Here is a 72,089-nt window from a genome sequence, read left to right on the forward strand (position 1 = left end):
ATATAGATATAACCCATACGCAAGTGGTTAGTCTAGACCCGTCAGGTCCCTAGTGATAATAATCTGTGCTGATATGTCCCCGAAATGAATCTACCAGGAACGTTATGGTCGACAGGACTTAGTAAAATGTCGACATCGATGAATAGTAAGTGGGTAAAAATTAATCCGGAACACCGAGTGGTCTGAGGGAAGCCTACAATTCCAAATTTGAGGACACTCCCCCCTCATATACATATACGTATATATAGACCTACTTATATACCGGTACGAGGCCAGAACTGACAATTTTCTTTACTCAGGAGATACCATTGATGCCGACTGGGCATCCATACTCAAATGCATCTCCCCTATCGTGTTTATACACAAACACCCGCTTGCTAATACTTAATTTCCATTTATTTATTTATTTTTGAATCAAGTACCGCCATTTTTCCCTACAGCAGCCTATGAGAAAGGCCTCACACCTGCCGACGTATGTCGACTAATCGATAGTGGGTTACAAACGGGAACAGGGAATTTATGTAATATAAAATTTTGACTACGCGTCCATTATAAAACCTAATGCTATATGAGAATCACATAGCATTAAAAACCCAGTTCCCCCCCTCCTCCCGCCTGGCGGGATCTCGGGGAAATGGCGCTGATTTTATGAGGGCTAAGCTCCGCCCCTTCCCGGCATGTTTAGCCTCCGAACAATATATATATATATATATACATATAAGGCTTTAAACTGAGCAGGGGGCTATATACTGGGATAAACCCCCTGTATGTACCCTTTTATGCACCACAATACAGCTCCCCCCGTGCCCCGAACCTCGGAAAGCGTTGGTGCGTGGGAGCGACAGAGCGCAGCGTCCCACTGTGTTATGGTGCCCTGGCGGAGTGAAAACACCCGGTGACCGGGTATGTTCCCCCGCCCGGGATTTTTAACAAACGCTGCCCAGGGCACTCCCCCCCAGCGCCCTGCACCCATGGAGCCGGCGGCGGGGAGAAAATGGCGCGCAGTGCGCTATTAAACACTGGCGGGGGTCCGGGGACACGGAGCCTCGGCCCTGCCAGCATAAATAATCATGCTGCACAGTGCTCTCTGTTGGCGGGCGTCCGGGACACGGAGCCCCGGCACCGCCAGAGAGCCGCTCTGTTTGTCCCTCTCGGCGCTCTGCCCTACTGGTGTGCAGAGCGCAGTTACACGCTGGCGGGGTCCTTGGGCACCGGGCCCCGGCCCTGCTGGACTTTATGTAAAATAAGATGTCCGAGGGCGCTCCCCTCCCCAGCGCCCTGCATCAGTAAGAATCAGCGGCGGTAGAAAAAGGCGCGTAAAGCGCTACAGTACGTTGCCGGGGCACGGGGATCCGGAGCCCCGGCCGTACCTGGTATAAAGCACAAAAATTAAAAATATATATAAATAAATAAATATAAACAAATATGTATAATTATACACTGGCCCCCTGGGGGGGGGCTGACCACTGAGGGAGGGGGGAGGGGGGTGCTTTATGCTGACGGGGGTTAGGAACTACAATGCCCAGGCACTGATCCACTTTCAATGTCAGACCCCAGAAAACCCCAGTAACTGCTGCCCAGGGCGCTCCCCCCCCAGCGCCCTGCACCCTGAGAGTGCGTTGGTGTGTGGGAGCATGGAGTGTAGCACGACGTGTTACCTCAGTTACTGAAGTCTTCTGCCGTCTGAAGTCTTCTTTTCTTCTAATACTCACCCGACTTCTTTCTTATGGCTTCTGTGAGGGGAATGACGGCGTGGCTCCGGGAACAAGCAGCTAGGCGCACCAAGTGATCGAACCCTCTGCAGCTAATGGTGTGCAGTAGCCGAGAAGCAGAGCCTTGAAACTCACAGAAGTAGGTCCTGCTTCTCCCCCCTCACTCCCACGATGCAGGGAGCCTGTAGCCAGCAGGTCTCCCTGAAAATAAAAAACCTAACATAAAGTCTTTCAGAGAAACTCAGTAGAGCTCCCCTAGTGTGTGACCCATCACTCCTGGGCACAAAGGCTAACTGAGGTCTGGAGGAGGGGCATAGAGGGAGGAGCCAGTTCACACCCAGTTTTAAGTCTTTATAGTGTGCCCAAGCTCCTGCGGATCCGTCTATACCCCATGGTCCTTTTGGAGTCCCCAGCATCCTCTAGGACGTAGGAGAAATAATAATAATAATAATAATGCTTCCCCTGTATAATAATAATAGGACACCACTAGCTGCTTTCCCTGTATAATAAAAACAGGGCACCACAGGCTGATCCTCCTGTATACTATGACAGCACAGGATGCTACCCCTGTATATTATGACAACACAGGCCACCCCCCGTATACTATGACAACACAGGATGCTACCCCTGTATATTATGACAACACAGGCCACCCCCCGTATACTATGACAACACAGGCCACTCCCCCTGTATACTATGACAACACAGGATGCTACCCCTGTATATTATGACAACACAGGCCACCCCCCGTATACTATGACAACACAGGCCACTCCCCCTGTATACTATGACAACACAGGCCGCTCCCCTTGTACAGCACAATGCCACAGGACACAACACCTGTAATGTCCCGTGTATAGAATTACGGTAACGGTGGGGTCTGTGCCACTGTATTACAGTAACGGCGGGGTCTACGCCACCTGTATTACGGTAACACCGAGGTCTGTGCCACCTGTATTACGGTAACGCCGGGGTCTGCGCCACCTGTATTACGGTAACTGTGAGGTCTGCGCCACCTGTATTACGGTAACGGCGGGGTCTGCGCCACCTGTATTACGGTAACGGCGGGGTATGTGCCACCTGTATTACGGTAACGCCGGGGTCTGCGCCACCTGTATTACGGTAACTGTGGGGTCTGCGCCACCTGTATTACGGTAACGGCGGGGTCTGCGCCACCTGTATTACGGTAACGGCGGAGTCTGCGCCACCTGTATTACGATAACGGCGGGGTCTGCGCTACCTGTATTAAGGTAAAGGCGGGGTCTGCGCCACCTGTATTACGGTAACTGTGGGGTCTGCGCCACCTGTATTACGGTAACGGCGGGGTCTGCGCTACCTGTATTACGGTAACGGCGGGGTCTACGCCACCTGTATTACGGTAACGGCTGGGTCTGCGCTACCTGTATTAAGGTAAAGGCGGGGTCTGCGCCACCTGTATTACGGTAACTGTGGGGTCTGCGCCACCTGTATTACGGTAACGGCGGGGTCTGCGCCACCTGTATTACGGTAACGGCGGGGTATGTGCCACCTGTATTACGGTAACGCCGGGGTCTGCGCCACCTGTATTACGGTAACTGTGGGGTCTGCGCCACCTGTATTACGGTAACGGCGGGGTCTGCGCCACCTGTATTACGGTAACTGTGAGGTCTGCGCCACCTGTATTACGGTAACGGCGGGGTCTGCGCCACCTGTATTACGGTAACGGCGGGGTATGTGCCACCTGTATTACGGTAACGCCGGGGTCTGCGCCACCTGTATTACGGCAACTGTGGGGTCTGCGCCACCTGTATTACGGTAACGGCGGGGTCTGCGCCACCTGTATTATGGTAACGGCGGAGTCTGCGCCACCTGTATTACGATAACGGCGGGGTCTGCGCTACCTGTATTAAGGTAACTGTGGGGTCTGCGCCACCTGTATTACGGTAACTGTGGGGTCTGCGCCACCTGTATTACAGTAATAGGACACTAGAGTGTCAGCCACCTGTACAGGGATAATGCAGCACCAGAGGCTGCTCCAGCTGCACTATAACAAGGCACCAGAGGCTGCTCCCCCTGTAGTACAGAACCTGACACCAGAGCTGCTCAGCCTATAGAATAATAATAATAATAATATCATTACCTGCTGCCAGACACAGCAATGGCTGCTCTCTGCTCCTGCTGCCTTGTGGGAATGATAGAAGGAAGGCGGAGCTCAGACCAGGGGAAAATGGCCGCCGCTCCTGATGTCACTACACGGCCAGGGAACCTATCGCTGCTGCCGGACTGGTCTACAAGAAAATGGCCGCCGGCCTCCTGCACTGAGGACATGTGTGTTAACATAGATTACATAGGCCGGGGCTGTGGGCGGGGTGTAGTAGGGGAGGACCCAGTAAGCAGCCTTTGCCAATCATGCCCTACTTCCTGCTTGTGCGTTCCACCTTACTTCCGGACTGTGCGGTCCACATGCAGGAAGTGAGTTTTCATCGACTTTTGCAGCCTCCCAGTGTCCGTGGAAATCAGGTAATAATGTATTACTATACAGGGGGAGCAGCCTGTGGTGTCCTGATATTATTATTATACAGGGGGAGCGGCCTGTGGTGTCCTGTTATTATTATTACACAGGAGGAGCAGCCTGTGGTGTCCTGTTATTATTTTTATTATACAGGGGGAGCAGCCTGTGGTGTCCTTTTATTACGCAGGAGGAGCAGCCTGTGGTGTCCTGTTATTATTATTATACAGGGGGAGCAGCCTGTGGTATCCTGTTATTATTATTATACAGGGGGAGCAGCCTGTGGTATCCTGTTATTATTATTATACAGGGGGAGCAGCTAATGGTGTCCTGATATTATTATTATTATACAGGGGGAGCGGCCTGTGGTGTCCTGTTGTTATTATTATTACACAGGAGGAGCAGCCTGTAGTGTCCTGTTATTATTATTATACAGGGGGAGCAACCTGTGGTGTCTTGTTGTTGTTGTTGTTGTTATTATTTATTATTATTATTAATATTATAATAATACAGGTTGAGCAGCCTGTGGTGTCCTGTTGTTGTTATTATTATTAGTATTATTATTATACAGGGGGAGCAGCCTGTGGTGTCCTGTAATTATTATTATTATACAGGGGGAGCAGCCTGTAGTTTCCTGTTGTTATTATTATTATTATACAGGAGGAGCCGCCAGTGGTGTCCTGTTATTATTATTATTATTATACAGGGGGAGCAACCTGTGGTGTCCTGTTATTATTATTCAGGGGGTAGCCAGTGGTGTTCTTTTATTATTATTATTATTATTATTATTATTATTATTATTATACAGGGGAAGCAGCCTGTGGTGTCCTGTTATTATTATACTGGGGGAGTAGCCTGTGGTGTAATTTTATTATAATTATTATTATTATTATTATTATTATAATACAGGGGTGCAGCCTGTGGTGTCTTGTTGTTATTTTTATACAGGGAAGCAGCCTGTGGTGTCCTTTTATTATTATTATTTTCTCATATGTCCTAGAGGATGCTGGAGACTCCGTAAGGACCATGGGGTATAGACGGGATCCGCAGGAGACATGGGTACACTATTAAGACTTTGAATGAGTGTGAACTGGCTCCTCCCTCTATGCCCCTCCTCCAGACCTCAGTTAGATTCTGTGCCCAGGAGAGACTGGACACACACTAGGGGAGCTCTACTGAGTTTCTCTGGAAAAATCTTTATGTTAGGCTTTTTTATTTTCAGGGAGACCTGCTGGCTACAGGCTCCCTGCATCGTGGGAGTGAGGGGAGAGAAGTCAGACCTACTTCTTCTTAGTTCAAGGGCTCTGCTTCTTAGGCTACTGGACACCATTAGCTCCAGAGGGTTCGATCACTTGGTGCGTCTAGCTTAGGGGTGGGCAACATACGCCCCGCGGGCCGGATGCGGCCCGCAAACCGAACCTGCCTGGCCCGCTACCTCCCACCAGCGCGCAATCACAAGTGGCCCGACAGGCTGAGCTGTTTATGATTGCGCTGCATCACCTCCAAAGCTGCTGCCGGCGCCGCTGAGGAAATCCTGGTCGCGGGTCTCGCGGTCGTGTCACGTGATGCCTCACGTCAGCCGGTCTGCTGACCGATTTATTTAATTTTTTTACAGAGGACGGGAGCTCAGCCAGGTTGTGTTTGCCACGGTTGAGGCTGCTGCGTAGTCCTAACGTGAGAGTGGGAGACTGGCTGCTGGGCTGGCTGCCTGTAGCTCCTGCAGCTCCTCAGGTAGTTCTCGCATGGGGTTTTAATGGAGCCGGACGAGGTGCAAGGGTAGCGCCAAAGGAGAACAGGCTGAACCAGTGACTGTCTGTCTCCGGTGCTCTCACTGACTGCAGTATTAGTCAGTTCTGTGCCTCACAAAACGGGGAGACTCGGTCGACGGGTAGGGGAGAGGGGAGGTAATTTATAATAAATTAAGATGGCTGGGTGTGGCACATACTGCCCCTATCATGCTGCTAATATTATCAATAACAGCATAATTGTTTTCTTTTGGGATTTTTTTTAATACTGGCTTATAGTGGTGTTTATACATTGTATGTTTCTTTGAGCCTGCGGGGAAAGGGGGGGGAGCGGCCCTCCGATATTCATTAGAAACTGTTCGGTGGCCCCCCAGCTTAAATAATTGCCCACCCCTGGCCTAGCTACTTGTCCCCGAGCCGCACCGTCACCCCCCTCACAGAAGACAGAAGCCGGGTGAGTATGAGAAGAACAGAAGACATCAGACGGCAGAAGACTTCAGTAACGGAAGTAAGTACAGCGGTAGCGCTGCGCTCCATGCACCCACACACCAACGGCACTCACAGGGAGCAGGGCGCTGGGGGGGAGCGCCCTGGGCAGCAGTTACTGAGGGTCTTTTCACTGGCAAGAGTCGGGGCCCGGGCACCGTGTACGATACCCCCGCCAGTATAAAACAGCGCGCCATTGCTCCCACACACCAACGGCTTTACAAGGGTGCAGGGCGCAGGGGGGGGAGCCCTGGGCAGCAATATCCTCTCCATTAAGCCTGGTTAAACACGTATAGAGTGCATAGGCACTGTATACGGACCCCTGCCAGCATAAAAAGCTAAAATATTAGCGGGGCTGAAGCGCGCCAAGAAGGGGCGGGGCTTAGCCCTCACAACATGATTCAGCGCCATTTTCTACATGTCCCCGCCAAAACAGTGTACAGTGTAAACGAAGGGGGGGGGGGGGGGGGCACAGTGTTTTAGTGCAATATAGAGGGAAATATAGCACTATCTTATATAATGGGCATGTAATCATTGTGTTGTGCATATATGTCTGTGTGTTCCCTGTCAGAGATACCCACTATAGCTTTTTAGTACACGTGTCGACATGTGTGAGTGCTAGGTCGCAAACAGCTATGGGATTCTCTCTGTCGGCATCGCCGACTCCTGCTGATACTTAATTCAGTAGATGGTGTCAACAGGTTAGTAATTGTATACTTTTCAAAGTAAACACTGTAGTGGAGACACAGTAGTATGTGGGTGTAGGGGAGACACAGTAGTATGTGGGTGTAGTGGAGACACAGTAGTATGTGGGTGTAGGGGAGACACAGTAGTATGTGGGTGTAGTGGAGACACAGTAGTATGTGGGTGTAGGGGAGACACAGTAGTATGTGGGTGTAGGGGAGACACAGTAGTATGTGGGTGTAGGGGAGACACAGTAGTATGTGGGTGTAGGGGAGACACAGTAGTATGTGGGTGTAGGGGAGACACAGTAGTATGTGGGTGTAGTGGAGACACAGTAGTATGTGGGTGTAGGGGAGACACAGTAGTATGTGGGTGTAGGGGAGACACAGTAGTATGTGGGTGAAGGGGAGACACAGTAGTATGTGGGTGTAGGGGAGACACAGTAGTATGTGGGTGACCCTGTCGGCGCCAACTGATATTACCGGGTGAAAATGAACATGCTGTAACTAACCTGTGTATATATATATATATATATATATATATATATATATATATGTATGGTACTGTTCCATGGGCCTGTACCTCGAGCACAGACATGGTAGTATTTGTGGGGAATTGTTATTAAAATTATTTATGTATACTTTCCTCGGACCCTCGGGGTCGCAAGAATGTTATTTTGCCTGGTTACTACTCCCTGCTGTCGATGAATACTAGGTTTTCTGTCGACTATAAGGTTTCCTGTTAGATCCACAACTGGGGCATTCAGTACATGGTCATACACATTCAGAACACATTGATGTCACTAGGGACCCGACGGTTCTGGACAATCCGCTTATATGTATGGTGTGTGTGTGTGTGTGTGTGTGTGTGTGTGTGTGTATGTATATATATATATATATATATATATATATATATGATATGTGTGTATTACATTATGTATATTCATATTATGATTTCTAATGAATGCTGAAGTAAAAGTATTACATAGTAACATAGTATCTGAGGTTGAAAAAAGACAATTGTCCATCGAGTTCAACCTATTTGTGGTCTCCTATGCATGATGATTTGACTAAAGTTTCTGACTGATGCTACTGTCAGCCATTGCATTTTATCCCTATTTATAGTAACTATAATGCATGACTATGCACCATACCCCTGGATATCCTTATCCAGTAGGAATTTATCTAACCCATTCTTAAAGGTGTTGACAGATTCCGCCATTACAACTCCCTCGGGCAGGGAATTCCAAACACGTATTGTCCTTACCGTGAAAAAGCCTTTACGCCGTATTGTGCGGAATCTCCTCTCCTCTAACCTGAGCGAGTGTCCACGAGTCCTCTGTGTTGATCTAACCAAAAACAGGTCCCGCGCAAGCTCTGTGTATTGTCCCCTTATATATTTGTAGATGTTGATCATATCCCCTCTTAGTCTCCGCTTTTCCAATGTAAACATGCCTAGTCTTTCAAGCCTTTCCTTGTATTCCATCGTCTCTGTGTCCTTAATTAGTTTGGTCGCCGTCCTCTGTACCTTTTCAAGCTCCAGGATATCCTTTTTGTAGTATGGTGCCCAGAACTGTACACAGTATTCAAGATGTAGTGCCAAAGTGGGGTGGTATTTATCAATGTACAGGGCGCATATATTAAATTTGAAACATTAAATACATCCCTTAGGTTACTGGAGAGATGGTGATTCCTTAGTGTGATAGCTTGATGGATTATTCTGGAGTTTTCTTCCTCCTCTCATAAAATCATGTAAGGATCCAAATGTTCATAAAAGACAGAAAGTAGAAAAGAAAATGTGTAGAACAGTTTTTCCACCAGTCAAATATTTCCACAACATTAGGAACAGGAAGGCGTACCCCACTCACACAAAGACAAGTGAGTGGAAACCCATAAAGGTATCTTTATATCAGTAGAAGTGTTGGAGATTTAAATTGCAGGGGCGTACCCAGAACTCACACAGATGAAGTAATGGAAATTCTCATAAAGGTATCTTTAGTAGACCTTCAAATATTCATCAGATGCGTACCCCAACTTACACAGACAACAGTTGGAACATATACATAAAGGTATCTTTCAAATATTCAACCAGCAGGCAAGATGCGTACCACAACTCACTAGATATGGAGATGTTCAACTCCTATAATGGTATCTTTATCCACGGGTTTTAAGCAGTTTTTCCACACAGGATACACGGAAAAAACCAGGAAAAGGTTCCACTTTCTCAATTTAAAAAGAGGGTTTATTTCCCAAAAAATAGTAAAATATGATAATACAATTATCACAAAAAGTAAACAAAAATTCAAACACTAAAAAGACAAGTCCGGTTTTTAAAAAACGTCCCAGGTTACTCACAGTACAGTTTGTTCAACGCGTTTCGGTCTCTCATGAGGACCTTGCCTCACTGACCGATCATTGTCTCTGACACTCTCCGGACGGCTCTGCTACCTTTCCTACGGGATTAATCAGCACGGTAGCCAGGACAGGACACAGCCGAATTTCCTCTCCGCACAGTGCCAGTGGTCACCAGCAGTCTCTCTCCCCCACATATCCTACGGACGGTGCCAGTCCAGGGAGATCGAGGCGTTCCACCAAGGTACTCTCTCTGCAGCGGGTTCCCTCCAACAGCAGTCACACACCTGTCCTTCCCCACAGACTGCAACGGGCGGTGCACGCCCAGGGACAGCAGGTTTAACAGTGGGACCCCGGCTAGCACGGCCAGTGCTTCAAAATTCTGCAGCTTCATTTGAGTTTTCTGGCTTCACCCGAGGACGCTCGGGACCAGCCAGCCTACCGGAGAGGTAATCAATTAATTCACTAACACCTGTCATCGGCTCTTGGAACTTTGAGACGTTACATAACATAGCTCTTGAATACAGAGCGAGTGAGTGCATTCTACATCCATTAATTCTTTTCTTTACATCGTAACAATTGTGTCTGAATATACATTCAACATTGTTGAATAGATAGCTTGAAGATCTGATTGCAACAATTGTTACCACTATATTGCTGCTAGTTATCTAGCTGACACCTGCAATTTGATGTGAATGTAGAATAGCTCTTGGCAATAGAATTGCAGTGAGGATAAAGGGTTTTATGATAGGATATAGATCTGGTTTATTGTACAATTTTTACTGTATTATAATAAATATACTTTTACATTTAAAAAATCCCCAAAGACACCTTGGTTGTTATTTAATTTTAGATCACAGGGTCAGTGAGTGTTGAGCGCTTCTATTCTATATCCACTTTTCCTTAGCTTGTTAATCTAGGAGTAACACACTACTCCTTATAGAAGCGCACACACCTCTGACACTTCGGATCTTATTTTCAAGTTATAAGCTATTTCGCTTAATTTATTAGAGGAATAGAGACACATCGGCGCAGCAAAATTATTTCTCTTCTTCTTTCTAAGTCTGGAGTTACTCTAAAACTGCTAACTCGTTTTTGATCGCAAAATTGCGCATACATCGGTCGCACATTTAAGAAGTTTAGATTCACTCCCAGTAGGCGGCGGCTTAGCGTGTGTAACTCTGCTGAAATCGCCTTGCGAGCGAACAACTCGGAATGAGGGCCTGTATCTGCAGTTATTGGGTATGGTTACACTCTTGTGGTGTTTCTTTTCTGTCAGGCTGTTGCTGACGTTGTTCATGCCATGGCATGCGGTGTCTTATTATTGGTTGTGTTGACACACTGGTTGTGTTACATATTCTCTCAGCATGTGGCTGTGTATTTTTCATGCCGTTGGCTGGTATTCTATTGAATGCCACGTTCTGCGGTATGTTCATGGTGTGAGCTGGTATGACACCGTGTTTAGTCAATAAATTCTTTCCTCGAAATGTCCGTCTCCCTGGGCATAGTTTCTAACTGAGGTCTGGAGGAGGGGCATAGAGGGAGGAGCCAGTTCACACCCATTCAAAGTCTTATAGTGTACCCATGTCTCCTGCGGATCCCGTCTATACCCCATGGTCCTTACGGAGTCCCCAGCATCCTCTACGGACTAAGAGAAAAGGATTTACCGGTAGGTATTAAAATCCTATTATTATTATTATTATTATTATTATTATACAGGGGGAGCGGACTGTGGTGTCCTGTTATTAATATTATACAGAGGGAGCAGCCTGTGGTGTCCTGTTAATAATAATAATAACAGGACTGCTCCCTCTGTATAGTAATAACAACAACAGGACACTACAGACTGCTCCCCTTGTATAATAATAATAATAATAATAATAATAATAATAATAATAGTTTTATACAAGGCGAGCAGCCTGTGGTGTCCTGTTGTTGTTATTACTATACAGAGGGAGCAGCCTGTGGTGTCCTGTTATTATTATTATTATTACAAGGGGAGCAGCCTGTAGTGTCCTGTTGTTGTTATTACTATACAGGAGTAGCAGCCTGTGGTGTCCTGTAATTATTATTATTATTATTATACAGGGTGAGCAGCCTGTGGTGTCCTGTTATTATTATTATTATTATTATTATTATTATTATTATAATACAGGAGTAGCAGCCTGTGGTGTCCTGTAATTATTATTATACAGGGTGAACAGCCTGTGGTGTCCTGTTATTATTATTATTATTATTATTATTATACAGGAGTAGCAGCCTGTGGTGTCCTGTAATTATTATTATTTTTATTATTATTATTATACAGGGTGAACAGCCTGTGGTGTCCTGTTATTATTATTATTATTATTATTATTATTATTATACAGGGTGAGCAGCCTGTGGTGTCCTGTTATTATTATACAGGGTGAGCAGCCTGTGGTGTCCTGTTATTATTATACAGGGTGAGCAGCCTGTGGTGTCCTGTTATTATTATACAGGAGTAGCAGCCTGTGGTGTCCTGTTATTATTATAATACAGGGTGAGCAGCCTGTGGTGTCCTGTTGTAATTATTATTATTATTATTATTATTATTATTATACAGGGTGAGCAGCCTGTGGTGTCCTGTTATTATTATACAGGGTGAGCAGCCTGTGGTGTCCTGTTATTATTATTATTATTATTATTATTATTATTATACAGGGTGAGCAGCCTGTGGTGTCCTGTTATTATTATTATTATTATTATTATTATTATTATACAGGGTGAGCAGCCTGTGGTGTCCTGTTATTATTATACAGGGTGAGCAGCCTGTGGTGTCCTGTTATTATTATACAGGGTGAGCAGCCTGTGGTGTCCTGTTATTATTATACAGGAGGAGCAGCCTGTGGTATCCTGTTATTATAATACAGGGTGAGCAGCCTGTGGTGTCCTGTTATTATTATACAGGGTGAGCAGCCTGTGGTGTCCTGTTATTATTATACAGGAGTAGCAGCCTGTGGTGTCCTGTTATTATAATACAGGGTGAGCAGCCTGTGGTGTCCTGTTGTAATTATTATTATTATTATTATTATACAGGGTGAGCAGCCTGTGGTGTCCTGTTGTTGTTATTACTATACAGAGGGAGCAGCCTGTGGTGTCCTGTTATTATTATTATTATTATTATTACAAGGGGAGCAGCCTGTAGTGTCCTGTTGTTGTTATTACTATACAGGAGTAGCAGCCTGTGGTGTCCTGTAATTATTATTATTATTATTATACAGGGTGAGCAGCCTGTGGTGTCCTGTTATTATTATTATTATTATTATTATTATTATTATTATACAGGGTGAGCAGCCTGTGGTGTCCTGTTATTATTATACAGGGTGAGCAGCCTGTGGTGTCCTGTTGTTATTATACAGGGTGAGCAGCCTGTGGTGTCCTGTTATTATTATACAGGGTGAGCAGCCTGTGGTGTCCTGTTATTATTATACAGGGTGAGCAGCCTGTGGTGTCCTGTTATTATTATACAGGGTGAGCAGCCTGTGGTGTCCTGTTATTATTATACAGGAGTAGCAGCCTGTGGTGTCCTGTTATTATTATAATACAGGGTGAGCAGCCTGTGGTGTCCTGTTGTAATTATTATTATTATTATTATTATTATTATTATACAGGGTGAGCAGCCTGTGGTGTCCTGTTATTATTATACAGGGTGAGCAGCCTGTGGTGTCCTGTTATTATTATTATTATTATTATTATTATTATACAGGGTGAGCAGCCTGTGGTGTCCTGTTATTATTATTATTATTATTATTATTATTATTATTATTATTATACAGGGTGAGCAGCCTGTGGTGTCCTGTTATTATTATACAGGGTGAGCAGCCTGTGGTGTCCTGTTATTATTATACAGGGTGAGCAGCCTGTGGTGTCCTGTTATTATTATACAGGAGGAGCAGCCTGTGGTATCCTGTTATTATAATACAGGGTGAGCAGCCTGTGGTGTCCTGTTATTATTATACAGGGTGAGCAGCCTGTGGTGTCCTGTTATTATAGTGTTCCTTCTAGGCTGTCTCAGCAGGGTGCTGCACTCTGCCCTGTCTCAGTGCACCCTGCAGGACCATAAATCGCCCCCTTGTATACAGAATGCAGCAGTCAGAGTGCAGGTTACAATGTTGTCGTCTACTCCCTGACCACCTCTGATATTGGAACACAATTTCTATCCTTAGTGAACTGGATGGCAGAGGAGGCACTGTAATAACACAGCACTCTGATAAAGAGGGAAAGAACAGGGTAAGCAGTGAGCATGTACTGCTTACAGTATTTCCCCAGTAGAACAGACTTATTTTTTTCCTATATATTTTAACCCATTGTTTAACTTTTCTGTTTTATAACACATAGAAGACTAGACATATACAGTACGTTTCTCAGTATAGATGTTAGGGGTCTTATATGTATGTATGGGTATATGATTTACTAAATGCAAAATGTATGTACAAAAACTATAAACATATGCGCTATGCTTTGTGTGCAAAGCGTCACATCAAAAATGTGCCCTTCAAAACAAAAATGTGCCCTTCAAAATAAAAATGTGCCCCCTCAATGCTCAGCACCCTGCCCTAAAAATATCCTAGAGTGAACACTATATTATAATACAGGGGGAGTAGCCTGTGGTGTCCTTTTTATTATTATTATTATTATTATCATTATACAGGAGGAGCAACCTTTGTTGTCCTATTATTAATATTATAAAGAACGAGTAGCTAGTGTTATTTTTATACTGGGGTGCAGCCTTTAGTGTCGTTGTCATTATTATTATTATTATTATTGTTGTTATTAATTTTATTATATGTAATTGTGGGGATTGAAAATATTGCTCAAATTCTAGGATATATTAAAGCAAGGACCATAATATCCCTGGCATGTGTAACAGGTGATAATTGGAGCAGTATGAAGCAAATGTATATCACACTCCTCGTAGTGTCACTGTGACATCACTTATACCTATAGTAATAATACAGTGACATGACTGGAGAGGTGAGAAGGTCTGGGATAGTCACTCTGACGTCACTTTTTATATATATATATATATATATATATAAATAATATAAGGACATGACTGGGGAGGTTAGGGGGTCCGGGATAGTCACTCTGATGTCACTTATATATATAGAAATAATACAAGGACATGACTGGGGAGGTGAGGGGGTCTGGGAGTGTCACTTTGACATCACATATCTATAGTAATAATACAGGGACTTGACTGGGAAGGTGAGGGAATCTGGGAGCATCAGTGTGGCATCACTTATATCTATAGCAATACAGGGACATGACTGGGAAAGTAAGGGGATATGGGAATGTCACAGTGACATCACTAATATCTATAGTTATAATACAGGGACATGACTGGGGAGGTGAGGGGGACCTGGGACTGCCACAGTGACAAGAGAAAGAAAGTAGACTTCTTTGTGAGCGCACTCTTGTGAAGAAATAATGAGATATTCTCAAAGAATAAAACTTAACTTTTATTACAAATGATTAATAAATTATTTAATCTCCTGAGAACAAATAATGTCTCCTGACGCCTTTCCATTGCCTATCTCCTGCCACCCGCACCCTGCTGCCCACCTGCCTGTCACCTGCCACCTTTCACCTGCCTGTCACCTGCCACCTTTCCCCTGCCTGTCTCCGGCCAACTTTTCCCTTGCGTGTCTCCAGCAACCTTTCCCTTGCCTGTCTCCTGCAGCATTTCCCCTGCCCAACCTTTCCCCTGCCTGTCCCCTGCCCAACCTTTCCCCTGCCTGTCACCTGCCACCTTTCCCCTGCCTGTCTCCGGCCAACTTTTCCCTTGCGTGTCTCCAGCAACCTTTCCCTTGCCTGTCTCCTGCAGCATTTCCCCTGCCCAACCTTTCCCCTGCCTGTCCCCTGCCCAACCTTTCCCCTGCCTGTCACCTGCAACCTTTCCCCTGCCTGTCTCCTGCAGCCTTTCCCCTGCCTGTTTCCTGCAGCCTTTCCCCTGCCTGTCTCTTGCAGCCTTTTCCCTGCCTGTCTCCTGCCACCTTTCCACTGCCTGTCTCCTGCCACCCCCTTGCCTGTCTCCTGCCACCTTTCCACTGCCTGTCTCCTGTCACCCCCTTGCCTGTCTCCTGCCAGCTTTGCTACACCATCGGCTGGATATGTGAAACCTGAGGTCACGGAGACTGTACGCCGCAGCTCCATGAATGAGGCCATGAAATTTCCATCAGGAGACCCTGTCCCTTCACAACCAATTCTCACCCTTACACCACTTCATGGCTGCAGCCATACTCGTCTGACAACTCAGGACACATAGAGCACATGCTCCATACGGGTCGTGCACATGAGCGTTGTACCGAACATCAGTTCATTGTGACTCCACCCACAATAGCGCTACACTCTATATCAGGCCCACTATGCAGTACAGCCTTATGGGGCTGGGTCACAGGAACCTCGGAGACACTGACCAGGATTCTATGGCTGTGGGGAAATAGGAGACTTAATGACCACTCTGTTCCATATTTACTATGTTACATGTGCAATATGTTTTATGTGTTATATTTATTTCAGGAACTCCAGCTGTGAGGAACGGAGTCTTAATTACACATCACATGTTCTGTATTCTCTCTGATTCACCGAGGATGGACAAGGACAGGAGTCACAGGACTGAGAGTATAATAAAAATCACCCTGGAGATCATCTATCTACTGACTGGGCAGGTGAGTGGATTTGGGAGCATCACTGTGACCTTATATCTATAGTAATAATACAGGGACATGACTGGGGTGGTGAGTGGATCTGGGAGCATCACTGTGACCTTTTATCTATAGTAATGATACAGGGACGTGACTGGGGAGGTGAGGGGATCTGGGTGCGTCACTGTGACATCACTAATATCTATAGTCATAATACAGGGGTATGACTAGGGAGGTGAGGGAATCAGAGCGTCACCGTGAGGTCACATATCTATAGTAATAATACAGGGATGTCACTGGGGAGGTGAGAGGTCTTAAAGCATCACAGTGACATCACTTATATCTATAGTAATAATACAAGGACATGACTGGGGAGTTGAGAGGATTTTGAAGCGTTACTGATAAGTAACTTATATCTATAGTTATAATACAGGGACTTGACTGTGGAAGTGGGGGGATCTGGGAGCGTCACAGTGACATCACTTATATCAATAGTAATAATACAGGGACATGACTGGGAAGGTGAGGGGATCTGGGAGCGTCAGAGTGATGTCACTTATATCTATAGTAATAATACAGGGACATGACTGGGAAGGTGAGGGGATCTGGGAGCGTCAGAGTGATGTCACTTATATCTATAGTAATAATACAGGGAAATGACTGGAAAGGTAAGGGGATCTGGGAGCGGCGCAGTGATGTCACATATCTATAGTAATAACACAGGGACATGACTGGAGAGGTGAGGAGGTCTGGGAGCGTCACAGTGAGATCACTTATTTCTATAGTAATAATATAGGGACGTGACTAGGGAGGTATGGGGATCTGGGAGCGGAACAGTGATGTCACTTATATCTGTAGTAATAATACAGGGACATAACTGGGGAGGTGAAGGGATCTGGAAGTGTCACAGTGGCATTGCTTATATCTATAGAAACAATACAAGGTTATGACTGGGGAGGTGAAGGGATCTGGGAGCATCACTTTGACGTCACATATATCTATAGCAATAATACAGGGACATGACTGGGGAGGTGAGGGGATTTGGGAGCGTCACAGTGATGTCACTTTTGTCTATAGTAATAATACAGGGACATGACTGGGGATGTGAGGGAATCTGGGAGTGTCACAGTGACATCACATATATCTATAGTAATAATTCAGGGACATGACTAGGGAGGTGAGGCGATCTGGGTGCGTCACAGTGACATCACTTATATCTATAGTAATAATTCCGGGACATGACTGGGGAGGTGAGGGGATCTGGGAGTGTCACAGTGACATCACTTAAATCTATAGTAATAATACAGGGATATGATTGGGGAGGTGAGGTGATCTGTGAGTGTCACTATATCATCACATATCTATAGTAATAATACAGGGACATGACTGGGGAGGTGAGGGGGTCTGGGAGTGTCACAGTGACGTCACTTTTATCTATAGTAATAACACAGGGACATGACTGGGGAGATGAGGCAGTCGGAGCGTCATAGTGAGGTCACATATATATATAGTAATAATATAGGGACATGACTGAGGAGGTAAGGGGATCTGGGAGTGTCACAGTGACATCACATATCTATAGTAATAATACAGGGACATAACTGTGGAGGTGAGGGAATCTGGGAGTGTCACAGTGACGTCACTTATTTCTATAGTAATAATACAGGGACATGACTGGGCAGGTGAGGGGATCTGGGAGCATCACAGTGACATCACATATCTATAGTAATAATACAGGGACATGCCTGGGGAGGTGAGGGGATCTGGGAGTGTATATATTGATATATTCTGTCTCCACCATTACACAGGATTACACAATAGTGAAGAAGACATCCAATGAGTATGAGACACCCAGCAGCCATCCCCGTGTATCAGGAGGACTGAGTAGAACCCACAGTCCAATCACGGTGCCTCCACCTCACTCACTGACACATGAGAGACACCATGACAAGAAGATCCTGGAACTCGCCAACAAGATCATTCAGTTGCTGACTGGAGAGGTGACTACTGGGAATGGGGCATTATACAGTAGCAACAGGGGATGTGTCTGGACGATGACTGGATAGGTGACTGCTGGGAATGGAGCATTATACAGTAACACCAGGGAAATTGTCTGGGTGATGACTGGAGAGGTGACTGCTGGGAATAGGACATTATACAGTAACACCGGGGGACGTGTCTTGGTGATGACTGGAGAGGTGACTGCTGGGAATGGGGCATTATACAGTAACACCAGGGGACGTGTCTGGGTGATGACTGGAGAGGTGACTGCTGGGAATGGGACATTATACAGTAACACCAGGGGATGTGTCTGGGTGATGACTGGAGAGGTGACTGCTGGGAATGGGACATTATACAGTAACACCGGGGGATGTGTCTGGGTGATGACTGGAGAGGTGACTGCTAGGAATGGGACATTATTCAGTAACACCAGGGGATGTGTCTGGGTGATGACTGGAGAGGTGACTGCTGGGAATGGGACATTATACAGTAACACCAGGGGATGTGTCTGGGTGATGACTGGAGAGGTGACTGCTGGGAATGGCACATTATACAGTAACACCAGGGGATGTGTCTGGGTGTTGACTGGAGAGGTGACTGCTGGGAATGGAGCATTATACAGTAACACCAGGGGGACGTGTCTGGGTGATGACTGGAGAGGTGACTGCTGGGAAAGGGGCATTATACAGTAACACCAGGGGATGTGTCTGGGTGATGACTGGAGAGGTGACTGCTGGGAATGGGGCATTATACAGTAACACCGGGGGATGTGTCTGGGTGATGACTGGAGAGGTGACTGCTGGGAATGGGACATTATACAGTAACACCAGGGGATGTGTCTGGGTGATGACTGGAGAGGTGACTGCTGGGAATGGGACATTATACAGTAACACCAGGGGATGTGTCTGGGTGATGACTGGAGAGGTGACAGCTTGGAATGGGACATTATACAGTAACACAGGGGGATGTGTCTGTGTGATGACTGGAGAGGTGATTGCTGGGAATGGAACATTATACAGTAACACCAGGGGATGTGTCTGGGTGATGACTGGAGAGGTGACTACTGGGAATGGGACATTATACAGTAACACCGGGGGACGTGTCTGGGTGATGACGGAGAGGTGACTGCTGGGAATGGGGCATTATACAGTAACACCGGGGGACGTGTTTTGGTTATGACTGGAGAGGTGACTGCTGGGAATGGGACATTATACAGTAACACCAGGGGATCTGTCTGGGTGATGACTGGAGAGGTGACTGCTGGGAATGGGACATTATACAGTAACACCAGGGGATGTGTCTGGGTGATGACTGGAGAGGTGACTGCTGGGAATGGGACATTATACAGTAACACCAGTGGACGTGTCTGGGTGACGACTGGAGAGATTACTTCCGGGAATAGAGCATTACACAGTAACACCGGGGATGTGTCTGGGTGATGACTGGAGAGGTGACTGCTGGGAATGGGACATTATACAGTAACACCAGGGAAAGTGTCTGGGTGATGACTGGAGAGGTGACTGCTGGGAATGGGACATTATACAGTAACACCAGGGGACGTGTCTGGGTGATGACTGGAGAGGTGACTGCTGGGAATGGGACATTATACAGTAACACCAGGGGAAGTGTCCGGGTGATGACTGGAGAGGTGACTGCTGGGAACTGGCTATATACAGAAAAACCGGAGGCTGTGTCTGGGTGATGACTGGAGAGGTGACTGCCGGGAATGGGGCATTGTACAGTTACACCAGGGGACGTGTCTGGGTGAAGACTGGATAAGTGAATGCTGGGAATGGGGCATTATAAAGTAACACCAGGGGATGTGTCTGGGTGATGACTGGAGAGGTGACTGCTGGGAATGGGACATTATACAGTAACACTGGGGGATGTGTCTGGGTGGTGACTGGAGAGGTGACTGCTGGGAATGGGACATTATACAGTATCATCGGGGGGCGTGTCTGGGTGATGACTGGAGAGGTGACTGCTGGGAATGGGACATTATACAGTAACATCAGGGGGTGTGTCTGGGTGATGACTGGAGAGGTGACTGCTGGGAATGGGGCATTATACAGTAACACCAGGGGACGTGTCTGGGTGAAGACTGGAGAGGTGACTGCTGGGAATGGGACATTATACAGTAACACTGGGGGATGTGTCTGGGTGATGACTGGAGAGGTGACTGCTTGGAATGAGACATTATACAGTAACACCGGGGGACGTGTCTGGGTAAGGACTGGAGAGGTGACTGCTGGGAATGGGACATTATACAGTAACACTAGGGGATGTGTCTGGGTGAAGACTGGAGAGGTGACTGCTGGGAATGGGACATTATACAGTATCACCGGGGGAAGTGTCTGGGTGATGACTGGAGAAGTGACTACTGAGAATGGGACATTATATTTGTATTGTTTAATCTATTACTGAAATCAACAATTTTACAATATTTTATTAATGGTTTACATAGGGTGAAGCACAATTAAATAATATTAAAGTCAAAGATACAGAGGGAGAAGAAGAGACGTATGTGACTGATATAAAGGCAGAAGATATAGAGGGAGAAGAAGAGACGTATGTGACTGATATAAAGGCAGAAGATATAGAGGGAGAAGAAGAGACGTATGTGTGGAGTGATCAGCAGTGTAAGGACGAGGAGATCCCTACAGTTATCAGCACAGGCGAGTAGTAAACAATTATTACAGAAAAGAGTCACATATTCTCCTTTCTCAGTCACTACAGCAATCTCTTATCCTACACCCTCCTCTGTCAGTAGAAACTAGGGAACTGTATTTGCATAGTAGGGGAGTCAGGAGCCATCAGCCCCTATTATACTCCTGCTCTCCCCCTCACATCATGTCACTGTGTGTTACCAGCCCAGAGATCTGACCAGTCTCCTCCCCACACTCTCTGGTGTATCTCATACATCAGGAACCATCAGCCCCTATTATACTCCTGCTCTCCTCCTCACATCATGTCACTGTGTGTTACCAGCCCAGAGATCTGACCAGTCTCCTCCCCACACTGTCTGGTGTATCTCATACAATCAGGAGACATCAGCCCCTATTATACGCCTGCTCTCCCCCTCACATCATGTCACTGTGTGTTACCAGCCCAGAGATCTGACCAGTCTCCTCCCCACACTCTCTGGTGTATCTCATACATCAGGAGCCATCAGCCCCTATTATACTCCTGCTCTCCCCCTCACATCATGTCACTGTGTGTTACCAGCCCAGAGATCTGACCAGTCTCCTCCCCACACTGTCTGGTGTATCTCATACAATCAGGAGACATCAGCCCCTATTATACGCCTGCTCTCCCCCTCACATCATGTCACTGTGTGTTACGAGCCCAGAGATCTGACCAGTCTCCTCCCCACACTGTCTGGTGTATCTCATACATCAGGAGCCATCAGCCCCTATTATACTCCTGATCTCCTCCTCACATCATGTCACTGTGTGTTACCAGCCCAGAGATCTGACCAGTCTCCTCTCCACACTCTCTGGTGTATCTCATACAATCAGGAGACATCAGCCCCTATTATACTCCTGCTCTCCCCCTCACATCATGTCACTGTGTGTTACCAGCCCAGAGATCTGACCAGTCTCCTCCCCACACTCTCTGGTGTATCTTATACATCAGGAGACATCAGCCCCTATTATACTCCTGCTCTCCCCCTCACATCATGTCACTGTGTGTTACCAGCCCAGAGATCTGACCAGTCTCCTCTCCACACTCTCTGGTGTATCTCATACAATCAGGAGACATCAGCCCCTATTATACGCCTGCTCTCCTCCTCATATCTTGTTACTGTGTGTCACCAGAAGCCATACTGTGTGCTAGCAGTACCTCCACCTATGGTATTACATGCTCTGAGAGTGTCCCTGTTAGCACACACCAGTCTATATATAAACCACTTATTTCTGGCATGGTGCGGCTGCTTGTTAGGGCACACACAGGCTCGGGGTTCCTCATGCCACGTGATACAAAGCTTAGGAAATATATGGCTCAGGCCCTGTCATGTATCCACATGCTCCTGTAACAGCCGGCCTCGGGGAATTGGCTAATGAGCGGCTCCTGTTACTGAGTTGGCAGCATCTGAGTCTTGCTTCCGTCGCCTTAGGTATATAATACATTTATTGAGCTTGTGTATGGGAACCAGCATTGAGGATCCTGCACCTTCCCTGCTGATTACCTGTCCCCTGGCACTTGGATGACAGCCTTCTCTGGCTTCTGATCCATGGCCTTAAGGGCACACCAATGATTCGTAATGGAAGTATCTTCAGGAGCGTTCACGTCTAAGGAGGAGGACAGGGCCTCTTGCAAAATTCTGGTGCCTTCAGCATCCATTAATATATAATCCTGCAATTTCCACGGTGGTAAAGGAGGAGTAGTGGGAAAAGGCGACCAGGACCCTATCAGAGGGGTGTGATCAGACCATGAAATTACTGTCGGTAGAATAATTCAAGCGACCAGGTTCTGGGACACAATGTGATAAATATGGAGACTGACACAGGACATTTCATAAAGGATAAGCATTTATTTCTCTAAGTTACAACAATGAGAACCTGCAAATAACAAGTTATACTCGGTTACAGTAATAGCAAGAACAAATTATCACACACACCTGGATGTCTAATTCTCCAAGACTTCATCATAGAGGTCATATTCAGCTAATAAAGGGAGCATGAGGAAGCTGAGGAACGTGCGGCATTAATGGTCTGTTCATCAGTAGTGGAGGATCTATCAAGATGAGGACAGGAGCAAGAGTAACATCTCCCATAAGGAGAAGTGCAATTTCTTGTAGCTTCTGAAAAAAAAATATTTAAGAAATCGGGGCTGTCTGGCATGAGGGGCATAGAGAGAAGTGAGGGTGACATATTTATAATGGATTTTCCCAACTAGAATCCAATATCTACCATTGCAATCCACCCACTTGCTGTCCAGGTGAAAGGGGCAGGATCTATTAGAAAGGATGGCTACACCACAGGAGATAGAGCATGCTGGGTAGTTATTGGTAAACTGAGGTGGAGAGTGCAATGGAACATGTGATTCCTGAATGGCTACCACCGCGGCCTTCTGGTCAGCGAAATATTTTATTGCAAGACGTCTCTTACGGGGAGAATTGAGACCTTTTATATTAAGACTTAAAAATGTCCCCGTGATAGAGAGAGATCAGATCATGGTATGAAACATCTAGGATCAGCTGTGCAAAGTCCAGTAGAGTCTGTAGGGCGTGTGCATACTTCAAACTATCAAATAACATAAGAAATAAAATAGGGAACAAATATGGGAGACAAACAGAAATAGTGTCCATAAAGAAGCTAGAGGTTCCGTCACTAGGGTTCCGTGACAGAAAGGTAGAAAAAGGTGGCGGTCGGACCTAAAAGGGAAACCCACTGACTACCCCAAGTAGCCATACGAGAGTGCAAAATCCAGTCATCATAGTAACAATTGTACAATGAAATATCAAATCTCAATGTAACAAATGTATCCAAAGGAGGTAAAGGCTAAGAACATGGCCTGATATCCAATGTAGGTCCTACCAACACAGTTATAAGGGCAACAGGATGTTACATGAATCAGTCATGCTTTACCTGAACACCCAAACATTCTAGAAAGGTATTATGAAATGTAACAGTGGAAAGAATGTCAGACCATATAGCAATTTAATAGCACAGAAATAAAGAGTAAAAAAATATATGTTTTAAACTAATAACAGGAGCAAATAAATTTGGCCCAAACATAGATCCATGCCCAGTAACTTAGTCCCAGTTGGTACATGTTACAGTAGGAAACAAACTCTGAGTGTCTGCAAAAGTCTTACTATTTTAGCATATTACTTCGAGACGGAAGACAACTCCTCCGGGATTGGTTTAGGTTAAGTGTCATGAAGGACTGTCAACAGTAGTGTCCCACTTTTTCAGAATAGCAGGAGAAATATCCGGAAATATCTGCAGATTATCCAGGAACTCAGCTGTGCCTGAGGAAGACAAAGCAGTCCGTAAAATGCGTTCTTTATATGAAATAAGTGGACCCTAAGCAGAGTGTCCCTCGGTGCTTGGTTAGGGGCCTGTTTGGACTTTGGGAGTCTATGGATCCTATCAATAAGAAGGTCCGCGGCAGAAGCCTGTGGAGGAAGTTTCTGAAAAGAAGACCGTGGCATTATCATAAAACTCAGCATTTGTAACAGAATCCGGAACGCCCATTATTCTGATATTATTTCTCCGAGACCTGTCTTCTAAATCAATTACTTTATCACAAATAGAGCCCATGTCTTCCTGAAGGGTGTCATGTGCTGAAATCAGATCTTTGTGAGACACAACAATCTCTTTCATCTTAGTCTGTACAGGTGCCAATTTCATTGATATCAGACCTCAAAGCTTGAATATTAGAGTTAGGTTCTGAGGTTAGTTCAGTCCTTAAACGTGGATAACATAGAATGTATAGAGCGTAAAGTAACAGAACCATCTAGAGTATCTTAAGACGTCTTCAGCCATTACAGCTGTGCTGTGCATCTGACAAGAAGAAGCAGATGATGTTGTAGTGGTCTCAGAAGGATCACTTGAATTCGAGGTACCAAATAGATGGACAAGCGGGGCCAATTTGGTACCTTTTAACCTTTTTTGGAGGCATGGTAAGCTGACTACAAAGAGACTGACCTCTCAGAGATAGGAAAATACAAACGATCTATAAATAAAAGGAGCAGTAGTACGCTGTCAGGAGGTTACATCAAGATGACTCAGTTCAAAATGCCATTCTTAGTCAGGATGACGGGGGTATCCGAGCCAAAGTTTCACGTAAACATGATGTAATGCAACTGAAATAACACAGTAATGAGCGAGAAATTCCACTAGAGGTCAGCGTGATCACAGACGTGAAGTACTCAGCACAGAGAGACACAAATGGCAAAATATATTCAGTGGATAAATCCACAAAGTAATATACTGTGAGGTTGTAATCAGAGTGTAATGAGCTGTACTCAGACGATACTTGATACTGGGCTCTGCATGTAGACTGAGAGGAAGTAGATGATAGTGGTACCATATAAATAGAAGGTAGTTTCACCTCCAGGCAAATGCTTCAATTTAGTGTAATGACCCGGTCCAGCCGCCAGGACACTTATTTAGCAGCTTATATCAATTTTACACCTTATTGAAGGCAGAAGGCAAAGCATGCGATGGCCGGGCACCAGGATCCAAAATGGCAGTCATCTCACTTCCCAATATCACCGCCGGGCTCCGGTGACTGTGGGCAGCCCGTTCTGTTCCCATCAGTAGCGGGAGGTGCGCACTCGTGTGATCGGGAGAGCAAGTGCTCCCGCCTGAGCCAAAAGTGTCTGCAAGTCAGGTGGCCGGAGCGTGCAGGAAAGACTGGGCGCACTTGGTCCCAGAATACAGCCGTGGCTTCAGCAGCGTCAGTAGGCTGCGGCAGTGAACGGTGAGCGGAGCGAGCAGCTTTAGGGCAGTAGGAGTGGGGGACTTAATAGATTGGGGTTTTTTATTCATTCAAAAGTTTTTATTGAGAATTTTTCATATACAGTACAGAAAAGGGAAACAAACTACAAACCCTCCCCAGCAACTGAGATACAATACAATAGTAACACTGCATTTGGTAGTCTCAAGAAAATCATACAGATGAATAAGATACACAAATAAATAACTGTGTGAAATATCCTTGTATCACGTGTGGTCCTTGTGTTCAGACACATACTGAAGTGCATGAGTAAAGTCAACGAATCATAATCATACCAACTGACATTTTAGTTAAGCAACACCATGCGACCAACAGCATTTTAGTCAGAGACACATCTACCGGTGCTTATACGGTGAGTTCAATCACCTCTCCCAGATGCAATAGTATTTTGTTTCAGCATGTCTACTCATATATACATACTTTTCGTGTTTGACAACCTCGTTAGTAAGAGAGATCCAGGCCGCGGTACAAGGGCCGCTAGTGGACATCCACAGTCTGGCTACACAGACCTTGGCCAGCATACAGGGTTGGCAATATACCGTTGAATGTTTTTATCAAGAGCATCGTCATCGAAAGCCGCTAGCAAACCTATAGCAGGTGTGCAAGCGTCTGAGGGTATCACGGTGGAAATCAGAACGCAAATAATCTCAACCCAAAATAAATGAACCACAGGGCAGGACCATAAAAGGTGCCAGAACGTGCCCTCCAACAAGTTCCATTTAGGGCACCTAGAATCCCCCCTACCCCCCAGCCGAAGCAGACGTATAGGTGTAATGTATACTCTGTGCAGTATGAATCATTGAATCTGCTGAAATCTCGCTGAAGTGGATGAGGTGCGAGGGCCAGTCAGGGCAGCGTCCCATGCATCCTGAGAATGGGGCCCCAGGTCCGCCTCCCATTGTGAACGAAGGCGTGGCATGTCAGTCACATGGTGTGAAGCGAGCAGGCTAGAGTATATCTGGGACGTAAGGTGGGAACCATCCAGGGATAGTAGCATTAGCCTAACAGGGGACTGTTGTAGCTGGATCGAGTTGTCAGGGAATTGGGCGGAGCAGGCATGCCGCAACTGTAGATAGCGATAAAAATAAGTATAGGGAATCGGATAATCCGATTGTAGTTGTGAGAATGATTTAAACACATTCCCAGAGTATAACTGCCCAATAGCATTAGTGATGAGCAGGTTCGGTTTCTCGGAAACCGGAGCCCCACGAACTTCACCTTTTTTACACGGGTCCGAGGCAGGTTCGAACCTTCCCGCCTTGCTCGGCTAACCCGAGCGCGCCCGAACGTCATCATCCCGCTGTCAGACTCTCGCGAGATTCGGGATCTATATAAGCAGCCGCGCGTCGCCGCCATTTTCACTCGTGCATTGGAGATGATAGGGAGAGGACGTGGCTGGTGTCCTCTCCGTTTATTGTAGAAGACAGTTGATTGGTTGTTTATTGCTTAATTGTGGGGAGGATTGGGGAGCAGCTGTTAGGAGTACAGTGCAGAGTTTTGCTGATAAGTGACCACCAGTTTTTATCCGTTCTCTGCCTGAAAAAAACGCTCCATACCATATCTGTGCTCAGTGTGCTGCATGATATATCTGTGCTGAGTGCTCACACTGCTTAATTGTGGGGACTGGGGAGCAGCTATAGCAGGAGTATAGTGCAGAGTTTTGCTGACAGTGACCACCAGTATACGTTGTCTGCCTGAAAAACACTCCATATCTGTGCTCACAGTGTGCTGCTTTATTGTGGGGACTGGGGACCACCAGTATAATTAATATTATATAGTAGGAGTACAGTGCAGAGTGCACTGCTGTACCTACCTCTGTGTCGTCACTTGTCATCGATTAAGTATACTATCCATCTACATTATATACCTGTGGTGCATTTTAGTTGTGCGCAGTATATATAGTAGTAGGCCATTGCTATATATACTGGCATATAATTCCACACATTAAAATATGGAGAACAAAAATGTGGATGTTAAAATAGGGAAAGATCAAGATCCACTTCCACCTCGTGCTGAAGCTGCTGCCACTAGTCATGGCCGAGACGATGAAATGCCATCAACGTCGTCTGCCAAGGCCGATTCCCAATGTCATAGTAGAGAGCATGTAAAATCAAAAAAACAAAAGTTCAGTAAAATGACCCAAAAATCAAAATTGAAAGCGTCTGAGGAGAAGCGTAAACTTGCCAATATGCCATTTACGACACGGAGTGGCAAGGAACGGCTGAGGCCCTGGCTTATGTTCATGGCTAGTGGTTCAGCTTCACATGAGGATGGAAGCACTCATCCTCTCACTAGAAAACTGCAATGCCACTCCTAGATGGGCCAGGTGTTTGTGTCGGCCACTTGTCGCTTAGCTTAGTCACACAGCGACCTTGGTGCGCCTCTTTTTTTCTTTGCTTATGTTAGTCACACAGCGACCTTGGTGCGCCTCTTTTTTTCTTTGCTTATGTTCATGGCTAGTGGTTCAGCTTCACATGAGGATGGAAGCACTCATTCTCTCATTAGAAAACTGCAATGCCACTCCTAGATGGGCCAGGTGTTTGTGTCGGCCACTTGTCGCTTAGCTTAGTCACACAGCGACCTTGGTGCGCCTCTTTTTTTCTTTGCATCATGTGCTGTTTGGGGACAATTTTTTTGAAGGGCCATCCTGCCTGACACTGCAGTGCCACTCCTAGATGGGCCAGATATTTGTGTCGGCCACTTGGGTCGCTTAGCTTAGTCACACAGCTACCTCATTGCGCCTCTTTATTTCTTTGCATCATGTGCTGTTTGGGGACTATTTTTTTGAAGGGCCATCCTGCCTGACACTGCAGTGCCACTCCTAGATGGGCCAGGTTGTTTGTGTCGGCCACTTGTGTCGCTTAGCTTAGCCATCCAGCGACCTCGGTGCAAATTTTAGGATTAAAAATAATATTGTGAGGTGTTCAGAATAGACTGGAAATGAGTGGAAATTATGGTTATTGAGGTTAATAATACTACGGGATCAAAATTACCCCCAAATTCTATGATTTAAGCCGTTTTTTAGGGTTTTTTGAAAAAAACACCCGAATCCAAAACACACCCGAATCCGACAAAAAAATTTCGGTGAGGTTTTGCCAAAACGCGTCCGAATCCAAAACACGGCCGCGAAACCGAACCCAAAACCAAAACCCGAAAAATTTCCGGTGCACATCACTAAATAGCATAGATACCCCATCTGCCCCTAAGACCCCTCAGTTCCTTAAACCCAATGGTACCATCTAATGGGGCATCTGGGTCCCAGCCCTCACTCAAAAGCAGAATCCCAGCTTGCTTCCAAATCATCACAGCCTGCTTAAATATATCGGTAAGCCAATTAACTTGTTCTTACCAGACAGCAAGCAGTGCAGTGGAGTGAGTCCAGGAACCAAAGCAGATACCACCAGAGAGGGAAGATCCAACCCGGCCTCGTCCCTAAGCCAGTCATAAATATGTGTCAGTTGTGTGGCCCAATAATAAAATCTAAAACATGGCACTGCCATACCCCCAGAGTCTCTGTCCCGAGTTAGGGTGTCTAGTTTGATTCGCACTCTCTTGTTAGACCATATTTATGAAGGAGAGGAAACTGTCCATGCGCTTAAATACCGCTTGAGGGATATAAATCGGGGAATGCTGTAATATATATAACAACTTAGGTTGTGCCGTCATTTTAATTAGATTAATTCTCCCGGTGACAGTCAGCGGGAGCCTGCCCCATACCGCTATCCGAGACTTCAAGTAATCCAATTGGGGTTGTACGTTAAGAGTTACATACCGAGATGGGTCGTTAGATATCCATATTCCCAAGTAGTTAAAGACTTCCACCCAATGGAGTGGGAGGGAACTGGAGTCTCCGGACACTGACCCCTGAGCGGCCCCAGTTTATCAGAAGACCTGAATACATACCAAAGTCATTAATTATAGTAAGGATTATAGGCATGGTGATGGGATAGTTGGAAACAAAGAGCAATATGTCATCTGCATACAAAGCTATCTTGTCCTCTCTTGGACCAATTTTAAAACCGGATATGGTCGCAGCGTCTAATGAGACACGCCAACGGCTCCACCACCAGTGCGAATAGAATAGGGGAAAGGGGGGGGATAGGGGGCAGCCCTGCCTAGTCCCCATCTGCAACGGGAACGAGGAGGAGATAAAGCCGTTAACCGATACCCTAGCTTTAGGGTTTGAGTACATCAATTTACCCATTTAATAAAACCAGGACCTATCCCAAATTTCTCCATGGTCCCCCAAAGGAACTTCCACTCCACCGAGTCAAACGCTTTAACAGCATCCAATGAAACTATAATCGAGGAGTGGTCGTCCCCACGGGCGACCTGCAGATGAGTAAACAATCTCCTGAGATTAATCAGAGTAGATTTCCCAGGCATGAACCCAGTCTGATCACCATGAATCAGCTGAGCAATAACTGAGTTAAGTCTAATCGCTAGTATTTTAGCTAGGATTTTGACATCGGTAGGCAGCAGGGATATGGGCCTATACGACTCCATTCTAGTGGGGTCCTTATCAGGCTTCAACAGAACAATAATCAGTGCCTCAGATATAGACTCTCCCTGAACATCCCTTCATAGAGAGCCAGCAATCTAGGCGCGCAAAATTCCCCGTGCTTCTTATAGAATTCTACAGGTATGCCGTCCAGCCCCGGCGCTTTACCGCCAGGGAAGAACTTTATGGCCCTCTCCAGCTCAGCCAGAGAAATCGGGGAATCAAGAAAATCGCGTGCATCAGGGGTCAGTGTCAGCAGAGATGGTCCTCATCCGTGCATGTCAACCTAGTGCTATATAAATGATTATAGTAGTCAAGAAATTGATTGGCTATGTCACGGGTTTGGTCATACACAGTGCCGTCACGGCCTACTAGACGAACCACAGTATTAGACGGTTGCTCAGTACGCGCCAATCTGGCCAGAAAAGCGCCGTAAGTTTTTCCAGGGACGGATCTATGGTGTTTTTATAGTCCCCCAGGCTAATGACTGGAGCATCAGGGAATATAGCAAGAAATTCTGCCGTTTTTTTAAGGACTTCCGGGGAATACGGGGGTGGTATATAAAGTGCTATCAGCACAAGAGATACGGAGTGAATCTGGCACTTCATAAAAACTGATCTACCCCAGGGGTCAATTTGCACCTGCTCTATCGTGAACGGAATATGTTTCCTGACCAAGATGGAGACCCCTCGAGAAGAGGAGGTATTGGTTGAGTGGTAAGTCCAACCCACCCACGGTTTTTTTAAAGACAGAACTCTAGCCCCAACTAGGTGGGTCTCCATCAGACAAATGATGTCCGCCCCAAATTGCTTGAGCTGTCTAAGGACCAGCATCCTTTTAACCTTGTCATTGAGGCCTTGTACATTCCAGGAGAGAAATTTAATTAAATTAGTTGTCATAGTACCATAGTGTGTCGTAGAACCGAGACTCCGCCAGCCCACACATCATCCAGCATGTAACACATTGCACTCCCAATATCACAGAAATACACATTTCCCACATACCACAATGCAGTTGAAGAAGAAAAAAAAACACATCTCAACAGTTGTAAAAACAGTCCTGGTACCTACTCCCCCAGTTACCACCCCAAACCTTTACTCCTAAATCCCACACCCTCCTCCCTGTATACCACCCCAAACATTGGCATACTTGGATCCCTACAACAAAAACTAGCCCCTCTCCCCCCTTCTACCGAAAAAAAAACGTATCAAAATTCTAAATACCCAATGGCAAACTGGCGGGCAAAAAATACAGTGGCGACTAGACATGTCTCAGCGCCCTCCATACATTTAAGGCATCCCCCCACAGGGAAAACTGCAAGAACATTCTATATAACATAACATTGTGGCATGAAGCATAAACTCTAAAAGGCCCCAAACCCCGAGATTCCCCTAAGTGGAACCTATTCAATGCCTAACTGACTAAGTCAGACCCCCCGACTACCCCTACCCAGCTACCAGCCAGCAAGGGAACACACTGTAGAGCCCACCCAGAGCCCATGAACTTAGTAGTTACACAAAGTGGAAACAGGTGGCCGACTTTCGATATATTCCCCCTAGCACCTCTACAAATAGCAAAAAATTAGGTCTAAATGTAAAAGAGAGCGTCCACAGCAGAAGGTTAGCCGCGCGTCCTTAATCCTCAGCCATAGCCCGTCTCGCTGGCCTGGCAGTGTCCAGCCACACAGAGGCCTCCCGAGGAGTGGAAAAGAATTTCGCCTCCATCCACCACAATTCTCAACTTAGAAGGGAATAGCATGGCATAAGATATGTTCAGCTCACGAAGACGTCTCTTAACGGGTAAATTGGGCCCTACTCTTTTGGACTTCCACCGCAAAATCAGGCAATACGGATACGCGGGAGCCATTCCACAACAGCGGGCTCTTAGTACAATTCAGTCGCAAAACATCTCTGTCGCAGTAATTAAGGAGCTTAGCTATCAAGGTACGAGGAGGCGCCCCAGGTGGAGGAGGATGGAAGGGGACTCTATGAGCTCTTTCCACTGTGAAAAAGGGCGAGAAGGATTCCATTCCGTAACTGTCAGTGAGCCATTTTTCCACAAATTTCTCAGGAGACTGTCCCTCCTCACGTTCCGGGAGACCTACGAATCGCACATTACATCTCCTCAAACGCCCCTCCATATCCAGCAGTTTGTGTTGTACACCCGTTAATTGGGCAATAATGGTAGTGACCTTGGCCCCCAGCGGCTTCACTGAGTCCTCAAGGGTGGACGTACGGGCCTCCACCTCACCCACACGTTCCCGGACCCTCTGAAGGTCATGATGTATAATAGACAGGTCAGATTGAACCTGACCAATTTTATACGCCAGCCTAGCCTCGCTAGCTGCCACAGCCTCCAGGACCTTCTGTAGAGCAGCATCAGGAGAAGCATCCAAGGCGGCCGAGCCACGCAGAGATTTAGGCGGAGGAGAGGAGTCACGGTCAGGGGTCACCTCTTTACAGGTAGGATTAGACGACCGGGAGTATTTCTTCAGCTTAGCAGCAGCTGATTGCTGCGGTTTCACCATTTTGCTGTAGTACAAGGAGAGGTGCTCAGGCAGAGGACAATAGTATAGAATAAAATAGCAGAGATACTGTGCAGGGTATAAATCAGACCAAGCATCGGTCATAGAAAAGCAAATGCCCACACTTCCAAGACACACAGACACTGTAGAGGTAAAATGGCGGCATTTCCCACCTCTGTATGTCTCACATTGCAATCACTGTAGAGCATGGGGATCACAAGCATCCAGGGGTCCCAGCAGATATAAACAGTAGAGCAGTTCACATATCAGCAGGGAGTTACTGGGGCTAGAGCAGGCAGTAATAGGGCTCAGGCAGATGTATTCTTCCCTCTCTCAGCAGGCGCTCATCTCCCCCCGCAGGGTGGGTGTATGTGTGGCAATGGCGTCAGGGCTGGGGCTCAGGAGAACAGGAACAGCAGGGCACAAGCGTATAGCAGACCTTACCCCGCTGATCCGCTGTCTCCACCGTCTTCTGCACCCGGCGCTGTCCTGTGCATGAGCCACAGCTTCAGCTCCAGCCTCTCCCATCTTTGATGGCGCGGCGTCTTCCCGCGCGCCAATCCCCGCAGTACTCTCTGGGTCCTCACTAGCATGGCAGCCGCAGTATACAGTCCGGAGCAGGATCAGCGGGGTCAGCGCAAGTTCCCCCACACCACAGATGCCGCACAGGGCACAGCAGGGACACCAGGATATGGAATCAGGATAGTTGGTATGGAGAGCGCTGATCAAAGGCTGCTTACTCCATGTCTGTAAAGCCACGCCCCCCTAATAGATTGGGTCTTAGTCCCAGCGGCGGCTGAGAGCTATCAGGTAGGGTAGATAAGAGGCCACTTAGTGAGGAGAGCTCCAGAAAACACATCTGGATGGACCTCTCCCCTCTTATTATTTTATATACTCACAGGGGTGACAGGTGTGGTACATCCCTGCAAAGGCAGATCCAATCTCTTTCTCATCAGACTCTGCTGTCTTCCCTGCACTCTCACTCAGATGTTCACTGCTGCCAGTAGCACACGTATGAGAAGCAGAAGTATGGCGGCAGCTGTATAGATCCTGATATATAATTCTCTGTATCATACTTACCATACACACATCATCCTTATTACTATTAAGACAATAGAGGTAAGACACTGATGATGGGGTGTAAGAGTGTATTATAACCTAGCAGATGATGATGATTGCCAGGTATTATATGGTGTATTGCATGTAAAGTACCTTGTTCCACACCTACTCTGCTGTAGCAATATACCTTATATAAGGACGAGTAACAAATGTACAGGCTTACCAGCATATTGGCACACACATAAAGGAATGGTACCTTACCAATGCTTCCAGGAGTAACGTTAGGAGACATTTCTCTGATCCATTAGCTCATATGACTGATGTTATTGTTCATCTAGAATCTCCAATTCATACGATATGTTTCCCATCCATTGTTTTACATTGGTGCTGACATAGGACTTGGCGAGTGACTACATCTCCATTTATACTTCATGGTTAGTTACCAGTACAAGAGAGAGATATATCTATGTTAAAAATGATGTTTTATGATACACACACATTTACATTAAGTGTCCCAGAGAGTCATCTTCTCCTATTGTTTACAAGATTAATATTGTTACAGAAAATGTCACATTTCCATAATGTATTTTATTTCCAGCAGATGGACACACAAGCAGGAATATCTCAGAAGGACATCTAATGTTATCCCCGGATTGTGACATAAAAGATAATGACAGTAGACAGGATTCTCCAGGAGATAACCCCATTACCCCAATTATACATCCAGCTCTATCAGCTGATCCCCCTGATCCTGGGAAATGTTCTCCTGATCACTCTGATATTGGTGCATCTGTTACAGCTCTGACAGTAGATACAGTGTTTCCCTGTTCTATAGATGCCAAATGTTTTACACAGAACACAAAGCCTATTAACCCACACACAGGTAAGGCAGGTGAAATACCACTGATATGTTCTGAGTGTGGGAAATGTTTTACACTGAAATCACATCTTGTTGTACATCAGCGAAGTCACACAGGTGAGAAACCATTTCCATGTTCTGAGTGTGGGAAATGTTTTACACTGAAATCACAACTTGTTGCACATCAGCGTAGTCACACAGGCGAGAAGTCATTTCCGTGTTCTGAGTGTGGGAAATGTTTTGCACACAACTCATATCTTGTTACACATCAAAGAAGTCACACAGGTGAAAGGCCATTTTCTTGCTCTGAGTGTGGGAAATGTTGTTTATTTGAATCACGTCTTGTTATACATCAGCGAAGTCACACAGGTGAGAAGCCATTTTCTTGCTCTGAGTGTGGGAAATGTTTTGCACACAAATCAGCTCTAGTTAGACACAACAGAAGTCACACAGGTGAGAAGCCATTTTCTTGTTCTGAGTGTGGGAAATGTTTTACACAAAAATCACATTTTGTTACACATCAGCATCGTCACACAGGTGAGAAGCCATTTTCTTGCTCTGAGTGTGGGAAATGTTTTACATCTAAATCACAACTTGTTACACATCAGCTATGTCACACAGATGAGAAGCCGTTTTCTTGCTCTGATTGTGGGAAATATTTTACACGGAAATCACAACTTATTACACATCAGAGAAGTCACACAGGTGAGAATCCATTTCCATGTTCTGAGTGTGGGAAATGTTTTACCCAGAAATCAAGTCTTGTTACACATCAGAGAAGTCACACAGGTGAGAAGCCATTTTCCTGTTCTGAGTGTGGGAAATGTTTTGCACGGAAATCAGTTCTTATTAAACATCAGCGAAGTCACACAGGTGAGAAGCCATTTCCATGTTCTGAGAAATCAGCTCTTATTGCACACAATAGACATCACTCAGGTGAGGAACCATTTTAATCTTCTGCAGTATACTCATCACAGCCATGCGTTCTTCAAGGTTTTTATCCTATCTTCTATGCTTTTTGCAATATACATGTTACCGCAGTGTGAAATAATCAGATGTCATGCCCTCATCTACTGCTATGCAGATGACCTGTCTTTTGCTCCGGGTACTGAGAACCCAGTACCATTCCTAAATGGTTGTCTAGCTGAGCTCCAGGTGTGGGTGATGCCAGTTGGCTGTGACTCAGTCCTGGTGAAACAGGTTCTTATGATAGATGCTCACCAACAAAGGGCAGGGCTACAACTCAGCTTTGCAAACCAACCAGACTTACGCTTGGGGGTTCAGAGTTACAAAATGCTGATCCTGTGCGGAATCTTGGTGTACTGGATGGTGGAGTGACACTTAGACATCAGGTATCTGCCACAATCAGATCCTTATGTGAGGAACATAGCCAGACTCCAGCACTTATTTCCCTCAGAAGATCTACCTACAGTAATACATGCACTTGTATCATCACGCATAGAGTACTGCAATGTCCTCTACCTGGGTCTCCCAGCAAAATAATTGCACCGTTTGTAGCTTGTACAGAATGCAGCAGCCAGGCTGTTACCTAACCAGCTCGTTCCTGCCACATAACACCCATTCTCTGCTCCCTTCACCGGCTGCCTGTAAGATGGGGACTCTATTACATAATCTTACTGACTCTCCCAGCCCTACATGACCAGGGACCATGGTACCAGAAGCAGCTTCTGCCTCCTTACTGCCCTGCTTGCTTCCATCTGCAGATGGACTATTACCAGCAGTGCCAAAAATCCCCAAGAAGTTCTGAGATGCCAGGGATGAGACAGGGTTGTGGTACTAGTGCTGTAGCGGGGGCTGCTGGAGGCACTGTCTTTGGGTAATATTGTCCCCAAGCAGTGCTAAGGTGTCAGAGGGGGAGACAGGGCAGTGACAGTATTGGGGGAGACAGGGAGGTGGCAGTAGTGGGAGAGGACAGGGCGGGTGGCAGTAGTAGGGGGAGACAGGGTGGGTGGCGGTAGTGAAGGAGACAGGGTGGGTGGCAGTATTGAGGGGAGAAAGGGCGGATGGCCGCAGTGCAGTACCAGGGGATGCTGGAGGCAGTAAAGAGGTGAATGGGTCCCGCACAGAGTCAGTTAATAATTAGACCTAATTATGATTATGTTTCCTTATTTCTAATGAATCCCTTGTGTGTGTTACTGTTATTTGCTGTGTCAGCCTTTATGTGTGTTCTGTATAATAATCCTAAAAGTAGTGCTGCTACCGATCTCATCATTTGTAGTAACTTGGAAAAGATGAGATATGAGGTGCACTCTGGAAGCTTATAGGGGTTAATCAGAAATGATCGCAGATGTGACATCACGCAGCCTCCCGGAAAATGGTCCCGGCCCGTCCGCGTTCACCCCTCAGGGATGCGGCCACAATGAGTGTCTGCGCGGCCGCTGCACATGTGCATTTTGTCACCACCAGTAAACTGCTCCGGGCCGCTATTGTGGCTGGGTCTGAATGACCCCCATAGGGTTTTGGCTCTCCTGATATGAATCTGTTTTACTTACCTGCAATACTATAATGTAACTTGAATTGTTTTTGTGCTTTAAAGGATATTTTATCCATGTTGTGCAGAGCAAAGTATTTTTTAAGTTTAAAATATAGAGAAAAATCTGTGTATTAAAGATATGAAATAAAGTTGTTTAAAAACAAAAGATTTCCGTTGAGTCTTTTTATGTGTCTGTGTATTATCTTATTTCCAGATAATTGTCGCTATGGTGACAGAAACAATTTCCTGTTAATGTGTCACTTGTATTGTTACTTTTGTGTCCAGCGGGCGGGCTCGGAAATGTTATCCTTTTCCTCGCAGCCCCAGTTGCTGGAGAAAATGAAGGAGGAGCTGTTGACAGGTCACGTTCCGCTTGAGTTGACCATTTTCTCACCAGCAGGTCTTTCCACCTCTACAGACTTGTGTCCGGAAAGAGAGATACAACGTAGGCTTTAAACCTAGGATCGAGCACAGTGGCCAAAATGTAGTGCTCTGATTTCAACAGATTGACCACCCTTGAATCCTGGCAAAGCGAATGAAGGGCTCCATCCACAAGTATTTCCAGGTAAGACGTTAAGTCTGAGGGACTATGCACAGGCCCAAATGATAATTGTTTTATGATCCTTCTATGTATGAACCAACCGATAGAGGGAATAATCCAAAAGTGTTAATACCAAAGATTAGCTAATCTGGTTGGAGGTGCACCATTAAGCAAAATGTAATGACTGGTTAGGGGGTGTAATACCAATCAATCGAGGAGATACGCCAGGATCAGATGAAAAAGCATATATGGTTTATTTTGCATCTAGGCCCAGATGGGTGTCAGCAGAGCACGCAGGCTCAGTGAGACAATTTGCGTTACAGTTTTTACAGCTTATATAGTATACAATACACATAACATCAGAAATGGCTTACGTGACCGGGAACACAGTTCGTCTTTATTACAGTCATCCAAATACAATACTTATTCATAATTATGGGCCAGGAATGACCCCGGGCAGTCACTTAGGGGCCACGAGTTAGTAATAAAGCACTATACACCACTCTCAGCCCCCTAATGACGCAAAGTGGCCCTTATCAGTAGATACATACACATAAAGCACAATTAACAAAAAGCAGGTGCAGAGAAAAACAACACTTATACATGGTTCAGAATATATGTTTTCTGCACCTAGGAATATATTGATACATCAAGCTTTTAACCCTATACGCATTCAGTCCCAGTATAAGGGGTCTAAATTTCTCTGACAATTCCTCCCTCTGACAAATTCCTGTCACACACAACTATCCACTTTTTCATAAATGGCCCTTTGGTCACCTATGTCACTTGCTCGCAGGATCTGAAATGTACTAACAGAAGGTATTTCAGGCTTCAACGGCAGAAAATTTTGACCAGGGGGCATCACCCCTTTGGACATTGGAACATACAAAGAGGGCTGAAAAGTAGAGGGAAGTGGACCCATTGCAGAGCTTGAAATACTCTGACACCCTTTACTAACGATCATTGGCACACCCTTCAGACACAGGTAAAAAGTAATAATACCAATCCTCCAATTACTACATACTGCAACAATCCGGCTATCAGAGCTGAGACGCCTCTACCTAAGAATCCAAACAGATCCCATCTTTCTCCTCCTATCTTCCTTATTCCTTCCTGCATCTTTTCCACTTCTCTGTGTCCTTCCACTATATCTGAATTGTCTGCAATGTAAGTGCAACACTCCTGTCCTATGAAGGCACATGTTTCTCCCTCTGAAGCCAGCACTTGGTCTAAAGCAAACCTATTTTGCAGCGCCACTTTACACACTTGAGCCAACTCTTCATTAATTTCTCGTATGGCATGACTAGTTTCATTTATTATTCTATCCATATAGTGAGTGTACGCTTCTAGTCTTTCTGACAGAATTCCTACCCCTACCTGAGGAAAAAGTGAGTAAAAGAATTGCTCCCATCTATTCTTGTACACTATGCCTCTCCTCGCCCTGTAAAATACTTCTCTATCATCAATATTACGTGGAGCCCCATGTCATTTTCTTGTGATCCTTAACATAGGGGCTATTTAAGAAAGGACACATTTATATGAACATTTACTGCCAACCCTGAGTAAGCATTTTTTTTACATAACCAGTAAAAACCTCTAGGGAGTACAACACCTCCTACCTTTTACATTTGTAAGTAAGGCTGAAAGAAATGAGTGAGTGATGTTACCTGATGTACTATAGGGGTTCTGGCCATGAATGTCTACTCTTTCTTCTCAAGTTCTAAACATGGAGTTATTGACATTGCCATAAATATCCCTAAATGTATGTCTTCCCCCATCCTTCCCATTCAGTACCAGGACTCCTTTGGGACATTCAGTGTCCCCCATCTTCTGTCTGTTAACTATACGTATGGCCCTTGTCCCACCATCATCTAGTGTTCCTTGAGCTAAATCATTATGAACCACACAAATGGCAGGCTGCCCCACTCTGGCTACTCTTGCTAAAGGGGGGAGTTTATTCTCCTCAGAGGACTAATTCTGGTACTATAAGTGGTTCCGGAAAAATTATCTTCCCAGTATCCCCAATCAAATCTCATGGCTTCTTCCCAAGTTACCGGAATGGCTATTAAGGGTATCCCTGATTCAGCAGTCATTGGCAAATGTGTACACACCCCACAGTCAGTCTCATTGTTAACTCTTGCAATGGCCTTATGAATGGCAGGTATAGCATTCTTTCCTTTTTATCTCATGTCCATAGTCAGTGATGTGAGTCTCCAGCATGACAGGAGTTAAGACAGAGATCAGGATCCAAAGTATCTTCATTTTCTTCATGGGTAGAGAAGCTCTGCTTCTTTCCGGCTTAGGTGGCAACTCACCATGGGGCTTTATTGTATCCTTTCTGGCAGTCACGGTCCTGTGAGCAACACAGGTAAGGTGGTCTGCAGGATGTCCTCGGGTTCACTCTGGGGCGGGTCTGATCGGACCTCTTTTGCAGTGTGATGCTTGTACTCAGGTGGATCTTTTGCCGACTCTTGCCGCTGTCGGAGTCGTTAACAGCACCTGGAATGGTCCCTCCCACCGCTCGGACAAGGAACTGCAACGTAAAAAGTTTCATCACAAAGTCACCAGGCATTAGGTCATGGCAGGCCGCAGGACTGCTTGGTTGTTGAGAAATGACAGCATTGTGAGTTTTCTTGCTCTATCTACTCATATTAATCAAATATTTAACAGTCACATCTTGGGCGGTAGAGAGGTCTGGCGCTGGGACCATCATAAGATTAGGCAACTTTCCAAATAGAATTTCATACGGGGAAATACGTAATGGCCCCGTGGGCGTGGTTCGGATAGAATGCAAAACAAGAGGCAAAGCCTCAGGCCACAAGAGTCCAGTTTGTTTGGTACATTTTTGCAATTAATTTTTCACAGTTTGATTTAATCGTTCAATTTTTTGCACTTGACTGGGGGTGGTAGGGCACATGTAATTGCTGCTTTATGCCCATCATTTCACACATTTCTCTGCATACCCTTCTGGTAAAATGCGTACCTTGGTCAGAAGAGATAACCTGGGGAAGTCCATACCTGCAGACTAAGTCCTGTACTATCTTCTTGGCTGTTATACTAGCTGTTGCTATGGCTACAAGCAATGCTCCACCCACCTGCTAAACAGTTAAAGTCACAACATACTGCAATTGTCTTACCTTTGGGAACTGAATGTAATCAATTTGTACCCAATGAAATGGTCCCTCTGTGGCGGGAAGGTGTGATGGTATTGTAGGCACTTTTCTACCTGGATTGTTTTGGAGACAAATTAGACAGCCTTGACAAAATTTAGAAGCCAATGCAGAGAATCCAGGGGCGTACCAGTAGGTCCTGACTAAATTAGTCATTGCAGTTTTAGATGCATGGGTCAGGCCATGCGTGACCTGAGCTAATGCAGGTAAAAGTGATCTGGGGGCCACTGGCTTGCCTTCTCTATTGCGCCACAAACCATCAGCATCTGGCTGGCATCCTTCCCGCTCTCAGGTGGACTGGAGGTTAATTGCATAGAAATCAATGCTTGTGTATCAGGTATACATATTTCAGACATTACATACACTTGTTCTTTTAACATAGCCGTGGACTTTACTATTCGATCAACTCTGGCATTTCCTTTTGACACCTCATCTCTGCCAGAAGTGTGGGCCTGGCACTTTATGACAGCAATTTGTTCAGGTTCCATTACTGCTTCTAAAAGCTCTCGCACCTTGTCCGCATGCGCTATAGGTACCCCATTAGATGTTAGGAAGTTTCTCATTTTCTACAGACAAAGCTTGCAGCACACCAAACGCATAGTGCGAGTCAGTGTAAAGTTTACAACAGTGTCAGTTTACAATATTTCCCTTTGCTAATTTGCAAGCTCTGGTCAATGCTACAAGCTCGGCACTTTGAGTTGAGTTAGGGGCTGGCAGGGGTCTGGCTTCCAGCGTTTCAGTCTGTGTACACACAGCATATGCAGACCCCAGGCTGACATCTTCTCGTCGTAATCAGCTTTCATCTACGAACAGTGTTAAATCTGCATGCAGGATGGATTCATCAGTGAGGCCAGGGCTGTGTGTCTTGTGTGTCCCCACCTTCCCCTCCTCCCTCTGAGTCTGGAAAGACTCATCCCTTACAAGCAGAAGGGTGGCGAGATTCAATGTATTGCAGCGCTGGATAATGAGATTACTGGGTGCTAGCAAAGTCAGTTCCCCCTTAGTGAGCCGTGAAGTGGTTAAATGTTGTGTCTGCTTGCAAGTAAGTAAAGTAGCTACCGCATGAGGCACATACAGATACAATGGTTGATTCAGGACAATATCTGCAGATTTGTGAACTAAGATTGCGGCAGCAGCCACTGCTCGCAAACACACCGGCAAGGCTCTGCCAACTGGGTCCAAAACGCCACTGTAGTATGCCACAGGGCGTTGTTTATCGCCATGCCGTGGAGTTAACACACCTGCAGAATGTCTCATCGCTTTATGACCAAACAAGGACAAAGCTTGTTCTAATGTGGAATGCCTAGCGCTGATGATGGTGTCAATGCCTCTTTTGTCCACAATTGCTCAGGGATTTCTGAAAGCCAGCCTGGCAGCGCCTGTGAGACAGGCATAAGCCTGTAGTCATCATACTGCCACAGGGCATCTCGTACAGCATCAGTGTGTTGCTCTGGAACATGCAGAGAGAATCCAGCAGGCGAGCAGCTGATATAACATCGAAGTTTTGAGAGGAGATCGCGACTAAGCAAACTGACAGGGGCACTGGTGGACAACAACAAAAAGCGTGTTTGTAAGAGGACATAGGAGTCAATTTACTAAGGTGGGAGATTTTTAGAACTGGTGATGTTGCCCATGGCAACCAATCAGATTATATCTATTACCTGCTAGAAGCAGCTAGATAAATGGTAAGTAGATTCTGATTGGTTGCCATGGGCAACATCACCAGTTCTAAAAATCTCCCACCTTAGTAAATTTACCCCATAGCGTGACAGTCAAGGGCTCTGAAAGCGTCATTTCAACGGGACTGTTTGAGATTCCTACTGCAGTAACAGTTTTGTCAGAGGTAGGAAAATCCTGATTACCTGCCATTAAAAAAACAGAGGCTCCGGTGTCTATTAAACAAGAAATTGGCTTATTATTTATTATTACATTTACCATGGGATGATTATCTGTAGCCAATACAGGATACACCGGAGCCTTGACTTTCTGTCAATCTCTATTCCCGGGACGGTGTCTAAAGTCCCTATGATTGTAGTTGTCAGATGATTTAAGTCTCCCCTGCACGGAGGGATTTTTACAATCATATGACAAGTGTCCCTTTTCCCGACAGTTGTAACACAATATATCTCTCCGGGGAGCGGGCCCCCTCCCACTGGACAGTGCATTGTGTACTGGCTGAGCACTTTGCTCAGCTGCTTTAATCTGCATATTCATTAATTGCTGTTGTCTGTTTATCCTTTTTCACTAAACTATTTTCGAAATCAATTATGGCAGGGAATGTTTTGTTAAATGCTGTTTCTAGTTCTAACCATTTGGCAACTAGCTGATCACTATTAAGCTTATCAGCAGTAGAATCCTATTTTAAATTGCTGCATCAGGGACGTATAATCATTGGGTTTAAATACAGCAAGTAGTAATTGTAAAACATCTCTATGTGTGGGCTGGTGAATATTTTTAGTTAGAAATAAATGATCCCACCCTGTCCTGGGATCTTTCCTAGGGTCGGGCATCTTTTCTGCTAGGGATCTAAGGTCTGCTACCGCCCAGGGAACATGCTTGGAGTATGTAACAGCCGGCCCCACACCCCCAGCTGGAGGGGCTGTGATAAGCCTGACCGGGTATAAGGTCGGATGCAACACACCAGGATCTGCAGGGGTTAAGGTCTGCGGTATCATGCGTTGACCTCTACCTCTGCCTAAAAGTATTACAACGTAGTCCAGTGTCCCTGAACATGAACTGAAGTTTCCTGTAGTGTAGTGTTATCAGGGGTGGTCTTCTGTATGCCGGCGGCCAGGCTCCTGACGTCCAGCATCCTGGCGCCGGAATCCCGACCGCCGGCATACCGACATTTATTCTCCCTTGTGGGGGTCCACGACCCTCCTGGAGGGAGAATAAATAGCATGGCGCAGCGTGGTGAGCGCAGCGCGCCTGCAAGGGGCTCATTTGCGCTCGCCCAGCTGTCGGTATGCCAGCGGTCGGTATTCCGGTGCCGCTATGCTGGTCGCCGGGAGCCCGGACGCCGGCATACACTACTACACCCGTTATCATAGAGGGAAGAAATGGCAGCAGCAACTTAAGGGGTTTCTATGGACCGTTCACCCTCTACTCTTCTTATAGAGGAAGGAGCAGAGGCAATGATCAGGGAAGTGTCTATTGCCAGTGTCCCTTAACTCTGTGGGTTCTCGATAATCTGATGCAAATGGGGGTATAATGCCTCCTCCCTTTCTCTAATTTCCTTAACTGTGTGTTATTAAGACCGTATTTTTGCCGCATAAGGCGGAGGGTTTTGTATTGGAGGTGACAATAAAAGTGCATCAGCTACCCACAAACAATAAAATTTACATTCATTGCAACTTATCAACTTATTTCCTAAATTATTCAAAACATTTGCATCAAAGGTACCTGTAAAAGGAAAGGTTAGATAATTCTGTGTTCTCTTATTCCATTCTTTCAAAGATTTCACCGCAATATCACCATACTCGCAACTCCTAACACTAGCCGGTGCACTCAGAGGGAATCACTCTTTGTGGACTGATTTTGCTTCGTTTGCCTTACCACTAGTGTACACAATTTTATCTCAAAAACCGGCTCTCACAAGCAAATGGAGTCTCCTGCCACAGCAGGGAGATGAATCAATTATTTTCAATACAGTAAAGTATACCCACAAGTGTCACGTCTGACGAGAGTGCTAAACCTCTCTCTCCTCAGGCTGTTATAAGTTTCTCAACAAAAATGATCACATAGCTCTATTTCCTACCAAGTACTCACAATGCCTGCTATGAGAGAGGGTCCCACAATTTTCCTTATACCTTCATCATACCTTGGATAAGAAAAAGTCACACAAATATATCTCTTTTCCCCCTGCGTTATAAAGGCAGATATAAGAAGCTTTACCTTTTCTCTGTCCCTGGCACGGGTACAGAGTTCAGTTTACACACATGTACTCAGCGTCATTCATCTCTTACATACACACATCGCAACACAAAATACTTGTAGCAGCTATTGCATCGGTTTAACCCTATACATTTCCAACCTTCAATGCTTATTAACACAACTGTAAGTTATACAATGTATACCTTTTATATTATTGATGGAAAAAATAAGGTTAGAACCTGAAAATAAGGTAAAAGCAATATATAAAGCAATATATGCACAAGTTTGAGTATTGCAGTAAATAGAAATAGTAATGCTTTCTGGAAAGAATGGTGTTAGATAGATGTTAGTCCTAGAAAAATAAGTATTATTCATACATTTCATACATATCTATAGACACAGAAAAATATGCTTTTTCGTCTATTCCTTACTTCAGGAACGATGTTCTTTTTGGAGCAAGCACTGCACACACGGGACAGACGTGCTGTATCGCTATGCCGCAGAAAAAGGGAAGGTGTGATGAAAGTTTCTCACCTTACAGCGCTGTTTAGTTTCTGCGGCAGAAGACCCAGCAGTCGTGTCGTCCCGTATGCGAAGCTAATCGTCCAACCGGGCGGAAACACCAAATGTGGTAGCAATCAATCGAGGAGATACGCCAGGATCAGATGAAAAAGCATATGTGGTTTATTTTGCATCTAGGCCCAGATGGGTGTCAGCAGAGCACGCAGGCTCAGAGAGACAATTTGGGTTACAGCGATCACAGTTTATATAGCATAGAATACACATTACATCAGAAATGGCTTACGTGACAGGGAACATAGTTCGTCTATATTACTGTCATCCGAATACAATACTTATTCCTAATTATGAGCCAGGAAATGCCCCAGGCAGTCACTTAGGGGCCTCGAGTTAGTAATAAAGCACTATACACCACTCTCAGCCCCCTAATGACGGAAAGTGGCCCTTATCAATAGGTCACACACATAAAGCACAATTAGCAAAAAGCAGGTGCAGACAAAAGAACACTTTTTTATACATGGTTCAGAATATATGTTTTCTGCACCTAGGAATATATTGATACATCAAGCTTTTAACACTATAAGCATTCAGTCCCAGTATAAGGGGTCCAAATTTCTCTGACAGTTGTTTTTGTAACCCCCCTTTCAGTAATTATAAGTTGGAGTGTTGGAACCAGGCATTTTAAATACAATCTGGTGTCGTGTCTCCTTTCCCTGCTAAGGTTATAAAGTGTATTTCAATCACACGTGTAGCTGCTAAGTGCTCACGGCGTGTCTTTGGGTGTGTACGCGCTGCGTGTACTTTGTATAGCCAGCGCGGCGTTAGTACGGGGCCTTGTACGCAATTAGTGTAAAAAGTACGTAGGCTAAGGATTAATTACAGTGGCCGCAGCAGCTCCATTTAAAGTGTATTGAATGTCTTTTTAAAGTGTTGCTTTTAGTCCTGTATGTAAATCGGCATTTACAGAAATGTATCTGCCCAGTGGGGGAGTCAGGAGCCATCAGCCCCTATTATACTCCTGCTCTCTCCCTCACATCATGTCACTGTGTGTTACCAGCCCAGAGATCTGACCAGTCTCCTCCCCACACTCTCTGGTGTATCTTATACATCAGGAACCATCAGCCCCTATTATACTCCTGCTCTCCCCTCACATCATGTCACTGTGTGTTACCAGCCCAGAGATCTGAAAAGTCTCCTCCCCACATTCTCTGGTGTATCTCATACATCAGGAGCCATCAGCCCCTATTATACTTCTGCTCTCCCCCTCACATCATGTCACTGTGTGTTATCAGCCCAGAGATCTGACCAGTCTCCTACCCACAATCCTTGGTGTATCTCATACTTCAGGAGCCATCAGCCCCTATTATACTCCTGCTTACCCCCTCACATCGTGTCACTGTGTGTTACCTGCCCAGAGATCTGACCAGTCTCCTCCCCACACTCTCTGGTGTTTCTCATACATCAGGAGCCATCAGCCCCTATTATACTCCTGCTCCCCCCCTCACATCATGTCACTGTGTGTTACCAGCCCATAGATCTGACCAGTCTCCTCCACACACTCTCTGGTGTATCTCATACATCAGGAGCCATCAGCCCCTATTATACTTCTGCTCTCCCCCTCACATCATGTCACTGTGTGTTACCAGCCCTGAGATCTGACCAGTCTCCTCCCCACACTCTCTGGTGTATCTCATACATCAGGAGCCATCAGCCCCTATTATAATCCTGCTCTCCTACTCACATCATGTCACTGTGCGTTACCAGCCCAGAGATCTGACCAGTCTCCTCCCCACACTCTCTGGTGTATCTCATACATCAGGAGCCATCAGCCCCTATTATACTCCTGCTCTCCCCCTCACATCATGTCACTGTGTGTTACTGTCACAATCCTGACTGTAGGTTTTATATTTGGTGACTTACCCCTGCCATCTGTCCTGGATCCTGTGTCTTTTCACTCACGGAGTTAAACAGCTTGTCAGCACTGAGTTTTCCTGAGTTCTCTGCCTGAGAGGTAATAGTTAATTAGCTCCACCTCTGGAGATCTCCTGTGTGAGGCTGAATTCAGTAATCTAAACTTTAGGTCTAAAAGCCAGCATCCTGTGTTTTGCAGAAGTCCAGGCTTCAGTGTTCTCTCGGCCTGCTAGGCCTCATTCTACATCACAGCCTTGGCTAGAGTAGTCACATGACAGTGACTGTTCACCTGACCCAGAGTTGTTCAATCCTCTGCCAGCCTGAGACTCTTTGCATCAACTAATCCTGCTCACCAATCACCAAGGACCAGGAAGTATAAATCAGGAGTCTGAGTTAGAATCTGGGCCAGTTCCTCGTGTCACATACAGCCTTGTGTGAGTCTTTATGCTAAGCTCCCTTAAGGTAACCTTTGTACCTAAGTTCCTGTGGAAACTCTGTTCCCTTGTTACCGTTTGGTTTACTTGTGTGTTGCCATTTGATTTCACCATTTCCCTGAGTCTCAATGTAAAGGCACAGCTGCAATGTTTCGTCTTAAAGGCACAGTACTGAATTCCGTGTTCTCCACTGAAAACCACAGCTGTCGTGTTTCAGTTTTACTACTGTTGTAGTTGGGATCTCCAGAGCTCAGTACCTCCGTGCCTCAGTACCTCCATGCTTCCGTCATCTCCGTGCTTCCAGCACCTCCATGCCTCAGTACCTCCGTGCCTCAGTACCTCCATGCTTCCAGCACCTCCGTGCCTCAGTACCTCCATGCCTCAGTGCCTCAGCACCGCCGTGCTTCCAGCACCTCCGTGCCTCAGTACCTCTGTGCCTCAGTACCTCCGTGCCTCAGTACCTCCGTGCCTCAGCATCTCCGTGCTTCCAGCACCTCCGTGCCACAGCACCTCCGTGCCTCAGTACCTCCATGCCTCAGTGCCTCAGCACCGCCGTGCTTCCAGCACCTCCGTGCCTCAGTACCTCCGTGCCACAGCACCTCCGTGCCTCAGTACCTCCGTGCCTCAGCATCTCCGTGCTTCCAGCACCTCCGTGCCTCAGCACCCCAGTGCCTCTACGCACCTCAGTGCCTCTACGCACCTCAGTGTCTCCAAGTACCTCAGTGTCTCCAAGCACCTCAGTGTCTCCAAGCACCTCAGTGTCTCCAAGCACCTCAGTGTCTCCAAGCATCTCAGTGTCCCCAAGCACCTCAGTGTCTCCAAGCACCCCGTGCCCTTTAGCACAGTTGAACCTGGTATTCTTCACTGATTCATCAGCGCCTTTCCAGTTCTGTCTTTCAGGAGACCTTCAGCGCCCCCACGTGCTTCCTGTCTGCCGACCTAATCCTGTATGAGGAGAGCCTAGATTCGGCCATCTCTGCCGCGGTTCCTCTTCCCAGTCATCGGAGGAATCCTCGAGTCCACAACATTTCCAAACCAGGTCAGTGGTAGTATTCACTTAATCCTCCAGTCGCCCGCACAGATTTCACTACACCGGGTTCACAAAACCTCAGTCATGACAGTAGGAACTGGCCACATGGACCCGGCCGAAAGTGTTTGTCTGACGCATGACCTTCTAAGCAATATTGCAGGACGCTTGGAAGGTCTGGAGTCGACTCAGCATCAATTGGCACAGTGTCTGCAGCGGAATTTGTCCTCCAGAGATTCTCTGACCTTCTGCTCTAAGACTCCTGACCAACTGCAGATTTTCTACCAGATGTTACTACAGTTACAAGAACTTTTGCCTAGTATTCTCTCTGTGATGCCTGATCTCCTCAGGAATACTACCAACGTTGTTGATCCTGTTTTGTCCCATCCAGTTAATAGAGTCTCTTCCTCTGCGCAAGGGAAAGTTTTTCATCAGAGCTATCCACGGCCCAAGCTCTCTGAAGCTGAACGTCAGCGGCGTAAGGAGCTACATCTCTGTCTTTACTGTGGAAATTCTGGTCATTTTGTTAAAGACTGCATTCTTCGCAAGCCAGGTAATAGTATCAAATCTCAGTATCATAGTGCTCTTGTCTACAAGTCATCTACAGTATCCGATCCTTCTGCTGCTGACGGGGGTATCAAGAAGGCTACTCTTCTGAGAGAGACTCAAATTTATGACTGGGGTCCGGTGGTTAAAAGACCTTATACCAAGTTGGGTGTCCAGAGAAGAATGTTCAAGCCATTTACAGTCACAGAGGAGTCCGTGTCCACAGCTCCAGGAGGGGCTTCTTCAGAGCGTCCAGCCCCAGGAGGGGCGTCTTCAGAGCGTCCAGCCCCAGGAGGGGCGTCTTCAGAGCGTCCAGCCCCAGTGAGGGGTTCAGAGAGTCCAGCCCCAGAGAGTCTTCAGAGTGCTGCCCAGCCAGAGAGTCTTCAGAGTGCTGCCCAGCCAGAGAGTCTTCAGAGTGCTGCCCAGCCAGAGAGTCTTCAGAGTGCTGCCCAGCCAGAGATTCTACAGAGTGCTGCCCAGCCAGAGATTCTACAGAATGCTGCCCAGCCCCGTGAAGAGGGGGCTCTTGCCTCAGCCCAGCCCCGTGAAGTGGGGGCTCTTGCCTCAGCCCAGCACCGTGAAGTGGGGGCTCTTGCCTCAGCCCAGCCCCGTGAAGTGGGGGCTCTTGCCTCAGCCCAGCCCCGTGAAGAGGGGGCTCTTGCCTCAGCCCAGCCCCGTGAAGAGGGGGCTCCTGCCTTAGTTCAGCCCCGTGAAGAAAGGGCTCAGTCCATCCCGGTTCCAGCCGGTCCAGCAATACTCCAGGCCCAGCCTGGTCAGTCCGTCCCGGTTCCAGCCGGTCTAGCAATACTCCAGGCCCAGCCTGGTCAGTCCGTGTTGGTTCCAGCCGGTCCAGCAATACTCCAGGCCCTGCCTGGTCAGTCCGTCCCGGTTCCAGCCGGTCCAGCAATACTCCAGGTCCTGCCTGGTCAGTCCGTCCCGGTTCCAGCCGGTCCAGCAATACTCCAGGCTCCGCCTGGTCAGTCCGTCCCGGTTTCAGCCGGTCCAGCAATACTCCAGGACCAGCCTGGTCAGTCTCCTTTGGCTCCAGCCAATTCAAGTATCCTCGGATCCAATCCAGTCCTACTCGTCCAGCCAAAGCTTTCTTCAGTTTCAGCCTCTAAGCTTTCGTCTGATGGTTTTCCACCTATTTACTTTGATGGAGATTTATTGCAATATGTCGCTCTGGTTGAACAATTTCTCTCTCGGATGGAGTCTGATCCTTCAGGTGCAGTAACTCCTTCCAACGTTACTCAATATTTGTTCCTGGCATTCAAAGGAAGAGCTTTGGAGTGGGCCAACATGCTTTTTGAGAGTAATGATCCTGTGTTCCATGACTTACAGACTTTTAGTAACGCTGTAGTTAAAGAATTTAGTCCTAAACCTTTGGATTCTGCATCAACGAAGGTCCTAAATTCTTCTGTATGAATTTCTCAAGTTCCTCTAAGATTCAAGATGGGTGTCCGGAGTCCACCCTTGAAGAGGGGGATACTGTCACAATCCTGACTGTAGGTTTTATATTTGGTGACTTACCCCTGCCATCTGTCCTGGATCCTGTGTCTTTTCACTCACGGAGTTAAACAGCTTGTCAGCACTGAGTTTTCCTGAGTTCTCTGCCTGAGAGGTAATAGTTAATTAGCTCCACCTGTGGTGATCTCCTGTGTGAGGCTGAATTCAGTAATCTAAACTTTAGGTCTAAAAGCCAGCATCCTGTGTTTTGCAGAAGTCCAGGCTTCAGTGTTCTCTCGGCCTGCTAGGCCTCATTCTACATCACAGCCTTGGCTAGAGTAGTCACATGACAGTGACTGTTCACCTGACCCAGAGTTGTTCAATCCTCTGCCAGCCTGAGACTCTTTGCATCACCTAATCCTGCTCACCAATCACCAAGGACCAGGAAGTATAAATCAGGAGTCTGAGTTAGAATCTGGGCCTGTTCCTCGTGTCACATACAGCCTTGTGTGAGTCTTTATGCTAAGCTCCCTTAAGGTAACCTTTGTACCTAAGTTCCTGTGGAAACTCTGTTCCCTTGTTACCGTTTGGTTTACTTGTGTGTTGCCATTTGACTTCACCATTTCCCTGAGTCTCAATGTAAAGGCACAGCTGCAATGTTTTGTCTTGAAGGCACAGTACTGAATTCCGTGTTCTCCACTGAAAACCACAGCTGTCGTGTTTCAGTTTTACTACTGTTGTAGTTGGGATCTCCAGAGCTCAGTACCTCCGTGCCTCAGTACCTCCATGCTTCCGTCATCTCCGTGCTTCCAGCACCTCCGTGCCTCAGTACCTCCGTGCCTCAGTACCTCCGTGCTTCCAGCACCTCCGTGCTTCCAGCACCTCCGTGCCTCAGTACCTCCGTGCTTCCAGCACCTCCGTGCTTCCAGCACCTCCGTGCCTCAGTACCTCCGTGCCTCAGCACCTTCGTGCTTCCAGCACCTCCGTGCCTCAGTACCTCCGTGCCTCAGTACCTCCGTGCCTCAGTACCTCCGTGCTTCCAGCACCTCCGTGCCTCAGTACCTCCATGCCACAGCACCTCCGTGCCTCAGTACCTCCATGCCTCAGCATCTCCGTGCTTCCAGCACCTCCGTACCTCAGCACCCGTGCCTCTACACACCCCAGTGCCTCTACGCACCCCAGTGCCTCTACGCACCTCAGTGTCTCCAAGTACCTCAGTGTCTCCAAGTACCTCAGTGTCTCCAAGCACCTCAGTGTCTCCAAGCACCTCAGTGTCTCCAAGCATCTCAGTGTCCCCAAGCACCTCAGTGTCTCCAAGCACCCCGTGCCCTTTAGCACAGTTGAACCTGGTATTCTTCACTGATTCATCAGCGCCTTTCCAGTTCTGTCTTTCAGGAGACCTTCAGCGCCCCCACGTGCTTCCTGTATGCCGACCTAATCCTGTATGAGGAGAGCCTAGATTCGGCTATCTCTGCCGCTGTTCCTCTTCCCAGTCATCGGAGGAATTCTCAAGTCCACAACATTTCCAAACCAGGTCAGTGGTAGTATTCACTTAATCCTCCAGTCGCCCGCACAGATTTCACTACACCGGGTTCACAAAACCTCAGTCATGACAGTTCCCAGCCTAGAGATCTGACCAGTCTCCTCCCCACACTCTATGGTGTATCTCATACATCAGGAGCCATCAGCCCCTATTATACTCCTGCTCTCCCCTCACATCATGTCACTGTGTGTTACCAGCCCAGAGATCTGACCAGTCTCCTCCCCACACTCTATGGTGTATCTCATACATCAGGAGCCATCAGCCCCTATTATACTCCTGCTCTCTCCCTCACATCATGTCACTGTGTGCCACCAGCCCAGAGATCTGGCCAGCTTCCTCCCCACATTCTTTCAGTGTATGTTATACTCCATTCCAACCTTCATAGTATTTTTCATTAAACATAAAAGCAATGCCAGAACTATAGTACTGGTTAATGTCAGTTACAGAATTATACAATGTACTATGTAACATCCTGGGTCTTCTCTACTCATTTATAGTAATTTTCCATTTTTGAACATAACCTATACAATATTTAATTTGTTTCATGAAAATTCATATTTGCATAATGTATTTTATTTCCAGCAGATGGACACACAAGCAGGAATATTTCAGAAAGACACCTAATGGTAACCCCCGGATTGTGAAATAAAAGATGACAGTAGACAGGATTCTCCAGGAGATAACCCCATTACCCCAATTTTACATCCAGCTTTACCAGTTGATACCTCTGATCCTGGGAAATGTTTTCTGGATCATTCTGATATTGGTGCATCTGTTACAGCTCTGAGAGTAGATACAGAGTTTCCCTGTTCTGTAGATGCCAAATGTTTTACACAGTACGCAAAGCTTATTACCCATCAGAGAGGTAAGGCAGGTGAGAGGCCATTTCCATGTTCTGAGTGTGGGAAATGTTTTATACGGAAATCAGATCAATTTACACATCAGAGAAGTCACACAGGTGAGACTCCATTTCCATGTTCTGAGTGTGGGAAATGTTTTACATACAAATCACTTTTTGTAATACATAAGAGAATACATACAGGTGAGAAACCATATTCCTGTTCTGAGTGTGGGAAATGTTTTACATACAAAACAACTGTTGATGAACACAAAAGAAATCACATAGGTACATCTCAATTTCCATGTTCTGAGTGTGGGAAATATTTTGCATGGAAATCAGATCTTATTACACATCAGCGAAGTCACACGGGTGAGAAGCCATTTCCATGTTCTGAGTGTGGGAAATGTTTTGCACTCAAATCAGATCTTATTAAACATGAGAGGTCACACGGGTGAGAATCCATTTCCATTCTCGAAAGTATGAGAAAAAAATCAGCTCTGTTGCACACAATAGATATCACACAGGTGAGGAACCTTTTTAATCTCATCACCATTGCCATGCAATGTTCCTAAAAGTCCTGTCCTATCTCCTATGCTTTTTGCAATATACCTGCTGCCACTAGGTGAAACAATCAGACGTCATGCCCTTGTCTACCACTGCTGTGTAGATGATCTGTCTGTTACTCCGGGCATTGAGAACCAAATACCAATCTTAAATGGCTGTCTAGCTGAGCTCCAGGTGTGGGTGATACCAGTTGTCTGTGACTCAGTCCTGGTGAAACAGAGGTCATTATGGTAGAAGCTCACCAAAAAAGGGCAGGTCTACAGCGTTGCCAATCAACTGAACTTATGCATGTGGGTATCGTAGGATTCGTAGAAATTGTAGTTAGATAACCAAAAGTCAGAAACAAATAGAATTTATGGCAAATGCTTTTTAGAAAATTGTTATCCAAAAACAGTAGTTGAACAAGCATCAAAAGAGGCCCTAAGTCTGACCAGGGAGGAATTATTAGAATATAAAAGTAAACCTGATAATAGACCAGAAGGGAAAGATACTTTATTAATCATTATGAGGTATAACACTTATGAAAAGCACATCAAAGAGGTCCTGAAAAAACATTGGAATAATTTACTCCTAGACCCCGGACTTGGAGGTGTATTACCACATGAACCTCAGGTGGTCTTCAGAAGGGCTCAGAATTTTAAGGAGGTTTTGGCTCCTAGTAAGGTCACTACAAGAGAGATGAGGAAGCCTCTAGATTGTCATGGGTGTTTCCAATGTGGTAAATGTATCATCTGTAAGCATATTGGGGGGAATTCAGACCTGATCACTGCTTGGATTCACATCGCAAGTGGCGGGTTTTAGCCAAATGCGCACGCGTGAAGCCAGAAGTGCACATTTGCTGCCTCGCTGTGCGATGAATGTGCAGCAATACACAAGGATCTTCTGTTCATTGTCAGACAACGACATAGAGGTGTGGTGAAGACAGTGCGGGGGCGTGGCTTCGCAGGATAGTGAAAAGGGGCGTGAAGGAGGGTGTCTTGCAGGGGAGTGTGCTAGGGGCCACAGGCGTGATTTTTACACAGCTGCAAAGCAAATCACTGCTAGTGCGCACTGGGCGTTCACAGCTGGCGAGTAGATCTTGGGCTGCGCACGACTTGCAAACGCTCATCGCGGGTGTCCTCTCCGGCATCTCCCTGCAATTAGTTGTAAATCACACACACCTGTATGCAATTCATCCGCCTCCACAGCTCATTTCACCTCCAGCTCCCTCTGAGATGGTATGTAGGTTATGAAACCCTGCAACACACAATCTGCAACACACACAACACACCCTGCAACACACACAATCTACACATGTCTGTTTCCAAATATTACATGTTTACTGCACATGTACATGTGTTATTTGACAAGCAATTGAATACAATACACACAACTGTTTGTGTTATTTGGAAGGCCCTCTTTCTGTGGTCACATTACTTTGAGTTGTTTATTAAACTGCATTATACATCCAGAATACACACACTGTATTTCTATATCCCACATACATGCCATGTTTTCTTGATTAATACATTTGTGTGTGTTCCATAACACAACATTCCCACCATAATGCTCCTTTACGGTGACCATATGAACCCTTTTCCTGCCTCACACATGGATCACACAGGTTCTGGGGCTGACTGTCCTGCCTCACACATGGATTACACAGGTTCTGGGGCTGGCTGTCCTGCCTCACACATGGATTACACAGGTTCTGGGGCTGGCTGACTTCACGCCTACATTTCAGCTGGTAACTGTGCTGCAGATCTGTAATAATTGTGTTTCCTCTTTTCCATCTTGTGGAGATGTACTAAATTAGAATTGGGCAGGAAAAACAAGAAGTCATCTGTACCGTTGATGCACTTGGACAGAACCAATTATATCATAAGAAAATAAGATTTTACTCACCGGTAAATCTATTTCTCGTAGTCCGTAGTGGATGCTGGGGACTCCGTAAGGACCATGGGGAATAGACGGCTCCGCAGGAGACTGGGCACATCTAAAGAAAGCTTTAGGACTATCTGGTGTGCACTGGCTCCTCCCCCTATGACCCTCCTCCAAGCCTCAGTTAGGACACTGTGCCCGGAAGAGCTGACACAATAAGGAAGGATTTTGAATCCCGGGTAAGACTCATACCAGCCACACCAATCACACCATATAACTCGTGATAGGAACTCCGGTTAACAGTATGATAACAATGGAACCTCTGAACAGATGGTTCGCAATAACAACCCGATTTGAGTAACAATAACTATTTACAAGTATTGCAGACAATCCGCACTTGGGATGGGCGCCCAGCATCCACTACGGACTACGAGAAATAGAATTACCAGTGAGTAAATTCTTATTTTCTCTGACGTCCTAGTGGATGCTGGGGACTCCGTAAGGACCATGGGGATTATACCAAAGCTCCCAAACGGGCGGGAGAGTGCGGATGACTCTGCAGCACCGAATGAGAGAACTCCAGGTCCTTCTCAGCCAGGGTATCAAATTTGTAGAATTTTGCAACGTGTTTGCCCCTGACCAAGTAGCAGCTCGGCCAAGTTGTAAAGCCGAGACCCCTCGGGCAGCCGCCCAAGATGAGCCCCCTTCCTTGTGGAATGGGCTTTTACAGATTTAGGCTGCGGTAGTCCCACCGCAGAATGCGCAAGCTGAATAGTGCTACAAATCCAGCGCGCGATAGACTGCTTAGAAGCAGGAGCACCCAACTTGTTGGGTGCATACAGGATAAACAGCGAGCCAGTTTTCCTGACTCCAGCCGTCCTGGAAATATAATTTTTCAGGGCCCTGACTACGTCCAGTAACTTGGAATCCTCCAGGTCCCTAGTAGCCGCAGGCACCACAATAGGTTGGTTCAAGTGAAAACCTGATACCACCTTCGGGAGAAAGTGAGGACGAGTCCTCAACTCTGCCCTATCCATATGGAAAGTCAGGTAAGGGCTTTTTTTATGACAAAGCCGCCAATTCTGACACATGCCTGGCCGAAGCCAGAGCCAACACATGACCACTTTCCATGTGAGATATTTAAAATCCACAGTTTTAAGTGGCTCAAACCAATGTAATTCCAGGAACTCCAAAACCACATTGAGATCCCAAGGTGCCATTGGGGCACAAAAAAGGGGCTGAATATGCAGCACTCCCTTACAACGTCTGAACTTCAGGCTGACATCCTTCCTGGCTTTGATAAGGATAAGAATGACTTCCTCCGGAATGCCTTTTTCACTCAGGATCCGGTGTTCAACCGCCATGCCGTCAACGCAGCCGCGGTAAGTCTTTGAACAGACAGGGCCCCTGCTGCAGCAGATCCTGTCTGAGTGGCAGAGGCCATGGGTCCTCTGAGATCATCTCTTGAAGTTCCGGGTACCAAGCCCTTCTTGGCCAATTTTTCTTATTATCCTCAGTACCTTGGGTATGAGAGGGAGAGGAGGGAACACATAAACCGACTGGTACACCCGCGGTGTACTAGAGCGTCCACAGCGATCGCCTGAGGTTCCCTTGACCTGGCGCAATATCTTTTTTATTGAGGCGGGACGCCATCATGTCCACCTGTGGTCTTTCCCAACGGTTTACCAGCATTTGGAAGACTTCCGGATGAAGTCCCTATTCTCCCGGGTGGAGTCTGCTGCGGAAGTCTGCTTCCCAGTTGTCCACTCCCGGAATGAACACTGCTGTCAGTGCTATCACATGATTTTCCGCCCAACGGGGAATCCTTGTGGCTTCTGCCATTGCCCTCCTGCTTCTTGTGCCGCCCTGCCTGTTTACATGGGCGAGCGCCGTGATGTTGTCTGATTGGATCAGTACGGCTGGTGAAGCAGGGGCCTTGTTTTGCTTGTAAATGGCTCTTAGATCCAGAAAAATAAGATTTTACTCACTGGTAAATCTATTTCTCGTAGTCCGTAGTGGATGCTGGGACTCCGTAAGGACCATGGGGAATAGCGGGCTCCGCAGGAGACTGGGCACATCTAAGAAAGATTTAGGACTACCTGGTGTGCACTGGCTCCTCCCACTATGACCCTCCTCCAGACCTCAGTTAGGATACTGTGCCCGGAAGAGCTGACACAATAGGGAAGGATTTAGACTTCCGGGTAAGACTCATACCAGCCACACCAATCACACCGTATAACTCGTGATATTATACCCAGTTAACAGTATGAACATAACAGAGCCTCTTAACAGATGGCTCAACAAGAACCCGTTTTGTTAACAATAACTATATACAAGTAATGCAGACAGTCCGCACTTGGGACGGGCGCCCAGCATCCACTACGGACTACGAGAAATAGATTTACCGGTGAGTAAAATCTTATTTTCTCTGACATCCTAAGTGGATGCTGGGACTCCGTAAGGACCATGGGGATTATACCAAAGCTCCCAAACGGGCAGGACAGTGCGGATGACTCTGCAGCACCGAATGAGAGAACTCCAGGTCCTCCTCAGCCAGGGTATCAAATTTGTAGAATTTTGCAAACGTGTTTTCCCCTGACCAAGTAGCAGCTCGGCAAAGTTGTAAAGCCGAGACCCCTCGGGCAGCCGCCCAAGATGAGCCCACCTTCCTTGTGGAATGGGCCTTTACTGATTTAGGATGCGGCAGTCCAGCCGCAGAATGCGCCAGCTGAATTGTGCTACAAATCCAGCGAGCAATAGTCTGCTTAGAAGCAGGAGCACCCATCTTGTTGGGTGCATACAGGATAAAAAGCGAGTCAGTTTTCCTGACTCCAGCCGTCCTGGAAACATACATTTTCAAGGCCCTGACTACGTCCAGTAACTTGGAATCCTCCAAGTCCCTAGTAGCTGCAGGCACTACAATAGGTTGGTTCAAGTGAAAAGCTGACACCACCTTAGGGAGAAACTGGGGACGAGTCCTCAATTCTGCCCTATCCATATGGAAAATCAGATAAGGGCTTTTACATGACAAAGCCGCCAATTCTGATACACGCCTGGCCGAAACCAAGGCCAATAATATGACCACTTTCCACGTGAGATATTTTAGATCCACGGTTTTTAGTGGCTCAAACCAATGTGATTTTAGGAAACTCAACACCACATTGAGATCCCAAGGTGCCACTGGAGGCACAAAAGGGGGCTGAATATGCAGCACGCCTTTTACAAATGTCTGAACTTCAGGTAGTGAAGCTAGTTCTTTCTGAAAGAAAATCGACAGAGCCGAGATCTGTACCTTAATAGAGCCTAATTTCAGGCCCATAGTCACTCCTGCTTGTAGGAAGTGTAGAAATCGACCCAGTTGAAATTCCTCTGTTGGGGCCTTTTTGGCCTCACACCAAGCAACATATTTCCGCCATATGCGGTGATAATGCTTTGCAGTTACATCCTTCCTGGCTTTAATCAGCGTAGGAATGACTTCCTCCGGAATGCCCTTTTCCTTTAGGATCCGGCGTTCAACCGCCATGCCGTCAAACGCAGCCGCGGTAAGTCTTGGAACAGGCAGGGCTTCTGCTGTAGCAGGTCTTGTCTGAGCGGCAGAGGCCATGGGTCCTCTGAGATTAACTCTTGAAGTTCCGGGTACCAAGACCTTCTTGGCCAGTCCGGAACAATGAGTATAGTTTTTACTCCTCTTTTCCTTATTATCCTCAGTACCTTGGGTATGAGAGGAAGAGGAGGGAACACATAAACCGACCGGTACACACCCACGGTGTCACTAGAGCGTCCACAGCTATCGCCTGAGGGTCCCTTGACCTGGCGCAATATTTTTCTAGTTTTTTGTTTAGGCGGGACACCATCATGTCCACCTGTGGCTTTTCCCAATGGTTTACTATCTGTAGGAAGACTTCTGGATGAAGTCCCCACTCTCCCGGGTGAAGGTCGTGTCTGCTGAGGAAGTCCGCTTCCCAGTTGTCCACTCCCGGAATGAACACTGCTGACAGTGCTAACACGTGATTTTCCGCCCATCGGAGAATCCTTGTGGCTTCTGCCATCGCCGCCCTGCTTCTTGTGCCGCCCTGTCGGTTTATATGGGCGACCGCCGTGATGTTGTCTGACTGGATCAGAACCGGTTGGTTTTGAAGCAGGGCCTTTGCCTGACTCAGGGCATTGTAAATGGCCCTCAGTTCCAGAACATTTATGTGTAGGGAAGTTTCCTGACTTATCCAAAGTCCTTGGAAGTTTCTTCCCAGCGTGACTGCCCCCCAGCCCCGAAGACTGTCATCCGTGGTCACCAGGACCCAGTCCTGTATGCCGAATCTGCGGCCCTCCACGAGATGAGCACTCTGCAACCACCACAAGAGAGACACCCTGGTCCTTGGAGACAGGTTTATCAGCCGATGCATTTGAAGATACGATCCGGACCATTGGTCCAGAAGGTCCCACTGGAAAATTCTGGCATGGAACCTGCCGAATGGGATTGCTTCGTAGGAAGCCACCATCTTTCCCAGGACTCGCGTGCAGTGATGCACCGACACCTGTTTCGGTTTTAGAAGGCCTCTGACTAGAGACGACAGCTCCGTGGCTTTCTCCTCTGGTAAAAACACTTTTTTCTGGACTGTGTCCAGAATCATTGCCAGGAACAGTAGACGTGTCGCAGGAACCAGCTGTGACTTTGGAATATTCAGAATCCAACCATGCTGGTGTAGCACCTCCTGAGATAGTGCTACGCCCACTAACAACTGCTCTCTGGATCTCGCTTTTATCAGGAGATCGTCCAAGTATGGGATAATTAAAACTCCCTTTTTTCGAAGGAGTATCATCATTTCGGCCATTACCTTGGTAAATACCCTCGGTGCCGTGGACAGGCCAAACGGCAACGTCTGGAATTGGTAATGACAATCCTGTACCACAAATCTGAGGTACTCCTGGTGAGGATGGTAAATGGAGACATGTAGGTAAGCATCCTTGATGTCCAGAGATACCATGTAATCCCCCTCTTCCAGGCTTGCAATAACCGCCCTGAGCGATTCCATCTTGAACCTGAATTTTTTTATATATGTGTTCAAGGATTTTAAATTTATAATGGGTCTCACCGAACCGTCCGGTTTCGGTACCACAAACATTGTGGAATAGTAACCCCGTCCTTGTTGAAGTAGGGGTACTTTGACTATCACCTGCTGGGAATACAGCTTGTGAATTGCCTCTAACACAGCCTCCCTGTCTGAGGGAGTCGTTGGTAAGGCAGATTTTAGGAAACGGCGTGGGGGTAATGTCTCGAATTCCAGCTTGTACCCCTGAGATACCACTTGAAGGATCCAGGGATCTACTTGTGAGCGAGCCCACTGATTGCTGAAGTGTTTGAGACGGCCCCCCACCGTACCTGGCACCGCCTGTTGAGCCCCAGCATCATGCGACGGACTTAGCAGATGAAGCGGGGGAGGACTTTTGTTCCTGGGAACTGGCTGAATGCTGCAGCTTTTCCCTCCGAAAGACCATCCCCGAACAACTCCTCACTCTTGTAAGGCAAAACTTCCATGTGCCTTTTAGAATCTGCATCCCCTGTCCACTGCCGGGTCCATAACCCTCTCCTGGCAGAAATGGACAGTGCACTGATTTTAGATGCCAGCCGGCAAATATCCCTCTGTGCATCTCTCATGTAAAAGACCGCGTCTTTAATATGCTCTATGTTAAGCAATATAGTGTCCCTGTCTAGGGTATCAATGTTTTCTGACAGGGATTCTGACCACGCAGCTGCAGCACTGCACATCCAGGCTGAAGCAATAGCTGGTCTCAGTATAACACCAGTGTGTGTATATAGTCTTCAGGAGAGCCTCCTGCTTTCTATCAGCAGGTTCCTTTAGGGCGGCCGTATCCGGAGACGGTAGTGCCACCTTTTTTGATAGACGTGTAAGCGCTTTATCCACCCTAGGTGGTGTTTCCCAACGTGACCTATCCTCTGGCGGGAAAGGGTACGCCATTAGTAATTTTTTTGAAATCACCAATTTTCTATCGGGGAAAGCCCACGCTACCTCACACACATCATTTAATTCTTCAGAAGGAGGAAAGACAACAGGTAGTTTTTTCTCCCCAAACATAATACCCTTTTTTGTGGTACCTGGGGTTACATCAGAAATGTGTAAAACATTTTTCATTGCCTCAATCATATAACGAGTGGCCCTAGTGGACATTACATTTGCGTCATCGTCGTCGACACTGGTATCAGTATCCGTGTCGACATTCGTGTCTGCTATCTGAGGTAGCGGGCGCTTTAGAGCCCCGGATGGCCTTTGAGACGCCTGGGCGGGCACGAGCTGAGAAGCCGGCTGTCCCGCATTTGGCAGTCGTCAAATTTTTTATGTAAGGAGTCGACTCTTTCGCGTAATTCCTTCCACAAGTCCATCCACTCAGGTGTCTGCCCCGCAGGGGGTGACAACACATTTATAGGCACCTGCTCCTCCTCCACATCAGCCTCCTCATCAAACATGTCGACACAGCCGTACCGACACACCGCACACACACAGGGAATGCTCTGATAGAAGACAGGACCCCACAAAGTCCTTTGGGGAGACAGAGTGAGAGTATGCCAGCACACACCAGAGCGCTATATAATACAGGGATTAACTAAATTATATCCCCTTATAGCTGCTGTATATGTATATTGCGCCTAAATTTAGTGCCCCCCCCTCTCTTTTTTACCCTTTCTGTAGTGTAGTCTGCAGGGGAGAGCCAGGGAGCTTCCTTCCAGCGGAGCTGTGAGGGAGAAATGGCGCCAGTGTGCTGAAGGCGATAGCTCCGCCCCTTTTTCGGCAGACTTTTCTCCCGCTGTTTTCTGTATTCTGGCAGGGGTAATTATCACATATATAGCCCCTGGGGCTATATATTGTGATATATTTGCCAGCCAAGGTGTATTTATTGCTGCTCAGGGCGCCCCCCCCCAGCGCCCTGCACCCTCAGTGACCGAAGTGTGTATGAGGAGCAATGGCGCACAGCTGCAGTGCTGTGCGCTACCTTGGAGAAGACTGATGTCTTCAGCCGACGATTTTCCGGACTCTTCTTGCTTCTGGCTCTGTAAGGGGGCCGGCGGCGTGGCTTCGGGACCGAACATCAATGGCCGGTTCTATGCGGTCGATCCCTCTTGACCTAATGGTGTCCAGTAGCCTAAGAAGCCCAAACTACCCAAAGTTAGGTAGGTTCGCTTCTTCTCCCCTTAGTCCCTCGTTGCAGTGAGCCTGTTGCCAGCAGGTCTCACTGTAAAATAAAAAACCTAAATTATACTTTCTATCTAGGAGCTCAGGAGAGCCCCTAGTGTGCATCCAGCTCGAGCCGGGCACAGGATTCTAACTGGATGAGGGTCATAGTGGGAGGAGACAGTGCACACCAGGTAGTCCTAAATCTTTCTTAGATGTGCCCAGTCTACTGCGGAGCCCGCTATTCCCCATGGTCCTTACGGAGTCCCAGCATCCACTTAGGACGTCAGAGAAATTTATGTTAAGTGAAATCTCCTGTTTGGACCACAGTCCTTTGAATTTTATTCCCTGTGTGACTGCACCCCAGCCCCGAAGGCTGGCATCCGTGGTCACCAGGACCCAGTCCTGTATTCCGAATCTGCAGCCCTCTAGTAGATGAGCCCTCTGCAGCCACCACCGCAGCGACACCCTGGTTCTTGCCAACCGGGTTATCCGCTGCTGTATCTGGAGATGGGACCCGGACCATTTGTCCAACAGGTCCCACTGGAAAATCCTTGCTTTTCCGAATGGAATTGCTTTGTACGAAGCTACCATTTTTCCCAGGACTCGTGTGCATTGATGTACCGACACCTGTCCTGGTCTTAGGAGGTTTCTGACTAGAGATGACAACTCCTCGGCTTTTTCCATTGGAAGAAACACTTTTTTCTGGTCTGTTTCCAGAATCATTCCCAGGAACAGAAGACGTGTCGTCGGGACCAGCTGTGACTTTGGAATTGAGAATCCAGCCGTGCTGTTGCAGCACTTCCCGAGAAAGTGCTACCCCCTTACCAACTGTTTCTTGGACCTCGCGTTTATCAGGAGATCGTCCAAGTACGGGATAATTAAAACTCCCTTCTTGCGAAGGAGTATCATCATTTCGGTCATTACCCTGGTAAAGACCCTCAGTGCCGTGGATAATCCAAACGGCAAAGTCTGGAACTGATAGTGACAGTCCTGTACCACAAACCTGAGGTACTCCTGGTGAAGAGGGTAAATGGGGACATGCAGGTAAGCATCCTTGATGTCCAGTGATACCATGTAATCCCCTTCCTCCAGGCTTGAAATAACCGCCCTGAGCGATTCCATCTTGAACTTGAATCTTTTGTTATATGTGTTCAAGGATTTTAAATTTAAGATGGGTCTCACCGAACCGTCCGGTTTCGGTACCAGAAACATTGTGGAAAAATAACCCTTTTCCTGTTGAAGGAGGGGTACCTTGATAATCACTTGCTGTGAATACAGTTTTTTGGATAGCCACCAACACTGCCTCCCTGGCAGAGGGAGTTGCCGGTAAGGCAGATTTTAGGAAACGGCGGGGGGAGACGTCTCGAATTCCAGCCTGTACCCCTGAGATACTGTTTGAAGAACCCAGGGATCCACCTGTGAGAGAGCCCACTGTGCGCTGAAATTTCTGAGACGGGCCCCCACCGTACCCGGGTCTGCCTGAGCAGCCCAGCGTCATGCTGTGGACTTACCGGACGCAGGTGAGGACTTCTGCTCTTGGGAACTAGCTGTGTGCTGCAGCTTTTTCCCTCTACCTTTTCCTCTTGGCAGAAAAGATGAGCCTCTAGCCCTCTACTTTTCTGGGGCCGAAGGGACTGTACCTGATAATACAGTGCTTAAATTTGCTGTGGGGTAGCTTGCGGCAAAAGTTTTGATTTCCCAGCCGTAGCTGGGGAAACGAGGTCTGAAAGACCATCCCCAAACAGTTCCACCCCCTTCTAGGGCAAACTTCCATGTGCCGTTTTGAATCGGCATCGCCCGACCATTAACGAGTCCATAACCCCCGTCTGGCGGCAATGGTTTTACATAGCGCTTATTAGTGATGCCAGTCGGCAAATATCCCTCTGTGCATCACGCATGTATAAGACAGCGTCTTTTATATGCTCTATTTTCAGCAAAATATTGTCCCTATCTATAGTATAAATATTATCCGACAGGGAATCTGACCACACAGCTGCCGCACTGCACATCCATGCCAAGGCAATAGCAGGTCTCAATATAATGCCCGTGTGTGTGTATATAGCTTTAAGGGTAGTTTTCTGCTTTCTATCAGCAGGTCCTTCAGGGCGGCCGTATCTGAAGACGGTAGTGCCACCTTTTTTAATAAGCGTGTAACCGCTTTATCTACCCTAAGGGGTATTTCCCAACGTGACCTATCCTCTGGCGGAAAAGGGTACGCTGCTTAGAAATTATCAATTTCTTATCGGGGGAAGTCCACGCTTCCTCACACACCTCATATCAATTCCTCAGATGCAGGAAAACTACTGGTAGTTTTCTGTCACCAAACATAATACCCTTTTTTGTGGTATCTGGGGTATTAATCAGAAATGTGTAATACATTTTTCATTGCCTCAATCATGTAACGGGTGGCCCTATTGGAAGGTACACTAGTCTCATCGTCGTCGACACTGGAGTCGGTATCCGTGTCAACATCTGTGTCTGCCATCTGAGGTAGCAGGCGTTTTAGAGCCCCTGATGACATGTGAGACGCTTGGACAGGCACAAGCTGAGCAGCCGGCTGTCCTATGTCGTCAAACCTTTTATGTAAGGAGTTGACACTGTCACGTAATTCCTTCCATAAGTCCATCCACACCGGTGTCGACCCCGCAGGGTGTGACATCCCATTCACAGGCATTTGCTCCGCCTCCACATAATTATCCTCATCAAACATGTCGACACAGCAGTACCGACACACAGCACACACACAGGGAATGCTCTGACAGAGGACAGGACCCCACAAAGCCCTTTGGAGAGACAGAGGGAGAGTATGCCAGCACACACCAGAGCGCTATATATCACAGGGATATCACCTATAGAGAGTGTTTTCCCTTATAGCTGCATAATATATTTATACTGCACCTAATTTGTGCCCCCCCCCCTTCTCTTTTTATCCCTTTTCTGTAGTGCAGGACTGCAGGGGAGAGCCAGGGAGCGATCCCTTCAGCAGAGCTGTGAGGGAAAATGGCGCCAGTGTGCTGAGGGAGATGGCTCCGCCCCTTTTTTGGAGGGCTTTCTCCCGCTATTGTAAAATTACTGGCAGGGGTTAATAAACACCTATATAGCCCCTGGGGCTATATATGGTGTCAGTTCGCCAGCCAAGGTGTTAATATTGCTGCTCAGGGCACCCCCCCAGCGCCCTGCACCCATCAGTGACCGCAGTGTGTGGTGTGCATGAGGAGCAATGGCGCACAGCTGCAGTGCTGTGCGCTACCTTGGAGAAGACAGAAGTCTTCAGCCGACGATTTTCCAGACTCTTCTTGCTTCTGGCTCTGTAAGGGGGACGGCGGTGCGGCTCCGGGAACGGACGACGAGGTCGGGTCCTGTGTTCGATCCCTCTGGAGCTAATGGTGTCCAGTAGCCTAAGAAGCCCAAGCTACCACCACTTAGGTAGGTTCGCTTCTTCTTCCCTTAGTCCCTCGGTGCAGTGAGCCTGTTGCCAGCAGGTCTCACTGAAAATAAAAAACCTAACATGTACTTTCTTCCTAGGAGCTCAGGAGAGCCCCTAGTGTGCATCCAGCTCAGCCGGGCACAGAAATCTAACTGACGCTTGGAGGAGGGTCATAGGGGGAGGAGCCAGTGAACACCAGATAGTCCTAAATCTTTCTTTAGAGTGCCCAGTCTCCTGAGGAGCCGCTATTCCCCATGGTCCTTACGGAGTTCCAGCATGCACTAGGACGTCAGAGAAATAACCTTTATTAGATATACATTAAAATGAGACATACGTTGATATGTTTATCCCAAACTCGCAGTGAAACATAAGATTTAAAATCACAAAACAAACATGTGAATAGAAAAAATAAAGAAATGTGAATGAAAGATTAAAAAAACGTGTCCACGTGTGATTCTTTGCTGTACCAATTTCACAAAATTATTTTGCTATGTTGTAAATATTCAAATGACTTGATGGTGTGATGTTACAAAATATCTATTCAGTCTACAATATGACCACTAGAGCTTGTCATTGGTATACCATTCACTAAATATAAATTAACCCCCAGGAAATCATCCCTGTTCACAGAATTATAAGGGTAAGTGATTGTAACCGTCTTATCAACAACAAGCTAAGGAGTTAAAGTGTAGATTGGAAAAAAGTGGCTATGACAGTAAGAGAATTGAGCAAGCACTGGGTGATGTAGAGGTACTGGACAGAAAAACTCTATTAGGTAATGATATAAAACATCAGAAGGAAGGAATTTATGAATGGGCTTTTATTACAAGTTTTAACACACAACATAAGTTACTAGAAAGGTCTTTTAGAAAATATTGGAACATCCTAAAAGAGGACCCAATAGTTGGGGATGTAATTCCAGACCACCCTATTTTTATTTATAAAAAAGCCCCGAATCTGAAAAACTCCTTGGTAAGAAGTTATCTCCCACCAAAAAGGTGAGAAGGCAGGATTTTAACAAAAGGGTTTCACCGATGCGGGATTTGCATCGGGTGTAGGGAAATAAAAATGACGGTTCCAAGAAATTAGATTCAATATGCATTAATGGGAAAACTGCCAAAATACATGATTTTATAACTTGTAACGTTAAGAATGTTTTATACTTTATTGAGTGCTCTTGTCATTTATTTTATATTGGCCGTACCACCAGACCACTCAAAGTACGAATAAGCGAACATTGCAGAAATATAAAAATATGGATTGACTACACACGCTCTGTCTAACCACTTTAAAATCCATCACAACAAATCTCTAAAACACATAATTAGATTTGCGGGTTTTAAATTAATTAAATGCTCCAACAGACCAAGGGATATTATGTCGATTGTAGCTAAAAATGAAATGCAGGTTATATATGAACTTAATACACTACACCCATCTGGACTGAGTAATGATTTTGAATTGAAATGTTTTTTTAGAATTTTTTAATAAAATGTATTTTTATGCATTTATTTCTGGATATTTATGTATGTCTTTTAAATTCTAGCCTATCTGGACAGAAGCCAAGAAGAAACTCTCTTACAGTCCCCTATGTTTTCATTTTGATATTGGACGTATGATTTACGAGGACTGATATGATTGTGAAGAGGCACTTCCGGGTTTGGTTGGCAATCCTGCTCCCAGAATGGTTGGCGGAAGCAGGGATCGTCTAAACCACAGCACTTCTGGCCTTGGTTGGCGCAACAAGGCGGTCGGAAGTGAACAGCCGGGATCATCCGGCCTCAGTTCACCACGGAAGCCGGTGCCCGAGACTTCCGGTTGGCGAACATGCACTAGGCAGGTTGGCGGAAGCGGGGACTAGACATCACCAATAAGAGAAAGAAATAGTCCTTTTGATAGATGCGATTGGCCTCCACAGCTTTCCCGGAAGTGACACGACGCAATCATGATCAGCCCCTTAATATGATTGGAGGAGATTGTAACTATGGGAACACACAGCTGTTCAAAATAATTGCACAAAAACGAGGATTGGTTGAACATGTTTAAATTCTCTATCATCAGACTGCCCCTCATCTCACCTTGAAAAAGACCTGCAGCAAAGCAGGTGGAAATGCGTTAGTTATTGAGGGATCAGCAGTGGACCTTGCAGCTTCAGTGGTACATTTGGGTTGCAGACTTTTGCCAAGAACGGAGTCCGGTCAGCTTATCCGGAGAGGCCATTGGACATTTTAAGAACTTGTTTGAGAACTATTTCATTGGTTCTCTGACCTGCTGGTAATTTTTCTGACTCCCCTCATACAGAGACTGTGCTAGTCCTTTCTTGTTATATTTGCATATCTATGTCATGTTTGTATGTCAGTATTAAAGTGTTGTTACTGTGCTACACATGATATTTCTTTCTCTTTTTCACATGTGAACCTGTGAATTGAAAAGTATTAATTGAGGAAAAATTACTCCTGGCTATCTATTTTCAAGATAAGAAATTATTTTATTGCTTCACCTTGTTCACTGTTATGCTGGATTTGTAATTTCACTTAGTCATTCTAATAAGTTACTCTCATCATTAGCGCCTGAGGTGATACATCCCCACCAGCCATATATACCCTTGTTACTTTGGCGTTATCTGGAGAAAGACTCCGCGGGGTTTGTTTTACCTCTGGGCTGCTTCATTTTTGGTTTGTTGCGCGATTCCAGATTGTCCAATTAGAACATTCCTATATTGTATGCAGTATAGATATTGCCAGTCTGTACACCGTCATTCCCAGTGAGGCTGGTATATGCGCTGTACGAAAATTACTGACAGGCAACCCGTTATATGTTGGTCCAGATATTAAGTTTGTACTAGATCTTCTAACTATGACGCTAACATATAATTATTTTGTTTTCGATGGCAGGTTTTACCTGCGGACAGCAGGTTGTGCAATGGGGTCCCCTGTGGCCCCGTCATATGCAAATGCTTACATGTTCTCTGCAGAGCAAGATATCTTTTTCAGTGACAGGTCTGTCTCGGAATCCACCATCATGTACGTACGGTACATAGATAACGTGTTTGTCATTTGGTCACAGTCAGAGATGTTCCGGGAATTTATGAATTTTCATAACTCTACGGAACATCCAATCAAATTTACCTTTAATATCAGCAAAGAGTGTGTCAATTTCCTTGATGTACTAGTACAGTGTAAGAAGGGCATTTTGTCCACATACCTGTATCACAAAAACACTGACAGCAATACGCTGCTTCACTTTGAAAGTTTTCACCCCCTCTCATGCAAATTGGGTTTACCCTATTCTCAGTTCCTGCGGGCGGTGAGGATTTGCAGTGATAAATCCAAAGCTACCATACAAATTGACAACATGATTAGCAAATTTAGACAGAGGGGATACCCTCTTGAAACGTTGTTTGCGCTAAGAACAAAGCTCTCAATATGAATCGGGATACTTTATTGGCCAAAAAGAGAAAAAAATTGGCAGCACCCGGTTTCCATGGGTTAATCACTATAATGTTAACAGTAGGGCAATTGCCAAAACTACCAAATCCCTGTGGCCCATGGTAGAGACTGACAAGGATCTGAATCTTATGGGAACAACCATCATGCCCACATACACGAGAAGTTGTAATTTACATGACTGGCTAGTCAAATCTGATGTGACTGGTCTGCACTCCAAACAGAGTGAACAAAACATCTTTTTGTCTTTACAAAAAGGTTACTTTAGATGCCTTGATTGCACTACATGTAGATTTCTCCTTACTGGGAGCACGTTGAGGCATCCGTTCAGTGGAAGAAAATACATCATTAAGCATAGGGTCACGTGCACTACTAGATTTATTATATATCTTATCAGCTGCCCATGCGGATTGCATTATGTCGGTGTAACCGACTGTACACTAAGGGAACGTATGGCTAATCACAAATTGGTCATTCGAAAGGCCATACAAAGTGGGACTAGCGACCAGCCGGTCGCTCGGCACTTTGCCCTAGCCAAACATAACATCGCCTGTTTAAAATATATCATTATAGATCACAAACCTGCGAATCTGAGAGGTGGAAATAAATCACTTTATTGCAGAAAGAATCCAGATGGATTCATGAGCTGCAAACTCTTTCTCCCAAAGGCCTTAACGAGTCTCTTGGTCTTCATTGCTTTTTATAATGATGTATAGATGTGGTCAGCAACCTTTATATTCATAATCATCTAGAAGTATGTATCTACATATATGATCTGTATTTATTACATGGCATCTGTACTTGTTCCTGGTCTGTTTAAATTGTTTTGTGTATAACAATTCTTGTTTCTATGTTTCAGTTTGTATCTATTATGAAATCTCCGGTAGGCGGGCCGGCATGATGACATCTTCTGTGGGCGTCAGAACGCTGCAACCACGCCAAAATTCATTGCACATGAGGGGGGATATAAGGTATGTCTGTTTGTATTTTCTGTGACCTGAGTGCCGCCCATTGCTTTGTATGTTTGTCCCGTCGCTGCCCGGGTACCGGACTTTAACTCATGTCGTGGGAGTGCTGCCACAAATTGACTTATTTATATAATTGTGCCCAAGGCTGATTACTGCATATACAACAGATATAGGGGCTTATGTGACAGCCTGTGAGATACAGATGTGGGGCGACACTGGCACAGCTGCCCATATGTAAAGTGGCACTCATTATTTGGCAGAGCGGAGGTGTAGCAGGAACATGACAATCAGACCGTATCCCTATCATTAGGTAATAAGCACTCACCCCGTCACCTCCAGGATGGTACTCCCACACTCCTCTGGGCAATCCAGTTCCAGAAACTACCACTCCTGCTAGAAAGTGACCCCCCTCCCCTCACACAATGACAGCAGGAGATCTTACAGAACAGGTAACAGGGAAACAACAGAAACATAAAACTACAGGTATAAGATGTAATGTAACACAAGTGATAGATGTGAGAGGTCACATAGAGCCGGGATCAGGATACGTTGTGTAATGAGAGGTCAGAGAGAAAGCTTCCCCCATGTTGGTTGGTAACGCCTTGCCCTTTGTAGGTGTGACTTCTCTCATGTCTAACAAGATTTGATTTTTGTATAAAACATTTCCCACACTTAGAACATGGAAATGGTTTCTCACCTGTGTGTATTCTCCCATGTGTAACAAGTTCTGATTTCTGTACAAAACATTTCCCACACTCAGTACATGGAAATGGCTTCTCACCTGTGTGATGTCTCTCATGTCTAACAAGTTGAGACTTAACTATAAAACATTTCCCACACTCAGAACATGGAAATGGTTCTTCACCTGTATGACTTCTCTCATGTCTAACAAGTTGTGACTTATGTATAAAACATTTCCCACACTCAGAACATGGAAATGGCTTCTCACCTGTGTGACCTCTGTGATGTGTAACAAGATATGATTTCTGTACAAAACATTTCCCACACTCAGAACATTGAAATGGTTTCTCACCGGTGTGTTTTCTCTCATGCATAACAAGATGTGATTTCTCCAGAAAACATTTCCCACACTCAGAACATGGAAATGGTTTCTCACCTGTATGACTTCTTCTCTCATGTCTAACAAGATGTGACTTATCTATAAAACATTTCCCACACTCAGAACATGGAAATGGCCTATCACCTGTATGGATTTTCACATGTCTAAGAAGATGTGATTTCAGTGTAAAACATTTCCCACACTCGGAACATGGAAATGGTTTCTCACCTGTGTGACTTCTCTCATGTATAACAAGAGCTGATTTTTGTATAAAACATTTTCCACACTCAGAACATGGAAATGGCTTCTCTCCTGTGTGACTTCTCTCATGTCTTACAAGAAGTGATTTGTATGTAAAACATTTCCCACACTCAGAACATGGAAATGGCCTCTGCCCTGCCTTAGCTGGCTGATGGGTAATAAGTTTTGTGTTCTGTGTAAAACATTTGGCATCTATAGAACAGGGAAACACTGTATCTACTCTCAGAGCTGTAACAGATGCACCAACATCAGAGTGATCAGGAGAACATTTCCCAGGATCAGAGGGACCAGCTGATAGAGCTGGATGTATAATTGGGGTAATGGGGTTAGCTCCTGGAGAATCCTGTCTACTGTCATCATCTTTTATGTCACAATCCGGGGATAACTTTAGATGTCCTTCTGAGATATTCCTGCTTGTGTGTC

The 72,089-nt window shown here is 46.3% G+C and overlaps 1 protein-coding gene across 1 annotated transcript; it reads left to right on the forward strand.

The window, feature by feature from the left end:
• Window positions 1–4,133: 4,133 nt before the first annotated feature.
• Window positions 4,134–36,472, forward strand: LOC135032396 (oocyte zinc finger protein XlCOF7.1-like). The gene is made up of 5 exons (XM_063954086.1): window positions 4,134–4,211; window positions 16,010–16,158; window positions 17,943–18,134; window positions 20,600–20,810; window positions 34,291–36,472. The coding sequence occupies exons 2-5, from the start codon at window positions 16,051–16,053 to the stop codon at window positions 35,499–35,501; spliced, it is 1,722 nt and encodes a 573-aa protein (XP_063810156.1). The 5' UTR covers window positions 4,134–4,211; window positions 16,010–16,050; the 3' UTR covers window positions 35,502–36,472.
• Window positions 36,473–72,089: the final 35,617 nt, after the last annotated feature.

The sequence above is a fragment of the Pseudophryne corroboree genome, unplaced genomic scaffold (genome assembly GCF_028390025.1).
Source record: "Pseudophryne corroboree isolate aPseCor3 unplaced genomic scaffold, aPseCor3.hap2 scaffold_543, whole genome shotgun sequence".
Taxonomy (NCBI): domain Eukaryota; kingdom Metazoa; phylum Chordata; class Amphibia; order Anura; family Myobatrachidae; genus Pseudophryne; species Pseudophryne corroboree.

Excerpts from the sequence above, each read along its gene's own strand:
- LOC135032396 (XM_063954086.1), top strand. The coding sequence starts at position 16,051 with ATGTTCTGTATTCTCTCTGATTCACCGAGGATGGACAAGGACAGGAGT. Across the intron at positions 16,159-17,942 it reads TCTATCTACTGACTGGGCAG|GATTACACAATAGTGAAGAA; the intron begins GTGAGTGGATTT and ends ACCATTACACAG. Across the intron at positions 20,811-34,290 it reads CCCTACAGTTATCAGCACAG|ATGGACACACAAGCAGGAAT; the intron begins GCGAGTAGTAAA and ends TATTTCCAGCAG.